This window comes from Leucoraja erinacea, unplaced genomic scaffold (assembly GCF_028641065.1).
Source record: "Leucoraja erinacea ecotype New England unplaced genomic scaffold, Leri_hhj_1 Leri_55S, whole genome shotgun sequence".
NCBI lineage: Eukaryota > Metazoa > Chordata > Chondrichthyes > Rajiformes > Rajidae > Leucoraja > Leucoraja erinaceus.
The window spans coordinates 717,241-789,329 of NW_026576465.1; the positions used below are offsets into that span (position 1 = coordinate 717,241).

Consider the following 72,089-nt stretch of genomic DNA (forward strand, 5'->3'; position numbering starts at 1 on the left):
TTTAGGGGGAAACTTTAACTTTTCTATGTGGGGGAGGGGGGCAGGGTAAGGGGGGAAACCGTTTCCCAGTCTCTTCCTGGCGGGGACGTGACTATTTCTCCGAGTCGCGTCCTCGCCCCCCACCTCGCGGCCTACCAGCTGGATCGGAGCGGCCTTTCCTGCCGGGGACCGGGAACCGGACCAGGGCTGCTACAGCGGCGGCGCAGCCCTGGAGTCACCACGGAGCGGGCGATGCCTACCTGGGTCACCGTTTGGAGCTCCGGAGCGTTGGGCCGTTGCTCTGGTGCGGAAAGCTTCCAACGCGGGCGGCGTTGAACAACATCGTGCAGTCTGGGGCGCCTTGCAGAGGGTCGCCAGCAGCAGTCTCCACCCGGCGCGGCCTACGGACATTGGAAGCCGCCGACTCCGGTAGGAGGGGGCCGACTCTGTGTCCACGCCGCTGAGGACGTCCTGCAGCCCCGACGTCGGACTTGTATCACCCCGGCGAGCGGTCCTGGACATCGGGCCGCCCGTAGCAGCAACTGCGGAGGGCACGGGGAGGCCCTGACCACGGGGAACAGTGGAGGAAGAGACTGACTTTGGTGCCTTCCCACACAGTGGGAAACTTTGATTCTGCTGTGTGGGGATGTTTTGTGTTAAATTCTATAGTGTGTGTTCTTTATAATCCTTTCTGGCTTAATCCCTACCTTCACCACCTCCAGTTGGAATATTTTGAAGGACCCAAGAACCAAGAACCAAGTCCCAAGCGCTCGCCCAGAAGATTGATGCTGGACCTCGTGGTAGCGGACTTTTATAGGTCCTTGAGGGGCCGAACCACATGGATCTGGTCTCTTAACCCCACACATGCCAGACATTTCCCTAACCCAATAATACAGCAGCTAATACATTGTATTCAAACAGGACTTCTCAGGGAAGCAAACATAGCAACAACATACCCTTGGTTTCTTGCAGATAAGGCTTAATACCTCATCCAATCAACTGTAGGCAAAATCGAACTCTGCAACATTATTTACAGTTATTTACAAGGTATATGTCTGGTTTGCAGCCATCCAATCCATTCTATGCATTCTGCACCTAATTGACAGGGTCTGCAGATGTTTCTATTCTTTTCTTGCAAATTGTATCTAGGCTCTAGACACACTGGCACCACCTCGCAGCTTGACCCAGCTCTGCAGAGAGCAATTACAAATTGACCAAATCTCCCAGTAGCCCTGAAGCTTTTACCCCATTTTAAAGTCCCAGCCTCTCCAATTTGTCCAGGATTAACAGCAGGAACGGGTTACTAATTGTGGATGATCAGTCATGATCACATTGAATGGCGGTGCTGGCTCGAAGGGCTGAATGGCCTACTCCCGCACCTATTGTCTATTGTCTAATTTCACACAAAGGGGTTGTGGGTGTATGGAACAAACTGCCAGAGGAGGTACTGACGATGGGACTATCCCAACATTCAATAAATAGAAACATAGAAATTAGATGCAGGAGTAGGCCATTCGGCCCTTCGAGCCTGAACCGCCATTCAATATGATCATGGCTGATCATCCAACTCAGTATCCCGTACCTGCCTTCTCTCCATACCCCCTGATCCCCTTAGCCACAAGGGCCACATCTAACTCACTCTTAAATATAGCCAATGAACTGGCCTCAACTACCCTCTGTGGCAGAGAGTTCCAGAGATTCACCACTCTCTGTGTGAAAAAAGTTCTTCTCATCTCGATTTTCCCCCTTATCCTTAAGCTGTGACCCCTTGTCCTGGACTTCCCCAACATCGGGAACAATCTTTCTGCATCTAGCCTGTCCAACCCCATAAGAATTTTGTAAGTTTCTATAAGATCCCCTCTCATTCTCCTAAATTCTAGAGAGTATAAAACCAAGTCTATCCAGTATTTCTTCATAAGACAGTCCTGACATCCCAGGAATCAGTCTGGTGAACCGTCTCTGCACTCCCTCTATGGCAATAATGTCCTTCCACTGATTTGGAGACCAAAACTATACGCAATACTCCAGGTGTAGTCTCACCAAGACCCTGTAAAACTGCAGTAGAACCTCCCTGCTTCTATACTCAAATCCTTTTGCAATGAAAGCTAACATACCATTCGCTTTCTTTACTGCCTGCTGCACCTGCATGCCTACCTTCAATGACTGGTGTACCATGACACCCAGGTCTTGCTGCACCTCCCCGTTTCCCAATCGGCCACCATTTAGATAATAGTCTCTTTTCCCGTTTTTGCCACCAAAATGGATAACCTCATATTTATCCACATTATACTGCATCTGCCAAACATTTGCCCACTCACCCAGCCTATCCAAGTCACCTTGCAGTCTCCTAGCATCCTCCTCACAGCTAACACTGCCCCCCAGCTTAGTGTCATCCGCAAACTTGGAGATATTGCCTTCAATTCCCTCATCCAGATCATTAATATATATTGTAATAGCTGGGGTCCCAGTACTGAGCCTTGCGGTACCCCACTAGTCACTGCCTGCCATTGTGAAAAGGACCCGTTTACTCCTACTCTTTGCTTCCTGTTTGCCAGCCAGTTCTCTATCCACATCAATACTGAACCCCCAATGCCGTGTACTTTAAGTTTGTATACTAATCTCTTATGTGGGACCTTGTCGAAAGCCTTCTGAAAGTCCAGATACACCACATCCACTGGTTCCCCCCTATCCACGCCACTAGTTACATCCTCGAAAAATTCTGTAAGATTCGTCAGACATGATTTACCTTTCGTAAATCCATGCTGACTTTGTCCAATGATTTCACCACTTTCCAAATGTGAATGCTATCCCATCTTTAATAACTGACTCTAGCAGTTTCCCCACAACCGACGTTAGACTAACTGGTCTGTAATTCCCCATATTCTCTCTCCCTCCCTTCTAAACATGGAAACATAGAAATTAGGTGCAGGAGTAGGCCATTCGGCCCTTTGAGCCTGCACCACCATTCAATATGATCATGGCTGATCATCCAACTCAGGAACCCGTACCTGCCTTCGCTCCATACCCTCTGATCCCCTTAGCCACAAGGGCCACATCTAACTCCCTCTTAAATATAGCCAATGAACTGGCCTCGACTACCCTCTGTGGCAGAGAGTTCCAGAGATTCACCACTCTCTGTGTGAAAAAAGCTCTTCTCATCTCGGTTTTAAAGGATTTCCCCCTTATCCTTAAGCTGTGACCCCTTGTCCTGGACTTCCCCAACATCGGGAGCAATCTTCCTGCATCTAGCCTGTCCAACCCCTTAAGAATTTTGTAAGTTTCTATAAGATCCCCTCTCAGTCTCCTAAATTCTAGAGAGTATAAACCAAGTCTATCCAGTCTTTATTCATAAGACAGTCCTGACATCCCAGGAATCAGTCTGGTGAACCTTCTCTGCACTCCCTCTATGGCAATAATGTCCTTCCTCAGATTTGGAGACCATAACTGTACACAATACTCCAGGTGTGGTCTCACCAAGACCCTGTACAACTGCAGAAGAACCTCCCTGCTTCTATACTCAAATCCTTTGGCTATGAAAGCTAACATACCATTCGCTTTCTTCACTGCCTGCTGCACCTGCATGCCTACTTTCAATGACTGGTGTACCATGACACCCAGGCCTCGCTGCATCTCCCCTTTTCCTAGTTGGCCACCATTTAGATAATAGTCTGCTTTCCTGTTTTTGCCACCAAAATGGATAACCTCACATTTATCCACATAATACTGCATCTGCCAAACATTTGCCCACTCACCCAGCCTATCCAAGTCACCTTGCAGTCTCCTAGCATCCTCCTCACAGCAACACTGCCCCCCAGCTTAGTGTCATCCGCAAACTTGGAGACATTGCCTTCAATTCCCTCATCCAGATCATTAATATATATTGTAAATAGCTGGGGTCCCAGCACTGAGCCTTGCAGTACCCCACTAGTCACTGCCTGCCATTGTAAAAAGGACCCGTTTACTCCCACTCTTTGCTTCCTGTTTGCCATCCAGTTCTCTATCCACATCAATACTGAACCCCCAATGCCGTGTGCTTTAAGTTTGTATACTAATCTCTTATGTACTAGTTACATCCTAGAAAAATTCTATAAGATTCGTCAGACATGTTTTCTTTCTCCCTCCCTTCTTAAAAAGTGGGGTTACGTTTGCTACCCGCCAATCTTCAGGAACTACTCCAGAATCTAAAGAGTTTTGAAAGATTATTACTAATGCATCCACTATTTCTGGAGCTACTTCCTTAAGTACTCTGGGATGCAGCCTATCTGGCCCTGGGGATTTATCTGCCTTTAATCCATTCAATTTACCCAACACCACTTCCCGGCTAACCTGGATTTCACTCAATTCCTCCACCTCCTTTGACCCGCGGGCCCCTGCTATTTCCGGCAGATCATTTATGTCTTCCTTAGTGAAGACGGAACCAAAGTAGTTATTCAATTGGTCCGCCATATCCTTGTTCCCCATGATCAACTCACCTGTTTCTGACTGCAAGGGACCTACATTTGTTTTAACTAATCTCTTTCTTTTCACATATCTATAAAAACTTTTGCAGTCAGTTTTTATGTTCCCTGCCAGTTTTCTTTCATAATCTATTTTCCCTTTCCTAATTAAGCCCTTTGTCCTCCTCTGCTGGTCTCTGAATTTCTCCCTGTCCTCCGGTAGGCTGCTTTTTCTGGTTAATTTGTACGCATCATCCTTCGCTTTGATACTATCCCTGATTTCCCTTGTTATCCACGGATGTACTACCTTCCCTGATTTATTCTTTTGCCAAACTGGGATGAACAATTTTTGTAGTTCATCCATGCAGTCTTTAAATGCCTTCCATTGCATATCCACCGTCAACCCTTTAAGAATTAATTGCCAGTCAATCTTGGCCAATTCACGTCTCATACCCTCAAAGTTACCTTTCTTTACATTCCAAGAAATCCTCTTCCTCAGCACCCCTGCCAATTTGATTCACCCAATCTATATGTAGATTGAAGTCACCCATTAAAACTGTTTTACCTTTGTCGCACGCATTTCTAATTTCCTGTTTGATACCATCCCCAACTCCACTACTACTGTTAGGTGGCCTGTACACAACACCCAACAGCGTTTTCTGCCCCTTAGTGTTTCGCAGCTCTACCCATACCGATTCCACATCCTCCAAACTAATGTCCTTCCTTTCCATTGCGTTAATCTCCTCTCTAATCAGCAACGCTACCCCGCCTCCTTTTCCTTTCTGTCTATCCCTCCTGAATATTGAATATCCCTGGATGTTCAGCTCCCAGCCTTGGTCACCCTGGAGCCATGTCTCCGTGATCCCAACTATATCATAGTCATTAATAGATATCTGCACATTCAACTCATCCACCTTATTACGAATGCTCCATGCATTGAGCCACAAAGCCTTCAGGCTTGTTTTTACAACACTCTTACCCCTTATACAATTATGTTGAAAAGTGGCCCTTTTTGATTTTTGCCCTGGTTTTGTCTGCCTGCCACTTTTACTTTTCACCTTGCTACCTATTGCTTCTACCCTCATTTTACACCCCTCTGTCTCTACGCTCACACATTTAAGAAACCCGTTCCCTTTAACTCCATCCACCACTATCCCATTCGACACCCCACCCCCCTTATTCAGTTTAAAACCACCCGTGTAGCAGTGGCAAACCTGCCTGCCAGAATGCTGGTCCCGCATCTGTTAAGGACTCTATTGAAATTCCTCCTCATCTCCTTTCTAAAGGTACGTCCTTTTATTCTGAGGTTATGACCTCTAGTCCTAGACTCTATAGCTAGTGGAAACATCCTCTCCACATCCATTGTATCCAGGCCTTTCACTATTTGATAAATTTCAATGAAGTCCCCCCTCAGATTACTATTAAATCTTTCATCTACCTGATCTATTCCTCTCATGATTTTATACACCTCTACGAGATCACCCTCATCCTCCTAAACTGCAGGGATTAAAGTCCTAGCCTGCCCAACCTCTCCATGTAGCTCAATTCCTGAACATATTCCACATCATTCCATTCCCCTCCGGTCATAGAAACATAGATAATATGTGCAGGAGTAGGCCATTCGGCCCTTCGAGCCAGCACCGCCATTCAATGTGATCATGGCTGATCATCCCCAATCAGTACCCCGTTCCTGCCTTCTCCCCATATCCCTTGATTCGCTTAGCTCTAAGAACGAATTAAAACTCTGTGCCCGAAACATTGCCTATTTCCTTCGCTCCATAGATTCACCCGCTGAGTTTCTCCAGCATTTCTGTCTCACCTACTCTGGCAATATCCTTGTTAATCTTTGGGTATCGACCCTTCTTTCCAAAACATAGAAACATAGAAAATAGGGTCAGGAGTAGGCCATTTGGCCCTTCGAGCCTGCACCGCCATTCAATATGATCATGGCTGATCATCCAACTCAGTATCCCGTACCTGCCTTCTCTCCATACCCCCTGATCCCTTTAGCCACAAGGGCCACATCTAACTCCCTCTTAAATATAGCCAATGAACTGGCCTCAACTACCCTCTGTGGCAGAGAATTCCACAGATTCACCACTCTCTGTGTAAGTCACCTATTCCATTTATGCCTGACCTGCTGAGTTACTCCAGCACTTTGTGTCTATCTTCAGCACTTATATGCATCTTGGATAAGCATAGAGTAGACACAAGGTGCTGGAGTAACTCAGCAGGTCAGGCAGCATCTAGGGTGCTGATTGTGGATGATCAGCCTTGATGTAGCAATGTTACAAAATTTTGAGATTTAAAAAATCAAGTCTGCATTTTATCCCATAAAGCATAAAAATAAGTTTAATTTGACACCTAATTCACTTTCATATCTCAAGTAATAAAAAAGTTATGGCCATTTTCATACTCGGAAATTAGCATCTTGTTCCCTATTGATTTTCTATGGACATAACAAAAAAGCTGTGATCATGGACAGTCAAAAGCCCATAACCTTCTTAAAAATTAAGAGAACTGAATGAAATTTTCAGTTATCATAGATTGAACCATTCTGAAACAAATATAAAATAATCTTACTTGGATGACCTGAAATTAAAGGATATAATTAGTTAGTTACCCAATTGTAGCTAATTTCAAACTTCAATTACTAGATCTAAACATCTATCCATTTCTTAATAAATGATTAACATTTTTAAATAGCCTAAGTGTCCAAACAATATTCACAAATAATTCACAATAAAACATGATTTTTTAATCTCATTTACATCAATTTATAGGCCAAATGGAAGGAATTTAGTGTTCAATTGCTGTAAATTAAAGTCCATTTTAAATCGGCTTTCTAGTGGGTTCCTGTGAACGCGCTGGTTTAGAACGTTCACATTGCGCTGGATTTGTGCCCTCAAATGCCCAGAAAAACACTGCGGGATATAAAGAGCCCAAAATGAGCTACTCGCTATAGAAAACTTTATATACAGGGTTCTTAAGAAGCCCCATTTAATGTAAAAATAAGGTACATACCTTTAATTGTTTGCTTTATAAAACCCTGGGGCTGCGAGAGGTTGCGGAGTTAGATAGTGATTTTTAAACTACTATAAATATTATACAAGGCCATAAAAACTAATAATACCTTTTGCGATGGGGTCTTTCAGCGATTTTCCGTTAATGATTTACTAGGCTGAATATTTTCGATTGGAACAGCCTAGTAAAAATCGCGTTTTAAACCCGCCCCCTCTAAACAGCGCCAAAATCACACACAAGGGGTGGGGCAGATGCTCAGCCACGATTCAGGTACGTTTTGTAACATACCTACTTGATGATATTGAAGGTTACACAAAAAAGCTGGAGAAACTCAGCGGGTGCAGATTTTCTCCAGCTTTTTTGTGTAACCTTTGATTCTCCAGCATCTGCAGTTCCTTCTTAAATACTGATGATATTGAATGCTGGCGCTTGTTGAAAGGGCCAAATGGCCCACTCATTTTCCTATGTTTTCTATCTGTGGAGAAAGGTAGTGTGTGAGGTTTGGTTTGGCGTGGAGAGCCTTGTTGGGACTGGATGAGGCATGTGCGGTGCAGCTCGGTGCATTGGGAGGCATTGCAGGCTCAGGTGCGCAGGCATGCCGCGGGACCAGGTGCAGGCAGGTGTGTGCCGCGGGCATTGCAGGCAGGTGTGTGCCGCGGGACCAGGTGCGGCTCTGTACGGCCTGGGGGCGCTGAGTGACAGGCGGGCCCGGGAGCGTGTCGCTGGTGGCGGTGACGCGGGTGGGCGGGGCTGCCCTGGGTGCACTTGGTGACGTAATTGGGAGCGACGTAATGAGGCATGGGGCAGGGCTGAGACGTGATGACGTGCTGCGTGATTACATAATGGAGCGGGGCTGAGACATGGTGACGTATAGGGCGGGACTGAAACATGGTGATGTAATAGGGGCGGGGCTGTGAAGTGATGACGTATGTGGGCGGGGTTGTGACGTTATGCCGTAATGCGTGACGTGTGTGGCGCGGCGGGGGCCGGTAGCGGTTGGTGAGGGGGAGGGGCGGGGGCGGGGCTGGATCCGGCACGGACGGTTGGCGTTTGGTGAGGGGTGGGGCGGGGGCGGGGGCTGATACTTGGTGACGTCATGACGTGAGGGGCGGGGCTGGGTCTGGCGGCGGTTGGCGGTTTGGTGAGGGGTGGGGCGGGGCTGAAACGTGGTGACGGCATGACGTGGGGGGCGTGGCGGCGACGGTGAATGAGTGAACAACACGGGGCCGGGGGGGGGGGGGGGGGGGGGGAAGCAGCGTCACCGGATGGTGATGGGGGTGAGGAGTGGGGGGAGCAGGGTGATGGAGCATTGGGGGGGCAGGGTGGGGGGATGGGGGTGGGTGGGTGGGGGGGGGTTTGAGGGGGTGGGGGGGGGGGGGGGGTTTGGAAACCAGGGTGGGGGGAGGGGGGTGAGGGATGGAGGAGGGGGGGGGGGAGGGGGAGGGGGTGGTCTGGGATAGGTGTGTGGGGGTTTAAGGCAGGGTGGGGGTCTTGGGGGCATGGGTGGAGGGGGGGAGGGGTGGTTTAGGAGAGTGAGGGGGCAATGATGGTCGTGGAGGGTGGGGATTGTAAATGTTTTAATTTCTGAATTGGGCTAAATTTCAGAATTCCTTCCAGTATGTGACGTATGGAAGAGATGTTGAGCCCAGTGGTGGAAGCTGCTGAATCTCACCCTCCCCACCCCCGTTACAGGTAACGTTAGCCTATCGTTGACATCACATCTACCCACACTCAGGCCAGCTTCCTTGCTGGTTAACGATTCACAGATAGACAGCCAGCTGCGTGGCTGGGTGGGGAGCTTATCTCAGCAAATAATGGACACGTATTTCATGTCTCAAAACAAGTCCAAGCATGTAAGGAGAGAGTTTATGTGTTTTCCATATAGTATTTTCCAATGTTAGTAGATCAATTCTGTATAAATGCCAGGCGCCATCAATAAGCTGAAGACAGAAGCAAAAAGCTGGCATAAGTCAGCGGTTCAGGTAGCATCACTGGAGAAAATGAATAGGTGACGTTTCGATTGAGACCTTATTCAGACTGCCATCGGTAGCATGCAGCTAGATGTGGGTTTATAACCTCGGAGCCATTAGCGTGCAGAGCTGCTTCTGCCCATATCGATCCTTTTTATAATGTAGACTTCCGCGCTGACCAGCGATCCCTGCACATTAACACCATCCTACACCCACTAGGGTCAATTTTTACATTTACTAAGCCAATTATACTACAAAGCTGTACATCTTTGGAGTGTAGGTGGAAACCAAAGATCTCGGAGAAAACCCACGCAGGTCACGGGGAGAACGTACTCCGGATGGAACCCGGGTCTCCGGCGCTGCATTCGCTGTAAGGCAGCAACTCTACCGCTGCGCCACTGACCACCCACTTACCAATTCCATTGTGAGATTTTCATGGAGAAATGAATGATTGACAATATAGAACAGTGAAGCAAAGGAACAGGCTCTTCGGCCCACAATCTCAACATGATGCATGGACATGACGGGTGTCAGGGGTTATGGGGAGAAGGCAGGAGAATGGGGTTAGGAGGGAGAGATAGATCAGCCATGATTGACTGGTGGAGTAGACTAGATGGGCCGAATGGCCTAATTATGTTCCTGTCACTTATGACAACGTCAAATTATACTAATCTCCTCTGCCGGCGCATAATCCATATCCCTCCATTGTCTGTACATCTCTGTGCTAATCTAAACGCCTCTTAAACGCCACTGTAGTAACTGCCTCCACCACCACCCCCGGCAGCAAGTGCCAAGCAATAGACAATAAGTGCAGGAGGAGGCCATTCGGCCCATCCAGCCAGCACCGCCATTCAATGTGATCATGGCTGATCATCCACAATCAGTACCCCGTTCCTGCCTTCTCCCCATAGCCCCTGACTCCGCTATCTTTAAGAGCCCTATCTAGCTCTCTCAAGAAAGCATCCAGAGAACCGGCCTCCACCGCCCTCTGAGGCAGAGAATTCCACAGACTAACAACTCTGTGTGAAAAAGTGTTTCCTCAATTAAATGCCTTACCATTTATTCTTAAACTGTGGCCCCTGGTTCTGGACTCCCCCAACATTGGGAACATGTTTCCTGCCTCTAGCGTGTCCAAACCCTTAATAATCTTATATGTTTCAATAAGTATCCCTCTCATCCTTCAAAATTCCAGTGTTTCCAAGTCCAGCCGCTCCAATCTATCAGCATATGACAGTCCTGCCATCCCTGAATTAACCCTATGAATCTACGCTGCACTCTCTCAATATCAAGAATGTCCTTCCTCAAGCTTGGAGACCAAAACTGCACACAATACTCCAGGTGTGGTCTCACTAGGGCCCTGTACAACTGCAGAAGGACCTCTTTGCTCCTATACAGGCACCCACCATCCTCTGTGTAAAAGCAAACTTGCCCCGTATGTCTCCTTTAAACTTTCCCCATCTCACCTTACAGCTCTGCCCTCTAGTATTTAATTTTTCCATCCTATTCTTGGTTATCATTCATACTCTAACTATACTCTGATAAAGGAACTGATACTTGTGAAAAAGAGAAGTGTGCTGGTGATGTTTGTGTTCCACTTAAGTTGAGGTTTAAATTCACAGTGCATTTTTACTGTAAATAGAATTAAAGTTCGTCAAAATGCTTCCTCTTTCATGGTTATTTTAAATACTCCATAGCAGAGGGAATAGGAAAGGTGGATTGAAAGTTTAGACATGGAGATGGAGAGAACATGATATTTACTTATGCCATCATCGCTTGTGTTTGGTGTTCCTTGCACGGTTTTGTGTTATTATCACAACTTGATGTCGAGCAGAGGTCCCTGGTAGCTCTGAAGGAGGTTTGGCCTTGGGTTGTAACCAAATCCAGTTCAACTGGAAACAAACAAATTACATTTGTAATCCTCTGGTAAATATCAATGCTGGAACAAGCTGTGGCAGAGTGAGCAGTGAGCCATTTACTGTTGGAAGACAACAGATGCATCTGGTGCACACAGGAGCTGCTCACACTGCCAGTCGCTGGGCCTCAGGCAGACACTGGTGTTATCCAGCCTCACGGCAATGGACCCTTACAGGTACATGCCAGCACACTCAGATGTAGTGTCCAGTTTTAATTATATGTAAGTAAGTAAGTAAGTAAGTAAGTAAATTTTATTTATATAGCACGTTTAAATCAACTCGCGTTGAAACCAAAGTGCTTTACATCGAAGAAATAATTAGGTTTCCGTACATAGAAAAATTAAAAAAAGAAAAATGACACAACACATTATAGAATTCAACATGAACGTCCCCCCACAGCAGAATCAAAATGTTCCACTGTGGGGAAAGGCAACAGAAAGTTCAGTCCTCTGATCACCCGAGGTTGGGGCCTATTGTGGCCTCCGCAGCCAGTCTGATGTTTTCAGGCCCTCTTGCCGGATGATGGAGAAACACTCCTCAGCGGCTTGGAAGATATAGTTGAAAGTATAAAAATGTATAGTCTCAAAGTTTAATGTGGAAAGTCTAAAGGGAGATGAAGAAATGGCAGGCGTGTGTCAAGTCTTTGATTGTGTTGGCTGCTTTCCTGAGGCGGGGTGAAGTGTAGGTGGAGTTGATGCAGTGGGTCAGGTCTGTGGGATGCACTGGGCTACATTAACATTCTCTGCAGTTTCTTGCAGTCTTGGGCAGAGCTGTGATGCATCCCGACAGTATGCTTTCTACAGTACATCTGTAGAACTGTCCAAGAGTCACTGGAGACTCGCTGAATTTCCACAATCTCCTCAGGAAGTAGCGTTATTGCCTTCTTGGCTGTGTAGGATTGTGTATGTGTGAGGATCTCTGGTCGCTGTGGACTCGGTGGGCCAAAGGGCCTGTTTCTGTGCTGCATCTCATGTTGTTTAGTTCATGCTTAGGTTACAGGTACAGCACAGATATTGCTTGGGAAAACTTTCAATAGACAATAGGTGCAGGAGTAGGCCATTCGGCCCTTCGAGCCAGCACCGCCATTCAATGTGATCATGGCTGATCATCCCCTATCAGTACCCCGTTCCTGCCTTCTCCCCATATCCCCTGACTCCACTATCTTTAAGAGCCCTATCTAGCTCTCTCTTGAAAGTATCCAGAGAACCTGCCTCCACCGCCCTCTGAGGCAGAGAATCCTACAGACTCACCACTGTCTGTGAGAAAAAGTGTTTCCTCGTCTCCGTTCTAAATGGCTTACCCCTTATTCTTAAACTGTGGCCCCTGGTTCTGGACTCCCCCAACATCGGGAACATGTTTCCTGCCTCTAGCGTGTCCAAGCCCTTAACAATCTTATATGTTTCAATGAGATATCCTCTCATCCTTCTATACTCCAGAATATATAAGCCCAGCTGCTGCATTCTCTCAGCATATGACATGCCCGCCATCCCGGGAATTAACCTTGTAACCTTTCCTTGACGCGCTTTATAAATTCTGCCCCATCGAAACTCAGCTTTACAACATTTCCAGTTAATATGAGGGACCTTAAAATCACCTACAGCCTGACTGCTCTTCCAGCTGTCTGTCAAAGCCCCACATGTTTGCACAAATTCCCACTGACTATTGTAGGGAAATGATCACCACCTTCTTATCACTCAGTTCCACTCCTAAAGCTTGGGCGTAGAATCCCCAAGGAATGTCCTCCCTCTGTTACATAGAAACATAGAAAATAGGTGCAGGGGGAGGCCATTCGGCCCTTCGAGCCAGCACCGCCATTCAATGTGATCATGGCTGATCATCCACAATCAGTACCCCGTTCCTGCCTTCTCCCCATATCCCCTGACTCCGCTATCTTTAAGAGCCCTATCTAGCTCTCTCTTGAAAGTATGTGATAATCACCCTGTTGTGATGTTCACCCAGTTCGTCCACATACTCCTCCTCTTACCACCGCCTCAATCACACCTGCAGTGTCTTCAGTCAACGCTGTCTCTTTCTAAAGCTCACGGTGACTTCCTTGCACTTACTCTCAGCATATTTGTAAATGCAGACTCCTGAATGAAACCACTTCCTCAATCTGCCCTTCCACTTTCTCCGAATGATCCCTGTTGATGGATCTGCCACTCTCGTTTACAATAGTGCTTTATTTTGTATTGATTTTCCTACCGATCAGATGCTGATAGTTTATGGCACCTTTTGTTTTAGTTTTCCAACATGCGCAGATTTTTGCCTTTCTCAACTCTTGGTTTCTATCTCCTTCCCAGACATTTCCTTCCTTCCCTTTGGTGGTTGTTCATTGACCTGAACCTTTCTCTCGGATTCTCTCTCCACGGTTGCATGTTTGGGAGGTGCTGTTGCAAGGGTCCTGGGTGCAAGAATGTAGTGCGCTGCACTGGTGGTGAAGCATGCCAATGTCCTGGGTGGTGTGGAGCTGCTTGAGTGTTGTTGCGGCTGCACTCATGCAGACAAGGGGAGAATGTTCCATCACCCTCCATAGTTGTTCCTTGGAGATGATGGCAAGGCTTTGGACTGTCAGATGGTGAGATGGTGATTGCTCTTGTGGCCATGGTATATACAATGAGTGGGCAGCAGGCTTCACTGTGTTAATGCAGGACAACTGTGCCACCTTTACTTATAGTCGGGCAAGTACCAACAAAGTACCAAGGGTTGGCACGGTGGCGCAGCGGTAGAGTTGCTGCCTCACAGCGCCAGAGACCCGGGTTCCATCCTGACTACGGGTGCCGTCTGTATGGAGTTTGAACGTTCTCCCTGTGAGCTGTGTGGGTTTTCTCCGAGATCACCTGTTTAGTCCCACACTCCAAAGACGTACAGGTTTGTAGTTTAATTGGCTTGGTATAACTGCAAAGTTGTCCCTAGTGTGTTTAGGATAGTGTTGGTGTGCGGGGATTGCTGGTTGGCGTGGACTGAATGGGCTGAAGGGCCTGTTTCCACACTGTATCTAAACTAAGCTGTGCCAGCTTTATTCTTGGTTTGCTCATAATCAGGCAAGTACCAAGAGTTGTTCCTCATGTCGACTAATATGGTCATGCATGAATCCTGCTCCTACAGTTTGAATCCAGAACTCAACACCAAGGAATTACAATTCCATGATTTTTCTTGATGCAAGTTACAGCAACGTGACAAAACCCCAAGAGAAAACTTTCCCAAGACTTCCCCTATCCACCTGTAGGACTACGTGAGGAATAACGTTATCTCAGTTCAGTTTAGTTTATTGTCACGTGTACCGAGCTACAGTGAAAAGCTTTTGTTGCGTGTTATCCAGTCAGCAGAAAGACAATACAGGTGCACAACCTTTTATCCGAAAGCCTTGGGACCAGACACTTGTCGGATTTCGGACATTTTCGGATTTCCGAATGGAAGATTTTTAGCGTAGATTAGGTAGCGTAGATTAGGCGACTTGAAAAGTCTGGAGCGACTGCCTCCTCCCCGGAGACCGGGGAATCATTGCATAAATGTTAGTCAGTTAGTATGGAGGGATTTTATGTGGTGGTGGTGGTGGGGTGGGTGGGTGAAGGGGGAAACTTTAATTCTTCGTCCCCTATCTGGTCGGCGACTCCCAACATCGCGGAGCTGGGGGCTCCGTCCGGCTGCGGGCGGCGCCGGTTGTAGCTCCGACCCCGGCAACTCTACCCCTGGCTGCGAGGCGCTCCAAGTCCAGCGCGCCGCCCGCGATCGGACGCCCCCCACCCCAGCTCCGCGAATGTTGGGAGAAGGCGGCCTCCGTGCCCTGGAGCTTACCGCACAGCGACCCGGTAAGGCATTGCCCGCTTCCCGCTGGTATCCCAGCGCTGCGACGCCGCCGACTCCCAACATTTGCGGTGCTGGGGTGGGGGGCGTCCGGCCGCGGGTGGCGCTGGATTTGGAGCACCTCGCAGCCAGGGGTAGAGTTGCCGGGGTCGGAGCTACAACCGGCACCGCCCGCAGCCCCACCGGCCACAGCGCTGCAGAGCTTACTGCACGGCGACCCGGTAAGGCGTTGACCGTTCCCTGTCTCTCCGACCAGGTAGGGGACTAAGAATTAAAGTTTACCCCTTCAACCCCCCCTTCACATAAAAGCCCTCCAAACTAACTGACTAACATTTAATCAATGATTTACAGATGTTTAAGTGTCTCCTCGGTCTCCGGGGAGGAGGCAGCCGCTACAGTAGTACAGACCTGGGTTGACCGTGGGTCGTTTCAGGTCAAGTTTGGCGCCAAACGCGAGCTTTGGTGTGCAGACGACATCCTGGAAAAAATGGCCGGTTTTCGGAGTTTTTCGGTTTCCGGAACACCGGATAAAAGGTTGTGCACCTGTACATGATTACAATCGAGCCGATACATGATAAAGGAATAATGTTTACCTGGGCTCATGGAACATGAAATTGCCTGTTGCCTTCATTGCGTTAAACAATCTCAGTAAGGACAGTGAAAGGTTTGGAGCTGAGGGAAGGGAAAAGCTGAAAGGATCCACTTGGATAATGTAAGGTTACAGACACAGGAACTGCAGGTTTAGTTTAGAGGTAGAGCACGGAAACAGACCCTTCAGCCCACCAGGCCCGCGCCGACCAGCGATCCCCGCACATTCACACTATCCTACATCCACTAGGGACACTGTTTACATTTACCAAGACAATTAACCTACAAACCTGCACGTCTTTGGAGTGTGGGGGGAAACCCACGCAGGTCTCGGGGAGAAGGTACAAACTCCGTAGAGACAGCACCGGTAGTTGGGATGCAACCCGGGTCTCTGGCGCTGCATTTTGCTGTAAGGCAGCAACTCTACCGCTGCACCACCATCGAGCAAAACACAAAGTGCTGGAGGAACTTGATGGGTCAGGCAGCATCTATGGACGGGAGACACATTTTGGATCAGGACTCTTCAGGCTGAGGGGCGATAGTGGGTTTCGTAGACCCAAATGTTGTCTGTCCATTCCCTCTGCCGATGCTGCCTGACCTGCTAAGTTCCTCCAGCACTTTGAATTTTGCCTAAGGTAGGGTCAGGTTTGATTTGATGACTACCCATGGCAAGTAATAACTGACAATTCAGATAAGTCCCTTTAAGATAGAAACATAGAAATTAGGTGCAGGAGTAGGCCATTCGGCCCTTCGAGCCCGCACCGCCATTCAATATGATCATGGCTGATCATCCAACTCAGTATCCCGTACCTGCCTTCTCTCCATACCCCCTGATCCCCTTAGCCACAAGGGCCACATCTAAGTCCCTCTTAAATATAGCCAATGAACTGGCCTCAACTACCCTCTGTGGCAGAGAATTCCAGAGAATCACCACTCTCTGTGTGAAAAAAGTTTTTCTCATCTCGGTTTTAAAGGATTTCCCCCTTATCCTAAAGCTGTGACCCCCTTGTCCTGGACTTCCCCAACATCGGGAACAATCTTCCTGCATCTAGCCTGTCCAACCCCTTAAGAATTTTGTAAGTTTCTATAAGATCCCCTCTCATATCAAGGACGCTGTGCGCCCCCCCCCCCCCCCCCCCCCCCCCCCCCCCCCCCCAATTATGAGTATATGCATTATGAGAGGCATAGAGAGGGTAAACAGAACATTATTCCAGAGTAGACAAAAATGCTGGAGAATCTCAGCGGGTGAGGCAGCATCTGTGGAGCAAAGGAAATAGGCGACGTTTCGGGTCGAGACCCTTCGAGGGTGGTGATGTCAAATACTAGAGAGCATCTTTTTAAACTGAGGGGCAAAGTTTAAAAGCTGTGAGAGGCATGTTTTTTTACATGGGGGGTGGTGAGTGGCTGGAACGTGCTTCAGTGGGTGGTGGTTTGTGTGGATGTGATAGTGGTGACCAAGAGGTTTTTGGTTTACCACATAGACATGCAGGGAATGAAGATATGGATCACGTGCAGGCAGAGGAGTTGGTCTTGGCATCTGGTTCAGCAAAGCCATCGCGGGCTGAAGGGCCTGTTCTTGTGTTGTACTGTTCTGTGGTGTGAGATACGTCGGGCAGCAGATGGTCGCTGCTGATAATGAGCAGGGCTGGGACCACAATTCAATTAGGAGAACATTTCAGCTCTAATTTGCGTAACTTCAGCCACTCGAACATACTGCTCCTGATTGTGTTTTTCTTGCGTTTCATTTTGTGTGTGTTTTCCTGCAGGTAGCGTGTAATTGCTGGAGTAGCGATCTTCACGTGATCGCTGGCTGTTCCTGCTGTTTGCAAGTTCTTCACCACGCGACCACAAGTTTAATCGGTTACAGCTCGAGCTTCAACTGGGCACGATGCATTCTGTTGACAGAATGAAACCTCTCCCCAGCGCCGATGTTTCTGAAAGCATTTTTGACATGAACTATTTATCTTGGCAAGTCCGGGGCAAGCTGATAGCTGCCGGCTTCCTGTTCTACTTTGGGGTCTTTATTTTCTCGCACGTGCTAAGCCTCGCTCTGTCACTGACCTACCGCTCACTGGCAGCCAAGGAGAGGGTGTTCTGGAACCTGGCTGTCAGCCGTGGGGCGTTTGGGATCCAGAGCATGGTGGCTGGGCTCTGGGCTCTGCTGAAGGATCCCGTGCTGCAGGCTGACAGGATGTTCGGCCAACAGAGCTGGAGTTGGTTCAACGTCCTCACAGCGTTTGGTTTCTTCACGTTTGAGAACGCAGCTCTTCACGGCTCCAACGTGGTCTTCGGAAGCTTTGACGCCGCCCTGGCAATCCACCACTTCTTTGCCGTGTCTGGGTTTGGCAGTGTCTTGGTGTGGGACACAGTTGGCCACTACCTGCCGATGCTGATACTGCTGCTGGAGATGAGCACCCCTTTCACCTGCGTCTCCTGGATCCTGCTGAAGGTAAGGAGATCAGTGCTCCCCATCCCACACGAGTGACGTGCTCCGTACAAATAGCACCATCAAACTGGGAAGAATTTCTAACTTGGATAGTTGAGTTTAAATAGAGATGTAGCACGGAAACAGGCCCTTCGGCCCTCCCAGTTCGTGCTGACCAGCGACCCCCGTACTCTAACACTATCTTACACACACTCAGGACAATGTACAATTCTACCAAAGCCAATTAACCCACAAACCTGCACGACTTTGGAGTATGGGAGGAGCCTGGAGCCCAGCTGCTCCATTCTCTCAGCAACGTACAAACTGTACAGACAGGACCCGTGGTCAGGATTGAACCTGGGCCTCTGGTGCTGTGAGGCAGCAACTCTACCGTGTCAAAGTTGGTGATTTTTGTGGACAGAAGGAAGTGCAGGGTGATGATTTTCCAAAAGTCACAAAGTGCTGGAGTAACTCAGTAGGTGAGGCAGCATCTATGGAGAACGTGGATAGGCAACGTTTTGGGTCGAGATGCTCCGTCAGATTTTTGGTTTGATTCATTCTTTAGAAGTGGCAGCTGAGTGTGAAGGTGTTGATTTAGTTGCGATCTAATTGCTCTCCATGTGGATCGCTGTCACTCAATGTCTCCTTCATACGCAGCACATGTACAGCTCAACATCTGCACACTTAGCAACTGGCAACATATTAGTTTGTTACTCGTGATTCAAGCAATTTTATGCTTTAAAAAGTAAATTATTAAATTGAATGAGTGATGCAGAGCTGCCAAGTAGTACAGATTATCCGTATTTTGTACGGAAATGTGATCAGAATACGGATGTACGGATTTGCTTTGTCAAATATGTGTTTTTTAAAAATCGACCCAACTTCCTGTTTCATGCTTAAAAAAATGCAAGGTTACAAAAAGTCATACTGTAACTAAAAATGATAGCAGATTAAATCTATTAGTATTTTAAATTTCAAGATCTGGATGATTATTTTTGTAAGCTTTGACCTGCCTGTCCCGCTACAGGTTTAAACAGCGCTGTCAGTTTAGCACGTGGGAATTTAAATAAACAGCGCTATGGGTTCTAATTATAGCGCTACCAGCTGGAATGCTATTGCCTTTACACATAGCGCTATGAGCTTTACACATGGGTCACAGACTGTTCGGGGAGGGAGAAGGAGAAGGAGAGAGGGAGTGATAGGGAGGGAGGGAATAAGAAAGGGAGGGAGAAAAAAGGGAGGGAGAGAGGGAGAGGGAGGGAAAGAGAGGAAGGAGGGAGAGAGAGAGGGCGGCTTCCAAAATGGCTTCTACATCATAATTTGATGCTAAAAGCAGGAACAGCCGTTCAAACAGAAGTATACAAAGAGATGGCAATGAATGCACTGTCAAGTAAGGTGCGTAGAAGACGTCAATTGGTAGCAAAGTTATGCATTCTTGTACTCTTACATGGGTATGACCGCACATAAAAAACACATTTTTTGCAGCAAAATGGGACTGCGTAAAAATACTGATTTCCTCAGCAAAATGCTGATTTTCAGGTACTAGAATACTGATATACTCTGACAAAACTTGGCAGCTATGGTGATGTTCTAAGAATGTATAAAAGTGTATAAAATCATGAGGGGAATAGATAAAGTGAATGCACAGAGTCTTTTCCCCAAAGTAGGGGAATTAAGTACCAGAGGACATATTTTTAAAGTGAGGGACGAAAGATTTAATAGGAACCTGAAGGGCAACTTTTTCATATGGTACAAGCTGCCAGAGGAGCTAGTTGAGGCAGGGACTACCACAACATTGAAAAGACATTTAGACAGGTACATGAATAGGAACGGTTTAGTGGGATATCGGCTAAACGCGGGCAGGTGGGGCTAGTGTAGTTGGGGCATTGTGGTCGGCATGGGGAAGTTGCGCTAAAGCACCTGTTTCCAAGCTGTATGACATTAAGGCTCAAATAAAGTATAACAGAAGTTCTGTCTTATTGTATTAAGGGACATTTTGCAAAGGGGTCAATTCTCCTCTTGATCACTTCTTGATTAGTATGGGTGTCGGAATTAAGGGGAGAGGGCAGGAGAATGGGGTTGAGAAGAAAAGATAAATCAGTCATGATTTAATGGCGGAGTAGACTTGATGGGCCGAATGGTCTAAACCTGTTTATGGATAGGTGACGTTTCAGGTCAAGACCTTTCAGAATGGGATTGAGAGGGAAAGATAGATCAGCCATGATTGAATGGCAGAGTGGACCTGATGGGCCGAATGGCCTAATTCTGCTCCTATCACTTATGAACTTATGAATAATAATAATAATAATATATTTTATTCTCATTGCGCATAGGTGTCATAACTTAAACAACTAATAAAATGTAGATACCCAGAGAAACATGATTTATAAAAAGAACAGTAAAGCAGTCTAAAGTGCAAATGTGTCTGTGCCGGGTCGATGTGCGACGTGACCATCCGAGGGAGACAGTCCATGGGGGTGGATGGGGGGCCGGTTCAGAGCCGCGATAGCTCTGGGGATGAAGCTGTTTCTGAGTCTGGAGGTGCGGGCGTAGAAGGCCTTGTAACATCTGCCGGAGGGAAGTAGTTCGAACAGTCCATTACAGGGGTGTGAGGAGTCTTTATGGATGCTGACGGCCTTCCTGAGGCACCGTGTGTGGTAGATGCCCTCCAAGGCTGGTAGCTGTGCCCCAATGATCCTCTGCACTCTGTGGACGACTCGCTGAAGAGCTCTCCTCTCCGCCTCCGTGCAGCTGAGATACCACACAGAGATGCCATACGTTAATATGCTCTCTGTGGTGCAGCGGTAGAAGGTTGTCAACAGCTGTTGGGGCAGACCAGTCTTTTTTAATGTGCCTTCTTGACCAGCGCAGCGGTGTTGGTGGACCATGTGAGGTCCTCTGAAATGTGAGTGCCCAGAAACTTAAAGCTGGACACTCTCTCCACACTGTCCCTGTAAATGGAGATTGGGGCGTATTCTCCATTATGGGACCTCCTGAAGTTGATAATCAGCTCCTTGGAAGTGTTTAGTGACAAGTTGTTACGTGTGCACCAGTCCGCCAGGTTCTGCACCTCTGCCCTGTATTTAGTTTCATCACCGTTGGTGATCAGCCCAATCACTGTTGTGTCGTCTGCAAACTTGACGATGGTGTTGGTGTCGAATGCAGGAACACAGCCGTGAGTGAAGAGGGAGTAGAGTTTGGGGCTTAGTACACAGCCCTGTGGTGTGCCGGTGCTCAGGGTGATAGTGGAGGACAGGTGCGGGCCCAGTCTCACTGCCTGCGGTCGCTCCGTCAGAAAGTTCAGGATCCAATCGCTTATCGGCGAGCTGAGGCCTAGCTGGTGGAGTTTGGTGGTGAGCTTGGTGGGGATGACCGTGTTGAATGTAGAGCTATAGTCAATGAAGAGCATCCTCACGCAAGTCTAGAATGACCCAGACTTAGTCTGAAAAAGGGTCCTGGCCCGAAACGTCACCTATCCATGTTCTCCACAGATGCTGCCTGACCCGCTGAGTTACTCCAGCACTCTGTGAAATGTCACCTATCCATGTTCTCCACAGATGCTGCCTGACCCGCTGAGTTACTCCAGCACTCTGTGTGTTTTTGTGTAAACCGGCATCTGCTGTTCCGTGTTTCTATATTAACGGTTTCTCTGGACACTGATGCTGCCTGATGGGACTGTGTGACGACCTTTCAGAGAATGTTTGAGTTTCTGGTATGTGCTGTTGGATGGAATAGTTTATTGCCCTGCATTAAAGCAACAATTTCTAGTGCCCAGCATAACATCTACTGAACTAATACTGTGGATGAAAGCTCCTAATTCACAGAAGTCAGGTTTGAGATATGAAACAGTACACTGTTCAGTCGTAGGTAGATAAAAAATGCTGGATAAACTCAGCGGGTGAGGCAGCATCTTTGGAGCGAAGGAAATAGGTAACGTTTCGAGTCGAGACCCTTGAAGGTGAGGCAGCATCTATGGAGCGAAGGAATAGGTGACGTTTCGGGTCGAGACCCAAAGGGTCTCGACCCGAAATGTCACCTATTCCTTCGCTCCATAGATGCTGCCTCACCCGCTGAGTTTCTCCAGCATTTTTGTCCACCTTCGTTTTTTCCAGCATCTGCAGTTCCTTCTTAAACTGTTCAGTCGTCTTCACTCTGCTAACTCTTAGTTCATTGAATGTTTCATAGCTTCGTGTGTATAAAGTGTACTAAGGTCAAGATAAGACTGGATATCTTTAAAAACCTTAAAACTGGAAAGGCACGAGGGTGCTAGAAAGCTGGCAACTCTGTGTACAGCCTCATTGCAATTCTTGCACTACGAGCATTACACTCCTGTACTTGGGTGTGATTATGCTTATGTCGAACAAGATGTTATTGAATTGTTTGCAATACGAAGCATTTCACTGTTTCTTGGTTCATGTGACCATAACGTTCCATTGAATAACCAAGGGATACAAGTGAAAATACGCAACCATGTTTAAGGGCGGCACAATGATGCAGCGGAGTGTTGCTGACTCACAGTTCCAGCAATCCGGCTTCTAATCCTGACCTCGGGTGCTGTCTGTGTGGAGTTTGCACGTTCTCCCTGTGACTGTGTAGGTTTTCTCCAGGTGCTTTGGATTTTCCCCCACATCCCAAAGACGTGTGGGTTAATCGGCCCTCTGTAAATTGCCCCTTGTGTGTAGGGAGTGGATGAGAAAGTGGGATAACATCGATCAGATTAGGAAAAGGGGAGATGCAACGAATCCTGGGTGTCCTGGTACATCAGTCACTGAAAGTAAGCATGCACGTACAGCAGGCAGTGAAGAAAGCGAATGGCATGTTCGCCTTCATAACGATTCGATTTCAGTATAGGAACAAGGGGTCCTACTGCAGTTGTACAGGGACCTGGTGAGACCACACTTGGAGTATTGTGTGCAGGTTAGGTCTCTTAATTTGAGGAAAGACATTCTTGCTATTGAGGGAGTGCAGCGTAGGTTTACAAAGTTAATTCCCGGGATGGCGGGACTATGGTGAGAGGGGATCTTATAGAATTTAGGATGAGAGAGAATCTTATATAATTTAGGATGAGAGGGAATTTTTTCGAAAAATATAAAATAATTTTTAAGGGATTGGACAGGCTAGATGCAGAAACATGTTCCCCATGTTGGGGGAGTCCAGAACCAGGGGTCACAGTTTAAGAATAAGGGGTAGGCCATTTAGAACACATAGACACATAGAAAATAGATGCAGGAGTAGGCCATTCGGTCCTTCGAGCCAGCACCGCCATTCAATATGACCATGGCTGATCATCCAAAATCAGTACCCCGTTCCTGCTTTCTCCCCTTGATTCTGTTAGCCCTGAGCTAGATCTAATTCTGATAGTAGAATGAGGCCATTCAGCCTATCAAGTCTACTCAGCCATTCAATCATGGCTGATCTATCTTTCCCTCATAACCCCATTCTCCTGCCTTCCCCCCACAATCCATGACAGCCGCACTAATCTCTGGCGCTGTTAGGAAGCAACTCTAATGTTGTGCCACAGTGCCGTTCCAAAATTCCCACTGCGTGTGAATTTTAATATCCCAGCTCAGCTTTAAACCTGGGAATGGGAAGGGTAATTTTATATTGAAAATAGAAACTAGAACAATGGAGATTTAGGGGGGGCACAAGTAAACGCAGAATTACGGGGGGCTGCCCATGAGAGAGAGAGAGAGATTTAGTGTGTCCATAAGTGAGTGAGGTTAAATATATAAAATGATGAGAGGGATAGATTCTTGACTCCACTATGGGCAAAAGATTCTGTGCATCTACCCGATCTTTTCCTGAGATGAGGACAATCTTTTTCAGCCAGAGAGTTGTGAATCTGTGGAATTCTCTGCCACAGAAGGCAGCGGAGGCCAATTCACGGGAGAGTTAGATTTAGCACTTAGGCCTAACAGAATCAAGGGATATGGTGAGAAAACAGGAACAGGGTTCTGATTGGGGATGATCAGCCATGATCATATTGAATGGCGGTGCTGGCTGGAAGGGCCGAATGGCCTCCTCCTGCACCTATTGTCCGTTTCTATGAACTAGTGTGAAAGGGTGATGGATGAGTGGGCGTACTCGCTGGGGTAGGGCCTGTTTCCATGTCTTATCTGTGAACCAAAAGTGTTTTATTTGACTGTGTGCATGCACTAGAGTGTGGATGAATATTTCATGCTGTCATTGTGACTTGTGTGGGTGTAGGTGTGACACCATGATGCCAGTGTGTGCTAGCAGGCTCCAACGGGACAGACAGACACATGCTGAAAAAGATTAGTTAAAACAAATGTAGGTCCCTTGCAGTCAGAAACGGGTGAATTGATCATAGGGAACAAGGACATGGCAGACCAATTGAATAACTACTTTGGTTCTGTCTTCACTAAGGAAGACATACAAAATCTGCAGAGGACCGGGGGTCAAATGAGATGGAGGAACTGAGTGAAATCCAGGTTAGTCGGGAAGTGGTGTTAGGTAAATTGAATGGATTAAAGGCCGATAAATCCGCAGTGCCAGATGGGCTGCATCCCAGAGTACTTAAGGAAGTAGCCGTAGAAATAGTGGATGCATTAGTGATAATTTTTCAAAACTCTTTAGATTCTGGAGTAGTTCCTGAGGATTGGAGGGTAGCTAATGTAACCCCACTTTTTTTAAAAGGGAGGGAGAGAGAAAACGGAATTATAGACCAGTTAGTCTAACGTCGGTAGTGGGGAAACTGCTAGAGTCAGTTATTAAAGATGGGATAGCAGCACATTTGGAAAGTGGGGAAATCATTGGACAAAGTCAGCATGGATTTATGAAAGGTAAATCGTGTCTGACGAATCTTATAGAATTTTTCGAGGATGTAACTAGTAGAGTGGATAGGGGAGAACCAGTGGATGTGGTGTATCTGGACTTTCAGAAGGCTTTCGACAAGGTCCCACATAAGAGACTAGTATACAAACTTAAAGCACACGGTATTGGAGGTTCAGTATTGATGTGGATAGAGAACTGGCTGGCAGACAGGAAGCAAAGAGTAGGAGTAAACGGGTCCTTTTCACAATGGCTGGCAGTGACTAGTGGGGTACCGCAAGGCTCAGTTCTGGGACCCCAGCTATTTACGATATATATTAATGATTTGGACGAGGGAATTGAATGCAACATCTCCAAGTTTGCGGATGACACGAAGCTGGGGGGCAGTGTTAGCTGTGAGGAGGATGCTAGGAGGCTGCAAGGTGACTTGGATAGGCTGGGTGAGTGGGCAAATGCATGGCAGATGCAGTGTAATGTGGATAAATGTGAGGTTATCCACTTTGGTGGCAAAAACAGGAAAGTAGATTATTATCTGAATAGTGCCCGATTAGGAAAAGGGGAGATGCAACGAGACCTGGGTGTCATGATACACTAGTCATTAAAAGTAGGCATGCAGGTGCAGCAGGCAGTGAAGAAGACGAATGGTATGTTAACATTCATAGCAAAAGGATTTGAGTATAGGAGCAGGGAGGTTCTACTGCAGTTGTACAGGGTCTTGGTGAGACCACACCTGGAGTATTGCGTACAGTTTTGGTCTCCTAATCTGAGGAAAGACATTCTTGCCATAGAGGGAGTACAGAGAAGGTTCACCAGACTGATTCCTGGGATGTCAGGACTGTCTTATGAAGAAAGACTGGATAGACTCCGTTTGTACTCGCTAGAATTTAGAAGATTGAGGGGGGATCTTATAGAAACTTACAAAATTCTTAAGTGGTTGGACAGGCCTGATGCAGGAAGATTGCTCCCGATGTTGGGGAAGTCCAGAACAAGGGGTCACAGTTTAAGGATAAGGGGGAAATTTATTAGGACCGAGATGAGGAAAACCTTTTTCACACAGAGAGTGGTGAATCTCTGGAATTCTCTGCCGCAGAGGGTAGTTGAGGCTAGTTCATTGGCTATATTTAAGAGGGAGTTAGATGTGGCCCTTGTGGCTAAAGGTCTCAGGGGGTATGGAGAGAAGGCAGAAACGGGATACTGAGTTGGATGATCAGCCATGATCATATTGAATGGCGGTGCAGGCTCGAAGGGCCGAATGGCCTCTAGTCCTGCACCTATTTTCAATGTTTCAATGTTTCTATGTTTCCTCTCTCTCCACCAGGCTGGCTTGTCACACATTCGGCTGTGGAAATTGAACCAGTGGCTGATGATCCACATGTTCCACTGCCGCATGGTCCTCACGTACCACATGTGGTGGGTGTGCTGGCAGCACCTGGACACCATCCAGCGCCACGTCCCCACGCCACAGGCCGCGCTCTTCTTCCCCGGCCTCTTGCTGCTGACGTTCATCATCAACCCGTACTGGACCCGCAAGAAGACCCTGCAGCTCCTGAACCCTGTCGACTGGAACTTTGCCGCCGAGACCAAGGGAGTGGCCAATGGTGGCAGCGATGCAGCTGGCAAGAAAACAACATGAGGTGCAAATGCTGCGGGTTTGGGGATAAATGCGTGAAACATCATCTCTTGCAACTTAACGCTGACGGCAGTCTGGATCACCACTGTGTTCTAGATTTGGCATCTGATCACCCCTCCCCCCTCGCCCTCCTGTGGTGGGTGTGCTGGGAGCATCCGGAAAAAAATAACCTTTGATACACAATTTAAAATGTTCTCTTCCACTAACTGCTTACAGGAGAATTTAGATTAACACGACATGTCCTTGCAAATTGTAATCTGTGTGGATGTGGCCATGAGCCATGTTGCTGTATAATCTGTGTGGGTGTGGCCATGAGATGATGCCAGGAGGTCATGGCATGATGATGGTGCAGTAATGGTTAAACATGGCCGTGGAGGGCCTCGCAGTGAAATCCATTCACTTTAGACTTAACTGCCCGCATGACACGTTTAGAATGGAACTCATTTAACTAACTATTCATTCTTTAAATATTTTGTTACGCCATAGATTTGTCAAAAGTCTTTAATGTTTAAAGTTCATCCTCAGACGTGATACATCAAGGCAACTAAATGATAGCATTAATGTTTGCAGATTTTGAATATTGGGGGTGGCCACTGAAATGTTTACGCAATGTTCACGCCTGTTGTGTTCTCCGCTTCCTGTCATGTCATATGGTCTCATGTCATATGGTCTAAGTGATTGGAGCAGAATTAGGCCATTCAATGTTCATGGCTGATCTATCTGCTGCCGCCATTCTCCTGCCTTCTCCCCACAACCCATGACACAGAGTAGACTTGATGGGCCGAATGACCTAATTCTACTCCTATTCCTTATGACCTTATAACACCGTACTAATCAATCTTCTATCAATCTCCGCCTTAGAAATATCCATTACGGCCTCCACAGCCGTCTGTGGCAATGAATTCCACCCTCTGACTAAAGAAATGCCTCCTCATCTCCTACCTAAAAAATAGAAAAAATAGATGCAGGGGTAGGCCATTTGCCCCTTCGTGCCAGCATCAAAGGAACATCCTTCAATTCTGAGGCTGTGTCCTCTGGTCCTAGACTCTCCCACTAGTGGAAACATCCTCTCCACATCCACTCTATCCAGGCCTTTCACATCAACGCAGTATTTGCAGGAATCACTAACTTGTAAACACCATACGCAACACTCTGGGACAGGTTCTTATTTTGGCCCGAAGGAGTCATGCTAACTTTTTCAATTTAACTTTTATTTATCGCTCTCGATGTAGCTATTAATCGTTGAAGAGTATTTTACATTTTAAATATTTCTGTATTCCTGAAAGCCCAAAATATGTCCTGTTGTGCTTGCAAATCTGTTCAATTTAACCTTAATTACAAGCGATTGGCATGACAGTCAACTGCCTGTATGTTTATCTCTGTGTGTTACTGGGTATGATGATGATGATGATGAGGTAACTGGGGGAAGTCCTTCAAGAATACCCAAACTCTGCAATGGAACTGCAAATCAAACAGATTTTTACTAAACATCTAAGAAAAAGCTGGAGTAACTCAGCGGGACAGGCAGCATCTCTGGTGAGAAGGAATGGGTGATGTTTCGGGTCCAGACCCTTCTTTAGCCTAAAGAAAAAAGTAAACGTCAATTTTATTTGTCACATGCACCCAAAGATGCAGTGAAATGAATTTGCCAGCAGCGATACACTTAAAAAGAACACACAATACACAATAGAATTTAACACAAACATCCACCACAGCATTCTTCACTGTGGTGGAAGGCAACAAAGTTCAGTCAGTCCTCCTCCTTTGTTCACCCGTGGTCGGGACCATAAACCCTCCGTAGTCGCCGCTACAGACGGCCCGATGTACAGGCCCTCTGGTCGGGATGATCAAACCTCCAACGTCGTGACGGTCAAACACACTCCGCGGCTCGGAGGTCCCAAATTGGCACTTTCCTGCTGGAGACCGTGGCTTGACCCGAGTCTGGACCCAAAACATCACTCATTCCTTCTCTCCAGAGATGCTGCCTGTCCCGCTGAGTTACTCCAGCATTTTGTTTCTTAAACCAATATCTGCTTTTCCCACTTTACTAGACAACTCTTTGTCTCCGAGTTTTCCAGTGTTTTGGGGATATTACTTGGATCTGCAAATTGCCACTTGGCTAGTTTGCAAAGTCCTGCCATTGATTGATCCAATCACTGCAGAGTGCCTGATCCAGGCAATGACACAAGGTCTGGTTTGATTTGCAAATGTTCTAGTTCCTGGTACGGGCGATGACTTGTGTTGCTTTAGGAGGAACAAAGCACAATCCTTGCATTTCAATGCTGCCATTCCAGGAATTGTGTGTGTGTGTGTCGGTGAGCTGCTGTCCTATTTTAAGAGTTCAGAACAAGAATTAGAGCTGCTTCTGGAGTTGTTTTAAGAATGAGTTCTCCATGTCAGAAGAATGACAGTATTCATTGGCAAGATCATTTTGTATTTGAAGCACACTGAAGCACACTGATGATCGTTAGTTACCTGGGGCGTGCAGGTGAGTAACCTGGGGAGTGCAGGTGTGTTACCTGGGGCGTGCAGGTGAGTTACCTGGGGCGTGCAGGTGTGTTACCTTGGATGGCAGGTGTGTTACCTGCTTATACATCCTGCTACCTGACAGCGGGACTAGGCCCAGGTTGTGGGCTTGGCCACTAATGTAAGAGTTGCAGCTGCTATGTGTGGCACCTTTTAAATATTGACTTGAGATGAGTTATTTTGAAGGTATTTTTAAGTTTTGACAGACTTTAACTATTTAAGTTATTTAATCATTCTGCATTGGGCGAATGACTTTGACAAACAATTACCGGGACTCTCCAAGCCCAGCAAAGAGGTTTTTAAGCACAGCCATGTCACAGTTACTGAGAGGTGAGAGAAATAGTGTACGGGTTAGTTAATATAAGAAAGAGACTGCCAGAATCAAGTCCGGCTAGGCTTTGAAATTCAGTTACACAGCAAAGCACAGAGTGCTGGAGGAACTCAGCGGGTGGGTGGGTCAGTCAGGCAGCATCTGTGGATGGGCCGGACAGGCGACATTCTCGCTCGGGACCCTCCTCCAGACTGGACAAATTCTGTTTTCCAGCAAAATAGTTTGATAATGCGGTTTGTTTTGTTTGCAAAATGCAAAGTGCTTTTATTATTTTGTGTGACTGAAATGAACGTGTTTCACAACACGTACGGTGATAAATGCTACTGTGCAATACTCCAATAAACATCTTTAACCATAAGTAGCTTTCCCATGCCTTTATTCATTTGCTGCTGGATGTTTGGAGGAGCGGGGATGAAGATAAGATTTCTGGTCTACATTTTCTTATTATCTCCTGGTCAATATGAACAAACTCTTAAACACACAAAACATTCCATTCATCTTACAGGAATGACCTGCTGGGCAAACGTAACGTGGACAGGAACACTGGAGAAAAATGTAGAACAACTCAGAAGGCCAAGTACGGTATCAAAGGAATAGACAATAGGTGCAGGCGTTCAATCAAACAATTGAACCAAATGTTGTTTCTTTACAATCAAACAAGGAGGAAATAAAGGGGAGGTTGCTGTGTAGTGGCGCCCAAAGATTATAGAGCAGAGCAATATAGACCACTCCTCCGAAATCCAATGGACTGACGTGTAGTACATAACGGAACGTCACGGCCGCCATTTGTTGATGCCAAACGCAACATCTTTGGTAGCGGGGACGGACTCCACAGTTATACAATCTGCTCTTATATCAGGTCGCAGGGAAAAGCAAAGATAGTAGAGGCTCCTCTAGTATCTTTGGGAGAAGAGGACGTTTCCTCCGCTCCTGAGTTGATCCAGGACTGATTCACGGTTCCCCCGATAGCAGATGAAGGCGACCGGCGCACCCGAGGCAGCGGGCGGGCAATGCTCCTCTGGTATCTTTGGTGTAATCCATTCCAAAGATTGATCCACTCTATCATCTTCGTTGTAATACTATTACTATTGTATTGTATTATATGTTGACTGCTGCAATTTCGTTCAGATTTCTGAATGATAATAAAAGGCTATCTATCTAATCAGTGTTGTAAGGAACAGTGTTTTATATAGCATCGATCACTTCACATATTTAGTTAATATTATTGTAAATTTTATTAATATATTGTAAATTGCAGCTCAATAAAATGGCGTCATGTCATACCCATGTCATACTACGCTTTCTTCGCAGAGTGGCGCATCTTGCTCTGCTCTATAATCTTTGGTGGCGCCAGTCACCCCTGCATTCCCTCTATCCACCCCAACCCTAGCCGTACTCCTTCCACTGTCCACATCCTTCTTTCCCTCTCGTTAGCACATCTTTACCAGCCAACAATGGCAAAGCGAGAAATTCATTGTCCTATCTGGGACACATGACAATAAACTCTCTTTAATCTTGAATCATTATGGACTCCACCAGATCTTCGCAATAAGATCTTTGGTCCTGATTTGTTCTTGCTCAACACCAAACGCCACAGCTGGGCCTCAGCTCTTGTCTTTTCTCGCCCACCGCCTCTCTCATTCCGAAGAAGAGTTCTGACCCGGAATGTCACCTTTTCTCCAGAGATGTTGCCTGGCCCACTGAGTTACTGGAGAACATGGATAGGTGACGTTTCACAGAGTGCTGGAGTAACTCAGCGGGTCAGGCAGCATCTGTGGAGAACATGGATAGGTGGAGAGGATGTTTCCACTAGTGGGAGAGTCTAGGACCTGAGAGTACAACCTCAGCATAAAAGGATGTGCCTTTTGAAAGGATATAAGGAATTTCTTCAGTCAGAGAGTGGTGAATCTGTGGAATTCATTACTATAGACTACCTAATTCATTGGGTATTTTTAAAGTGGAGTTTGACAGGTTCTTGCTTAGAAACATAGAAAATAGGTGCAGGAGTAGGCCATTCGGCCCTTCGAGCCTGCACCGCCATTCAATATGACCATGGCTGATCATCCAACTCCGTATCCTGTACCTGACTTCTCTCCATACCCCCTGATCCCTTTAGCCACAAGGGCCACATCTAATTCCCTCTTAAATATAGCCAATACAATACAATACGGTTTATTTGTCACATTGCACATAAAGTGCAAGTGAAATGAATATGTCAGCAGCGGTACAATGATAAAGAGCACACACTAAAACACAATAAAAATGTAACACAAGCATCCACCACAGCATTCATCACTGTGGTGGAAGGCACACAATTTGGATAGCCCTCCTCCATTTTTCCCCGTGGTCGGGATCTCAACCCACCGCAGCCGTTGCTGCGGGCGTCTAGATGGTAAAAGGACAAGGTACAAGTCCAGGTAAGTCCAGAGTCGGCTATTCACCACCGGAGACCGCGGCTTCAGGCTGGTGTAGGCCGCAGTCTGGCGGTCGAAGATTTAAAGTTCCCGCCGCGCCGCAGCCAGAAACAACGCAGACCGCAGGGCCGGTGGTCGAAGCTCCCCTCCAGGGGTGATGGTAAGTCCATGCCAGCCCCGCGGTAGAAGTTGGCCGCGGGCCGACAGTGATGGCTTCTTCTTCCCCCGGGTCCCCCACGAGGGATCCCGGGCTGTAGACGCCGCACCAGCTGGAACTCTGCAGACCGCGGCTTCAGGCTGCCGTCTGCCACGGGCCAGCGAAACAGAGCGCTCCCCTCCAGCGAGCCCCAGCGACGGCTCGCCCACTACACGCCGAGAGTCCACGCTGAGCCCACTGCTGAAGCCCCGGGCGCGTCTCCGGGAAAGGCCGCGCCGATACTTGCTGTTAGGCCACGGGGAGGCGACATGGAAAGAGTCGCCTCTCTATGGAGGAGGTGGCCGATACGGTTTCCCCCTCACCCCCACACCACCCCCCACACAAAAAAAAAATTAAAAACATACTTTGAAACATACTAAAAAAATTAAAAAGTTGAAAAAACGAACGCGCTGCTGACAGGGCTGCCGCCATTGCAGCGCCCCCACCGACCACCTGAACTGGCCTCAACTACCTTCTGTGGCAGAGAATTCCACAGATTCACCACTCTCTGTGTGAAAAAGGTTTTTCTCATCTCGGTCCTAAAAGATTTCCCCCTTGTTCTGGACTTCCCCAACAATCTTGCTGCATCTAGCCTGTCCAACCCCTTAAGAATTTTGTAAGTTTCTATAAGATCCCCCCTCAATCTTCTAAATTCTAGCGTGTACAAGCCGAGTCTATCCAGTCTTTCTTCATATGAAAGTCCTGACATCCCAGGAATCAGTCTGGGTGAACCTTCTCTGTACTCCCTCTATGGCAAGAATGTCTTTCCTCAGATTAGGAGACCAAAACTGTACGCAATACTCCAGGAGTGGTCTTACCAAGACCCTGTACTGCAGTAGAACCTCCCTGCTCCTATACTCAAATCCTTTTGCTATGAATGCTAACATACCATTCGCTTTCTTCACTGCCTGCTGCATCTGCATGCCTACTTTCAATGACTGGTGTACCATGACACCCAGGTCTCGTTGCATCTCCCCTTTTCCCAATCGGCCACCATTCAGATAGTCTACTTTCCTGTTTTTGCCACCAAAGTGGATAACCTCACATTTATCCACATTATACTGCATCTGCCATGCATTTGCCCACTCACCCAGCCTATCCAAGTCACCTTTCAGCCTCCTAGCATCCTCTTCACAGCTAACACTGCCCCCCAGCTTCGTGTCATCCGCAAACTTGGAGATGTTGCATTCAATTCCCTCGTCCAAACTTAAAAAAATCTCTTCCCTGCACGGGAAACCCGACCTTTTTCCTGTCGGGTCTCCGTTGTCGTTGGGGCCTAGTACCGTGGAGCGGCCTCCAGCTGGAACGACCTGGGGGCTCCAGTCCCGGAGCCTGCGGAGCTGTGGACTTACCATCGTGGGGCTGGCCGGCCTCGGAGCGTGGGGAGCGGTGGTGGCTCGCTGCTGCGGCTCGACCCCGGAGTTCGGTAGCTCCAGCTGCAGCCGCAGGTCCGGTGGACTGTGATATCGGGAGCTCGCGGGTCCGGGTGAGAGACCGCTTTCCGGAGCTCCCGCAACGCGACTTCTCCAGCCCGTGTCGCGGGGTTGGAACAACCTGGAGCGGGGCCGTACATCGCCCGGCGCGGCTTCAATGGCCGCAGGACATTCCAGCGCCCGCCGGGGGCTTCAACATCGGGAGAAAAATGGTGCAGGGGAGAGAAAGACTTTGCCTTCCATCACAGTAAGGAGGAGATTCACTGTGATGGATGTTTGTGTGAATTGAATTGTGTGTGTGTCTTGTAGGAATTGTCTCTGTCTGTATGGCTGTGGAAACTAAGTTTCGTTTGAGCCTCACTGAGGTTCAAATGACATGTAATAAATATTCTATTCTATTCTAAATACCTGGGGTCCCAGAACTGAGCCTTGCGGTATCCCACTAGTCACTGCCTGCCATTGTGAAAAGGACCCGTTTACTCCTACTCTTTGCTTCCTGTCTGCCAGCCAGTTCTCTATCCACATCAATACTGAACCCCCAATACCGTGTGCTTTAGGTTTGTATACTAATCTCTTATGTGGGACCTTGTCGAAAGCCTTCTGAAAGACCAGATATAACACATCCACTGGTTCTCCCTTATCCACTCTACTAGTTACATCCTCGAAAAATTCTATAAGATTCGTCAGACATGATTTACCTTTCATAAATCCATGCTGACTTTGTCCAATGATTTCACCACTTTCCAAATGTGCTGCTATCCCATCTTTAATAACAGATTCTAGCAGTTTCCCCACTACCGATGTTAGACTGACTGGTCTGTAATTCCCCGTTTTCTCTCTCCCTCCCTTTTTAAAAAGTGGGGTTACATTAGCTACCCTCCAATCCTCAGGAACTACTCCAGAATCTAAAGAGTTTTGAAAAATGATCACTAATGCATCCACTATTTCTGCGGCTACTTCTTAAGTACTCTGGGATGCAGCCTATCTGGCCCTGGGGATTTATCGGCCTTTAATCCATTCAATTTACCTAACACCACTTCCCGGCTAACCTGGATTTCACTCAGTTCCTCCATCTCATTTGACCCCCGGTCCCCTGCTATTTCCGGCAGATTATTTATGTCTTCCTTAGTGAAGACAGAACCAAAGTAGTTATTCAATTGGTCTGCCGTGTCCTTGTTTCCCATGATCAATTCACCTGTTTCTGACTGCAAGGGACCTACATTTGTTTTAACTAATCTTTTTCTCTTCACATATCTATAAAAACGTTTGCAGTCAGTTTTTATGTTCCCTGCCAGTTTTCTTTCATAATCTATTTTCCCTTTCCTAATTAAGCCCTTTGTCCTCCTCTGCTGAATTTCTCCCAGTCCTCTGGGAGGCTACTTTTTCTGGCTAATGTGTATGCTTCATCTTTTGTTTTGATACTATCCCTGATTTCCCTGAGTTATCCATGGATGCACTCCCTTCCCTGATTTATTCTTTTGCCAAACTGGGATGAACAATTGTTGTAGTTCATCCATGCATCCACTACTACTGTTAGGTGGCCTGTACACAACTCCCACTAGCGTTTTCTGCCCCTTAGTGTTTCGCAGCTCTACCCATATCGATTCCACATCCTCCAAGCTAATGTCCTTCCTTTCCATTGCGTTAATCTCCTCTCTAACCAGCAACGCTACCCCACCTCCTTTTCCTTTCTCTCTATCCCTCCTGAATATTGAATATCCCTGGATGTTCAGTTCCCAGCCTTGGTCACCCTGGAGCCATGTCCCCGTGATCCCAACTATATCATAGTCATTAATAGCTATCTGCCCATTCAACTCATCCACCTTATTACGAATACTCCTTGCATTGAGACACAAAGCCTTCAGGCTTGTTTTTACAACACTCTTACCCCTTATACAATGATGTTGAAAAGTGGCCCTTATTGATTTTTGCCCTGGATTTGTCTGCCTGCCACTTCTACTTTTCACCTTGCTACCTATTGCTTCTACCCTCATTTTACACCCCTCTGTCTCTACGCTCACACATTTAAGAAACCCTTTCCCTTTAACTCCATCCTCAACTATCCCATTCGACACCCCACCCCCCTTATTCAGTTTAAAACCACCCGTGTAGCAGTGGCAAACCTGCCTGCCAGAATGCTGGTCCCACACCTGTTAAGATGCAATCCGTCCCTTTTGTACAGTTCCCCCTTACCCCAAAACAGATCCCAGTGATCTAAGAATCTAAATCCCTGCCCCGTGCACCAGTTCCTCAGCCACACGTTCAGGTCCCGTATCTCCCTGTTCCTGCTCTCGCCAGCACGGGGAACTGGAAGCAAACCGGAGATAACAACCCTGGAGGTCCTGCTTTTCAGCATTTTTCCGAGCTCTCTAAAGTCACGCTGCAGAATATTCATCCCCTTCTTTCCGACATCGTTTGTGCCGACATGCACTACCACTTCCGGCTGTTCACCTTTGCCCTGTAGTAAAGATGTCAAGGGTTATGGGGAGGACAGAAGAATGGAAGTCAGATCAGCTTTGAAAGATAGATCAGCCATGATTGAATGGCGAGGTAGGCCCGATGGGCCTAAATTTGGCCTAACTCTGCTCGTAAAACAAGAACCTGTGGACAGACAGTCCATCCTGGCTTCTCTTGTAATCTTTGCCACATGGTTCCAGAGAAATCTAGATCTGTACCATTGGTATTCTGAGTCTTGAGTTAATGTTATGTCATAAGAAAAAGGAGTAGAATTAGGCCATTCGGCCCATCAAGTCTACTCTGCCATTCAATCATGGCTGATCTATATCTCCCTCCTAACCCCATTCTCCTGCCTTCTCCCCATAAACTCCGACACCAGTACTGATCAAAAATCTATCAATCCCTACCTTAAAAATATCCACCGACTTGGCCTCTGCAGCCATCTGTGGGAAAGACTTCCACAGATTCACCACCCTCTGACTAAAGAAATTTCTCCTCATCTCCTTCCTAAAAGAATAAGGAGTAAGCCATTTAGAACGGAGATGAGGAAACACTTTTTCTCACAGAGAGTGGTGAGTCTGGGGAATTCTCTACCTCAGAGGGCGGTGGAGGCAGGTTCCCTGGATGCTCTCAAGAGAGAGCTAGATTGGGCTCTTAAAAATAGCGGAGTCAGGGGATATGGGGAGAAGGCAGGAACGGGGTACTGATTGGGGATGATCAGCCATGATCACATTGAATGGTGGTGCTGGCTCGAAGGGCCAAATGGCCTACTGCAGCTATTGTCTATTATCTAAAAGAATGTCCTTTAATGCTGAGGCTGTGGCCTCTAATCCTAGTTTCTCCCACTAATGGAAGCATCCTCACAACATCCACTCTATCCAAGCCTTTCATTATTCTGTATGTTTCAATGAGGTCCCCCCCTGAATGTTGTGGAATTAGACAAAGCCTCCACATTAAACATGACATTCAGATTCAGATTCAGATTCAGATTATTTAATGACCACACAGTCAAGCTGGTGGAATTCAGGTTCAGTACAGGATGTTACACAATAGGCTGATTCCCGTCAAACATAACATAAAACACAACAACATACAGTATACAGTACATGCACGAGGTGGCTATGTGATGTTGTCATAGAGTGTTCAGAGTTCGAATTGCATGTGGATAGAAACTGTTTTTGAATGGTGATGTTTTGGCGGGCAGTGAGTTGTAGCGCCTCCCTGAGGGCAGCAGGTGGAGGATGTGGTGAGCTGGGTGGGAGGGATCAGAAATGATTTTCTTCACCATTGACACGGACCGTTTGAGCTTAAGTGATTCTATTGATGGGAGGGGAGTGCTGGTGATTTTGGATGCATTGTTAACAATGCGCTGTAGTTTATTACGGGAGTGAGTGTCTAAACTGCTGTACCAGACTGTTATTGATGAAGTGAGCATGCTTTGGATGATGGCTGTGTAAAATCGGATTAGGAGATGTTTCCTCACTCTGAACTTCTTGAGCTGGCGGAGAAAGCAAAGTCTTTGGTTGGCTTTTTTATAAATGTGATCTGAATTGATTTTCCATTTGAGGTTATTGCTTATATGAGTGCCAAGAAATTTGAATGAGTCAGCGGTGGATATGGGTTCGCCTGAGATGAGTAGGGGGGTCTTGCGTTGTGCCTTACGTCTGAGATCAATGATAAGTTTGTGTGTTTTTGATGTGTTGAGTAGGAGGTTATTATCTGTGCACCAAGTGACTGCTTTGTGTGTTTGAGTGCGGTATTCTGATTCATTATTGTTCGAGATGAGACCTATGATGGTTGTGTCATCTGCGTATTTATATATATTTAACTGAACTATACTGGGCAGTGAAGAAAGCGAATGGTGTGTTAGCTTTCATTGCAAAAGGATTTGAGTATAGGAGCAGGGAGGTTCTACTGCAGTTGTACAAGGTCTTGGTGAGACCACACCTGGAGTATTGCGTACAGTTTTGGTCTCCAAATCTGAGGAAGGACATTATTGCCATAGAGGGAGTGCAGAGACGGTTCACCAGACTGATTCCTGGGATGTCAGGACTGTCTTATGAAGAAAGACTGGATAGACTTGGTTTATACTCTCTAGAATTTAGGAGATTGAGAGGGGATCTTATAGAAACTTACAAAATTCTTAAGGGGTTGGACAGGCTAGATGCAGGTAGATAGCTCCCGATGTTGGGGAAGTCCAGGACAAGGGGTCACAGCTTAAGGATAAGGGGGAAATCCTTTAAAACCAAGATGAGAAGAACTTTTTTCACACAGAGAGTGGTGAATCTCTGAAACTCTCTGCCACAGAGGGTAGTTGAGGCCAGTTCATTGGCTATATTTAAGAGGGAGTTAGATGTGGCCCTTGTGGATAAGGGGATCAGAGGGTATGGAGAGAATGCAGGTACGGGATACTGAGTTGGATGATCAGCCATGATCATATTGAATGGCGGTACAGGCTCGAAGGGCCGAATGGCCTACTCCTGCACCTAATTTCTATGTTTCTATGTGAGTTGATTTGTGTAGAGTGAGAATAACCAGGGTGACAAGACGCAGCCCTGAGGAGCTCCTGTACTGAGATGCAGAGGGTGAGATGTGGTGTTGTGTATCTTCACCCTCTGTTGTCTGTTCCAAAGGAAGTTATAGATCCAGTGACAGATGCAGGGGTCGATGTTCATGTCCGTTAATGTATGGAAGAGTTTGACCGGGTTGATGGAGTTGAATGCAGAACTGAAGTCCATGAACAAGATGCGGGCATACATGTTGGCGGTTTCCAGGTGTTGCAGGGTGTGATGGATGGCCAGGTTGATTGTGTCTTCTACTGACCTGTTGGCTCTATATGCAAATTGATGTGGGTCCATGTTGGTGGAAGTGCTGATTTTGAGGTGGGCGAGAATAATGCGCTCAAATGACTTCATGGCCACAGATGTAAGGGCAATAGTCATTGAGGCAGGATGATGTGTTAGACTTGGGCACAGGAATGATGGTGGATTGTTTGAAGCACTGGGCCACTGAACATTGGCAGAGGGAGGAATTGAAGATGTTGGTGAACACAGGGGCCAGTTCTGCTGCACAATGATGGAGCACTGCTGGGCTGATGTTGTCTCAATTGATTTCCCCACACACAGGCTGGTGGTTGTATGGACAAGCTGCTACAGTAGGCAATGGCGGCAGGCACTTGAACTAGAGAGATGAGTACAGAAAAGACACAGGTGGCAGTTAAACCCAAAAACCCTTTGACTAGAATCCTGAACAACAAGAGTAAAAGGCTCAGCATGGGGAATAATCCAAGCCTGAACAAAGACAGTCAAATATCAGCACTTAAATATGGAACTCAATAGGTAACACAAAAGATAATGACACACAGGTGAAAATAGTTAACATAACAGTGCACACAGTCTATGCAGCAATCAGTGGCCAACAGGCATCGTAACAGGACCCACTATAAGAACAGCACCCCACATTACATCCTGTTGCGCTTTAGTTTATTGTCACGTGTACCGAGGTACAGCGAAAAGCTTTTGTTGCGTGCTATCCAGTCAGTGGAAAGACAATACATGATTACAATCGAGCCACTCACAGTGAACAGATACATGACAAGGGAATAACGTTTAGTGCTGGATAAAGCCAGCAAAGTCCGATCAAGGATAGTCCGAGGGTCACCAGTGAGGTAGATAGTAGATCAGCACTGCTCTCTGGTTGTGATGGGATGGTTCAGTTGCCTGATAACAGCTGGGAAGAAACTGTCCCTGAATGTGGAGGTGTGCGTTTTCACACTTCTGTACCTTTTGCCTGATGGAGTGGCCAGGGGTGTGACTGGTCCTTGATGATGCTGCTGGCCTTGCCGAGGCAGCGTGAGGTGTAGATGGAGTCAATGGAAGGGAGGTTGGTTTGTGTGTGTCTTCTCTGTGCTTGGGTCATCTTGACTCTAGTTATTGTTACAGCAAGACTGAGTAAAACATGGGCCCTGCGGAGATTTTCCACCTATTTTCGGTATGGTTCAAGTGAAGAATGATCGATTCTACATTCTGATTGATCCTCATCCCTTGATGTCTGGTTCTCACACCTTGCCCTTCCTTATCTCTATGTCTCCCTCTCCCCTGACTCTCACTCAAGAAGGGTCTCGACCTGAAATTACACCCATTCCTTCTCTCCAGATTTGCTACCTGTCCCGCTGAGTTAGACAATAGACAATAGATGCAGGAGTAGGCCATTCGGCCCTTCGAGCCAGCACCGCCATTCAATGTGATCATGGCTGATCATCCCCAATCAGTACCCTGTTCCTGCCTTCTCCCCATATCCCCTGACTCCACTATCTTTAAGAGCCCTATCTAGCTCTTTCTTGAAAGCATCCAGAGAACCGGCCTCCACCGCCCTCTGAGGCAGAGAATTCCACAGACTCACCACTCTCTGTGAGAAAAAGTGTTTCCTCGTCTCCGTTCTAAATGGCTTACTCCTTATTCTTAAACTGGGTGTGACCGCTGGTTCTGGACTCCCCCAACATCGGGAACATGTTTCCTGCTTCTAGCGTGTCCAAACCACTTAATAATCTTATATGTTTCAATAAGATATCCTCTCATCCTTCTAAATTCCAGAGTGTACAAGCCCAGCCGCTCCATTCACTCAGCATTCCTCCAGCATCTTGTGTTCAGGGCAGGTAATATGCTGGCAGAGGTGAGGAGGGGGGTTTGATAGGTAGATGTTTGGACCATGGCCGGAGATGAAAAGCCACAAGGTGTAAGAGAAAAGGTTTAAAGAGTTGTGAATAATCCTGCAAGTCAAATATTATCCACAAGGTAGACATAAAAAAATCTGGAGTAGCTCAGCGGGACAGGCAGCATCTCTGGAGAGAAGGAATGGATGACGTTTTGGGTCAAGATCCTTGTCTGAAGAAGGGTGTCCACCCGAAATGTCACCCATTCCTTCTCTCCAGAGATGCTGCCTGTCCCACTGAGTTACTCCAGCATTTTGTGTCTACGGTTTAAACCAGCATCTGCAGATACTTCGTATCCACAAGGTGGCGTATTAAGGACATCTGATCTTGCTCTGGATTGCAGCATCTGTAACATGTGGTGTCCCCGCTGTAGGTTAACCAGACTAGTGAACAACTGGAAGTTTGATCAGACTTTGATTCGGAGGCAGAAGTTTGCCACAAAGAATGCTTTGTCACTCAACGCCCTACCATCATTTTGATAAAGTCTTCTTCAACTCCTCATTTAGTTTGTGCATTGAATCTGTGGAATTCTCTGCCACAGAAGGCAGTGGAGGCCAATTCACTGGATGTTTTCAAGAGAGATGTTACATTTAGCTCTTGGTGCTAACAAAATCAAGGGATGTGAGGAAAAACAGGAAAGAGATATTGATTTTTGATAGACAGCCATAATCATATTGAATGGCAGTGCTGGCTCGAAGGGGCGAATGGCCTATTCCTGCACCTATTTTCTATGCTTGAGTATATGGCAATAAAACTCGACCACTTGATTTTGAAGCATTCATGCATGGTGGAGGTATAATGTAGTCATAGAGTGATACAGTGTGAAAACAGGCCCTTCGGCCCACTTGCCCACACCCACCAACATGTCCCAGCTACACTGCCTGCTATTGGTCCATACCTCCAAACCTGTCCTATCCATGTATCAGTCTAACTGTTTCTTAAATGTTGGGATAGTCCCTGCTTCAACCACCTCTTCTGGCAGCTTGTTACATACACCCACCACCCTTTGTGTGGATAAAGTTACCCCTTAAAAAGTTACCCAGAAAGTTACCTAACAAGAAACTAAAGCCAAACGTTATTGTTGAGGGATGATCGAACAATTAAGTCAAGAACAGTTAGTAAGCGGCAGGTCTTGTCTTACGGACTTGATCGAGTGTTTTGAGGATGTAACGAGGATGATTGATGAGGGTTGGGTGGTTTATGTTGTCTACATGGAATTTAGTAAGGCATTTGCTGAAGTCCACCATGGTGGGCTGATCCATGAGCTTAAGATGCATGGAATTAACAGACGTGGTCATTTGGATTTAGAACTGGCTTACTGATCGAAGACAGAGGCTTGTGGTGGATGGACAATCTTCAGGCCGGAGGGCTGTGACCAGTGAAGTTGTGCAGTGACCGGTGCTGGGGCCTCTGCTGTTTCTCGCCCCATGTGGAGGATTTGGAGAGTCCAGAACGCTCCAATGGTGAGATGTGGACATTTAAAGAAGATTTACGTTGCATTGGTGAAGTTTAGCAGATGCCTTGAATGTACCGCTAGGGGAGGTGATGGCGGCAAGTGGCATAGCAATGGTTATCAGGCAGATAGACGCATGAATAAGCAGTGTAGTGGCACATTGTTCTATCGTTCATTGAATTGATTCCTCTAGCCACTATGATTGAAGACAGAGGTAAGGAGGTAGCTTTGTTACGCATGCGAGCTCTCCACGATACATTCAATGCCGTCCGAAGATAAATCTGCAAAACAGTCTCTTAATTAATAGTCTCTTTACTGTCCTAGTAAAAACAGTAAGATATTCATCCAAACCTCTTCTTGTTTAAGTACATTTTGAATACATCAGGTGAGAATGAAATGCTCGGAGAAGGAGAAAGAGGTGCAGCGCATGTACAGGCCTTGAACCTGGTGAGATGCAGGAGGAGCCCGGCCAGGGCTCACCCCACAGAGCCCAGTCCCTCCACACACTAGAGTCTCCCAACCCCTGCAGAGTGGTTACTAAGATGGCTGATCTGTGGGCGGTTGCTGCTGGGACGCAAGTCGGGGCCTGATCAACCCCGGCTGGGTCGCCTGGGCGAAGGTGTCTGATGTTGTGAGACCCGAAACACCCGATGCCCCCAGGTGACATCACTGAGGATGTGTCCCAGCTCATCTAGAAGATGTATCTTTTTCACACTGATGCTACTCGTAGTCAAATTCAATGGATGGTCAAACTGGTGCATGGTCAAACTGGTGCATGGTCAAACTGGTGCATGGTCAAACTGGTGCATGGTCACGTGCATGGTCAAACTGGTGCATGGTCAAACTGGTGCATGGTCACGTGCATGGTCAAACTGGTGCATGGTCAAACTGGTGCATGGTCAAACTGGTGCATGGTCACGTGCATGGTCAAACTAGTGCACTGGTGCACGGTCACGTGCATGGTCAAACTGGTGCATGGTCAAACTGGTGCATGGTCAAACTGGTGCATGGTCAAACTGGTGCATGGTCACGTGTATGGTCAAACTGGTGAATGGTCGAACTCGTGCAATGTCACGTGCATGGTCAAACTAGTGCATGGTCAAACTGGTGCATGGTCACGTGCATGGTCACGTGCATGGTCATACTGGTGCATGGTCATACTGGTGCATGGTCAAACTGGTGCATGGTCATACTGGTGCATGGTCAAACTGGTGCATGGTCATACTGGTGCATGGTCAAACTGGTGCATGGTCATACTGGTGCATGGTCAAACTGGTGCATGGTCATACTGGTGCATGGTCAAACTGGTGCATGGTCAAACTGGTGCATTGTCAAACTGGTGCATGGTCAAACTGGTGCATGGTCAAACTGGTGCATGGTCAAACTGGTGCATGGTCAAACTGGTGCATGGTCAAACTGGTGCATGGTCAAACTGGTGCATGGTCAAACTGGTGCATGGTCAAACTGGTGCATGGTCAAACTGGTGCATGGTCAAACTGGTGCATGGTCAAACTGGTGCATGGTCAAACTGGTGCATGGTCAAACTGGTGCATGGTCAAACTGGTGCATGGTCAAACTGGTGCATGGTCAAACTGGTGCATGGTCAAACTGGTGCATGGTCATACTGGTGCATGGTCATACTGGTGCATGGTCAAATGGTGCATGGTCAAACTGGTGCATGGTCAAACTGGTGCATGGTCGAACTGGTGCATGGCCAAACTGGTGCATGGTCAAACTGGTGCATGGTGAAAATGGTGCATGGTCAAACTGGTGCATGGTCAAACTGGTGCATGGTCAAACTGGTGCATGGTCAAACTGGTGCATGGTCAAAATGGTGCATGGTCAAACCGGTGCATGGTCAAACTGGTGCATGGTCAAACTGGTGCATGGTCAAACTGGTGCATGGTCAAACTGGTGCATGGTCAAACTGGTGCAATGGGCACACTGGTGCACGGTCAAACTGGTGCATGGTCAAACTGGTGCATGGTCAAGTGCGTGCTCGAATTGGTGCATGGTCAAACTGGTTCATGGACAAACTGGTGCATGGTCATACTGGTGCATGGTCAAACTCGTCCATGGTCAAACTGGTGCATGGTCAAACTGGTGCATGGTCGAACTGGTGCATGGCCAAACTGGTGCATTGTCAAACTGGTGCATGGTCAAACTCGTGCATGGTCAAACTGGTGCATGGTCAAACTGGTGCATGGTCAAACTGGTGCATGGTCAAACACGTGCATGGTCAAACTGGTGCATGGTCAAACTGGTGCATGGTCAAACTGGTGCATGGTCACGTGCATGGTCATACTGGTGCATGGTCAAACTGGTGCATGGTCAAACTGGTGCATGGTGAAAATGGTGCATGGTCAAACCGGTGCATGGTCAAACTGGTGCATGGTCAAACTGGTGCATGGTCAAACTGGTGCATGGTCAAACTGGTGCATGGTCAAACTGGTGCATGGTCAAAAGCTGTGCCTTCCCCCCCATGCTTCCTCCAATACTAAAACTAAAAGATATTGTGTCTGCATGAGAGTCCCAGCCACAAAGGCCTCTGACTATGTAATAAATCCCACCCATATACTTACAGGCAGGTAAAATGTAAAGGTAACTGCTTACAGTTCTAACAGACTGAGTTGAGCTAAATGGCTGCTACAGGCAGGACATTCAGTGTCAATCAACTAGGCAGAGAAATGGCCGATGGACTCTGATCCTCACATGGGAGATGTGGCACTTAGTGAGGTTACAGAGTATTCAGTATACAGCAGCATCTTTAGAACCATTGACCAGAGGGCACGGCTTTCAGGTGAGGGGGGCAATGGAGCTGTGCGGGGGCAAGTGCTTCACACAGAGGGTGGTGGGTGCCTGGAACGCACTGCCGGGGATGGTGGCTGAAGCAGCTACATTCGTGGCTTTTAGACGACACATGGATATGGAGGAATAGACAATAGGTGCAGGAGTAGGCCATTTGGTGACGTTTCGGGTCGAGACCCTTCTTCAGACTGATGTGGGGTGGGGTGGGGGGGGCTTCCCCACATCAGTCTTAAGAAGGGTCTTGACCCGAAACGTCACCCATTCCTTCGCTCCATAGATGCTGCCTCACCCGCTGAGTTTCTCCAGCATTTTGGTCTACCTTTGATTTTTCCAGCATCTGCAGTTCGTTCTTAAACAAGTGGTAGAGTGGGTACAATTACAATAGTTAAACAGATACTTCAACATGATGGGAAGGTTTAGAGGGATATGGGCCAAATGCAGGCAAATGGGACTGGCTCTGATAGCATTGGCGTGTTGAGCTGAAGGGCCTGTTTCCATGCTGTATGACTATACCAGTGGAGTTTGTGGAACCAGTGGAACTCAGCAGCCACGTGTGGAGGGAATGTACAGACAGACCAGGCTGGTGAACACAGACGCTCCCAATCAGTACAGCACCCCTCCCCAACACATTCACTGTCATCTGCAGCCAATCTCACAAGCTCCTGCTGTACACACGATCCTTCATGTGGCACTTCAATGCGTCAGCAAAAATAGCACCAGAAACTGTGGCAAAGTTGATGTGGCTAAGTGTTCAGCTAATGTGTATTTGAAGCGTATTTTTTGGGCTGTGGAGATGGCTTAGATTGTCAGATTCCATTTGATGGTTTAATTCTGAAGCCTCTCAACTCCAGGGTCTCAGCCCTTTAATTTTCTCTGCGGTTACACGATGCAACTGACAGAGCTGACTTTACTGAAGAAGCCAGTGGTGAAATGGCCAGCAGCATGCTGATGTTGACCAGGCATTGCAGCTGCAGCTCCTGCCTTTCCTCTGGGCTTGGTGTTGTGGGCTAACTCTCTGCAGCACTGAAAGCAACCCTGTGTTACCCTGTTTCATCTTCTTAGCACAGAGGAGGATACTCGGCCCATCACGTCCATGCTAGCTCACATTAGAATCCATTACTCACATTATTTCCCTGTGACCAGTCTGTGGAACTGATGCGCTACAACGCTGAGAACTATATCTTCCCCTTTGCTGTACATGTACTTGAGTTTGACTTGAATGTATTTATGTATAGTACTGTCTGATCTGTTTGGATAGCGTGTAAAACAAAGCTTTTCACTGTAGCTCGGTACTCGTGACAATAAGTCAATGTTAATTCCCGGGATGGCGGGACTGTCATATGCTGAGAGAATGGAGCAGCTGGGCTTGTACACTCTGGAGTTTAGAAGGATGAGAGGATATCTTATTGAAACATATAAGATTGTTTCTGCAGTTCTACAGGGCCCTAGTGAGACCACACCTGGAGTATTGTGTGCAGTTTTGGTCCCCTAACTTGAGGAAGGACATTCTTGCTATTGAGGGAGTGCAGCGTAGGTTTACAAGATTAATTCCCGGGATGGCGGGACTGTCATATGCTGAGAGAATGGAGCGGCTGGGCTTGTACACTCTGGAGTTTAGAAGGATGAGAGGATATCTTATTGAAACATATAAGATTATTGAGGTTTGGACACGCTAGAGGCAGGAAACATGTTCCTGATGTTGGGGGAGTCCAGAACCAGGGGCCACAGTTTAAGAATAAGGGGTAAGCCATTTAGAACGGAGACAAGGAAACACTTTTTCTCACAGAGAGTGGCGAGTGTGGAATTCTCTGCCTCAGAGGGCGGTGGAGGCCAGTTCTCTGGATACTTTCAAGAGAGAGCAAGATAGGGCTCTTAAAGATTGCGCAGTCAGGGGATATGGGGAGAAGGCAGGAACGGGGTACTGATTGGGGATGATCAGCCATGATCACATTGAATGGAGGTGCTGGCTCGAAGGGCCGAATGGCCTACTCCTGCACCTATTGTGTATAACCTGAGGTTTCTCAGAAGCCTAACAGCCCATCCTCCGATGCCCCCTCCCGACCCCACACTATCTTCCTACCTCCTCTCCAGGGGTAATGTACACGGTGGCGCAGCAGTAGAGCTGCTGCCTCACAGCGCCAGAGACCCGGGTTCCATCCTGACTACGGGTGCTGTCTGTATGGAGATTGTACCTTCTCCCCGTGACCTGCGTGGGTTTTCTCCAGATGCTCAAGTTCCCACCCGCACACCAATGATGTATAGATTGTATCAATGTTACATAATTTTGAGATTTAAAAAATCAAGTCTGCAATTTATCCCATCAGATAAAGCATAAAAATAAGTTTAATTTGACACCTAATTCACTCTCATATCTCAAGTATTTCAAAAGTTATGGCCATTTTCATACTCGGAAATTAGCATCTTGTTCCCTATTGATTTTCTATGGACATAACAAAAAAGCTGTGATCATGGACAGTCAAAAGCCCATAACCTTCTTAAAAATTAAGAGAACTGAATGAAATTTTCAGTTATCATAGATTGAACCATTCTGAAACAAATATAAAATAATCTAACTTGGATGACCTGAAATTAAAGCATATAATTAGTTAGTTACCCAAGTGTAGCAAATTTCAAACTTCAATTACTAGATCTAAACATCTATCCATTTCTTAATAAATGATTAACGTTTTTAAATAGCCTAAGTGTCCAAATAATATTCATAAATAATTCACAATAAAACATGATTTTAAAATCTCATTTACATTAATTTATAGGCCAAATGGAAGGAATTTAGTGTTCAATTGCTGTAAATTAAAGTCCATTTTAAATCAGCTTTCTAGTGGGTTCCTGTGAACGCGCTGGTTTAGAACGTTCACATTGCGCTGGATTTGTGCCCTCAAATGCCCAGAAAAATACTGCGGGATATAAAGAGCCCAAAATGAGCTACTCGCTATAGAAAACTTTATATACAGGGTTCTTAAGAAGCCCCTTTTAATGTAAAAATAAGGTACACAGACTCAGTGGGCTGAAGGGCCTGTCTACGCGCTGTATCTCTAAACTAATCTAAAACAGTTTCATATACCGGCATGCCTATCTTTGAGACGTGGGGAGAAAGCAACCCAGGAAAACGTACCCCACTCTCGAGTAGAGCAAGCAAACTCCTGGCAGACTGCAGCACATGGCGTGATTAAACCCGGGACCTTGTGGCTGAGCTACAGGTCACCGGGCCTTACGTGAGGAAATAAGGAACCGCACATCTCCTTGGGACAGGGTGGGACTTTTCAGAGAGTTGGATGTTGTAAGATGGCAGTGGAACGTGGAGGCGACTCTCTGCGTGCTATTCCTGATGAGGATCTATTACACTCCTGTACAGTTTAGGTGGTCATCTGCTGCCTCACAGCGCCAGATACCCAGGTTCGATCCTGACCTCGGGTGCTGACTGTGTGGAGTTTGCACGTTCTCCCTGTGACCACGTGGGGCTCAGGTTTCCTCCCACTCTCCAAAGACGTGCAGGTTTGTGGTGTGAACTGGTGGACTGATGTGATTACAATCGAGCCGTCCACAGTGTACAGATACTGGATAAAGGCAATAACACTTAGTACAAGATCAAGCCCAGTAAAGTCTGATTAAAGATAGTGTGAGGGGCTTCAGTGAGGTAGATGAAGAGGTTAATTGGTGACAGGGTGATTCAGTTTAGTTTAGAGATACAGCGTGGAAACAGGCCCTTCGGCCCACCGAGTCCGCACCTACCAGCGATCCCTGTATGCCAGCAATTTTTACTGAAGCCTAGCAACCTGCACGTCTTTAGAGAAAACCAGAGCACCCGGAGAAAACCCACACAGGTCACGGGGGGATCGTGCAAACTCCGTACAGACAGCACCCGTAGTCAGGATGGAACCCGGGTCTCTGGCGCTGTGAGGCAGCAACTCTACCCGTTGCACCACTGTGATGCCTGAAAACAGCTGTCAAACTGGTCTTGAATCTGGAGAGAGCAGAATGGTGGAAACATAGAAACATAGAAATTAGGTGCAGGAGTAGGCCATTCGGCCCTTCGAGCCTGCACCCCCATTCAATATGATCATGGCTGATCATCTAACTCAGTATCCTGTACCTGGCCTTCTCTCCAAGGCAGGTACCTCTGAGTTGGATGATCAGCCCATATTGAAGCGGTGCAGGCTCAAGGGCCAAATGGCCACCTGCACCTAATTTCTATGTTTCTCCTGTACCTCTTCCAAATATAGCCACAACGGCCACATCTAACTCCCTCTTAAATATAGCCAATGAACTGGCCTCAACTACCCTCTGTGGTAGAGAATTCCAGAGATTCACCACTCTCTGTGTGAAAAAAGTTCTTCTCAACTCGGTTTTAAAGGATTTCCCCCTTATCCTTAAGCTGTGACCCCTTGTCCTGGACTTCCCCAACATCGGGAACAATCTTCCTGCATCTAGCCTGTCCAACCCCTTAAGGAAGTACTGGGCTGAGAGCCTGCACGGAGCCTGGGGAAGATGGCGGGTGGAGATAGCTGAGATAAAGCTGGTTCAGCCAGGAGCAACCTTTCCCCAACCCAGTGTGTTAGAATGTAGAGCGTAGACCAGTACAGCAGGGAGTTGGCCCTTCCTGACGCGCATACATTTACATTGCTTTGCATGTCCCAGCTGAAGTGTCACAGGGGAAGGTGCAGAGCTGCAATGCTCACGAGATGGAAGGCTCCCAGATAAACAGGTACTGTAAACAGAGTCAGAGTCACACAGCACGGAAACAGGCCCTTCAGCCCAACCAGCCCTTGCTGGCCAAGAGGGCTCATTTGGCCCATGTCCCTCTTAACCCTTTCCTATCCATGTACCAATCGAGTTACAAGCAGGGGCTGGGCACTTTTAGTTTAGTTTATTGTCACGTGTACCGAGGTACAGTGAAAAGCTTCTGTTGCGTGCTAACCAGTCAGCAGAAAGACAATACGCGATTACAATCGAGCCGTCCACAGTGTACAGATGCAGGATAAGGGAATAACGTTTAGTGCAAGGTAAAGCCAGCAAAGCCCGATCAAAGATAGTCCGAGGGTCACTAATGAGGTAGATAGTAGTTCAGTACCGCTCTCTGGTTCTGGTAGGATGGTTCAGTTGCCTGATAACAGCCGGGAAGAAACTGTCCCTGAATCTGGAGGTGTGGGAATTTCCCTGGAGTACAGGAGGTTGAGGGGTGGGCTGACAGCTCACTGCCCTGGGGTGAGAGCGTGGGCCAGCACTGATGCACAGGCTGACTGGCCCCCTGCCTGCTGTGTGAGTGTGCAGAGCTGAGCGCTGGAGTGTGTCTGGGCCCCCTGCCTGCTGTGTGAGTGTGCAGAGCTGAGCGCTGGAGTGTGTCTGGGCCCCCTGCCTGCTGTGTGAGTGTGCAGAGCTGAGCGCTGGAGTGTGTCTGGGCCCCCTGCCTGCTGTGTGAGTGTGCGGAGCTGAGCGTTGGAGTGTGTCTGGGCCCCACTGCTGTGTGAGTGTGCGGAGCTGAGCGCCGGAGTGTGTCTGGGCCCCACTGCTGTGTGAGTGTGCGGAGCTGAGCGCTGGAGTGTGTCTGGGCCCCCTGCCTGCTGTGTGAGTGTGCAGAGCTGAGCGCTGGAGTGTGTCTGGGCCCCACTGCTGTGTGAGTGTGCAGAGCTGAGCGCTGGAGTGTGTCTGGGCCCCACTGCCTGCTGTGTGAGTGTGCAGAGCTGAGCGCTGGAGTGTGTCTGGGCCCCACTGCTGTGACCGCTCGGTACTGATGGGCCCTCTGCCCACTGTCCTGGACTAGTGTTAGTCCACCTCTGCACCCGCTGTGTGCTCACACTGTGCATGGCTGCTGATGCTCGCACAGGAGAGCCCATGCTGGCGGCTCACCCTATGGGAGACCCCCGGCTCACCCAACGGGAGACCCCACTCTGCTCGGCAGCCACGCAGCCCCGTCCATAAAGCACACAGCGGTGACAGCAGTAATAATACGGCGTACTTATGTACACGTACATACATGCGTACGCACACACACGCACACGAAATGCACAGCATACACACATGTACACACTCGCACACATGCAAATGCACAGTACACACAAGTACACACACACATGTACACACGTACACACACAAGTACACACATGTACACACGTACACACACAAGTACACATGCGTACACACACATACACACACGTACACACACGTACATATACGTACACACACACACGTACACATACATACACACACACACTGCCTGTTTTCCAGCTTTTAGAATCAGAACGTTATTTTTGTCCAGTGTTGGGCCGAGAATAATCTAATAATCTGGCAAATTCCTGACTTCAGTTGTGGGCAGCAACAGCAGGAGGTTGCTTTGGGAATGGAATCATGTCCACAATCACTGAGTGGAGCAGTTTCAAACATTCTTGCTTCGACACGAATCGTCAGGTACAATTAATAACACATCACGTCAATAACTTTACAGGGGTGCCATTGAGAGCATTCTTACCAGCAGTCTCTCAGTCTGGTATGGCAGTTGCTCTGCTGCTGACCAGAAGGCCCTACAGAGAGTGGTGAGGACAGCGGAGAAGATCACCAGATCACCCCAACCAGCAATCCAGGACCTAGACCCATCTCGCTGTCGCAAGAGAGCAAGCAATATTATCAAAGACACCACTCACCCAGCACACAAACTGTTCACCCTACTACCTTCCGGTAAACGCTACCGCAGCATGCGGAGCAAAACCACCAGATTCAAAAACAGCTTTTTCCCTCAGGCCATCAGACCACTCAACACACTTAAGAAAATTCCATGAACAGTACCCAAACAAAGACAACAAACTGTGAAAATAACTTTGGCTCAATGTCTCCAGTACGAAATTTGCACTTTTTCTATATTGCACCTTTCATTGTTGCACCCTGTTTAAAATACCTCAGAGTTTTTGCTACATTTTGGCACACTGTGAATATTTTAATATTTTAAATAATGTAATGTCTATTGTCTATTTTTATTGGTATGTTGTCTGTCTGTGTTTTTAATATTACTGCACATTTGGAGTATGGGGAAACGTAATTTCAATCCTATGTGTAACTACTGTTGCATAATTGAATTGACAATAAAGTTACTTTGAACTTTGAACTTTGAACTAGCTTCATTCTGAAGCTTCACGAAGGAGACGGACTCAGTGCAAGACAGCACGCGGACACATTTAGAAACAGGATTTCCCTGCAGCGTTAGTTACAGCTCTCGCCTCGGCCCAACAATACATCATGCTCATTACTTCGAAGGTAGACACAAAATGCAGGAGCAACGCAGCGGGACAGGCAGCATCTCTGGAGAGAAGGAATGGGTGACGTTTCGTGTCGAGACCCTTCTTCAGTCCGAGAGAAAGGTCTTGACCTGAAACGTCACCCATTGCTTCTCTCCAGAGATGCTGCCGGTCCCGCTGAGTTACTCCAGCACTCTGTGCCTGTGCAGAAAATGTCGACTATTTCCACAGCAACAACTCTGTTCAACTCTCTGCTGCGATCACAGAATGCTTTGCCCTTCCTGCTATTTTGAAAAACTATTTTCATATTGGATCACTCTTGGCATCAGGTCATCCTTCACTTTGCTTCTAGATTATAATGTCAAGGGTTTTTTTGCATTTATGAAGTCATAGAATCACACCGCACGGAAACAGCCCAACTTGCCCACAGCAACCAACATGTCCCATCTACACTACACTGCCTGCATTTGGCCCATATCCCTCTAAATCTGTCCTATCCATGTACCTGTCTAAATGTTTCTGAAGCATTATGATAGTACCTGCCTCAACTACCTCCTCCGGCAGCTCATTCCACACACCCACCACCCTTTGTTTATAAATGTTGTCCCTCAGCTCCCTATTAAATCCTTTCCCTTATCACCTCAATGCCCTACACCAATGTGTGAGGTAGAGTCTCCCACAGATGGGATGGGAGCTAGATAGATGGGTGGGTCACCGATGGATGCTGAGGTAACGAGCTTCCCTCAGCTAACAATAGACAGCAGGTGCAGGAGTAGGCCATTCGGCCCTTCAATCCAGTACCGCCATTCAACGTGATCATGGCTGATCATCCCCAATCATTACCCCGTTCCTGCCTTCTCCCATATCCCCAGACTCCGCTATCTTTAAGAGCTCTGTCTAGCTCTCTCTTGAAAGCATCCAGAGAACCGGCCTCCACCGCCCTCCGAGGGCTGAAGAAGGGTTTCGTCCCGAAACGTTGCCTATTTCCTTCGCTCCATAGATGCTGTTGCACCCGCTGAGTTTCTCCAGCTTTTTTGTGTACCTCTTAATAATCTTATATGTTTCAATAAGATCGCCTCTCATCCTTCTAGACTCCAGAGTGTACAAGCCCAGCCGCTCCATTCTCTCAGCATATGACAGTCCCGCCATCACGGGAATTAACCTTGTAAACCTACGCTGCACTCCCTCAATAGCAAGAATGTACTTCCTCAAATTAGGGGACCAAAACTGCACACAATACTCCAGGTGTGGTGCTGGCCTCATGCGCTCCTGACACATGACCTCATGTTCCAGTTCAGGGTTATTATCGTCACATGTGCCGAGGTTCAATGGAAAAACTTATCCATGGTATTGTCTGATCTGTTTTCTAGAGTCAAGAGTGTTTTATTGTCATATGTCCCAGATACAATAATTAATTTGTCACTTGCTGCAGCACGGCACAATCTGTAAACATCGTGCACTGTAAAGGATATCATAGCCGAGAGAGAGGTTAACAACTATATTTGATGATTTTCTGCAGTGCTGCTGGCAGGCGCAGAGTTTTGCATGCTATCCTAACAGTGTTTTGCATGCTATCCAAACAGATCAAATAATACCATAGATACTGCTGCACAATCAAGTCAAACTCCAGTCCAACAGGTAGAGCAAAGGGGAAGATACAGAGTGCAGAATATAGTTCTCAGCATTGTAGAGCATCAGTTCCACAGACAAAGTCCAATGTCCACAATGGGGTAGAGGTGAATCGGACAGTACCCTAGCTTATGGAAGGGCCGTTCAGAAGCCTGATAACAGAGGGGAAGAAGCTGTTCCTGAGTCTGGTGGTGCGCGCTTTCAAGCTTCTGTACCTTCTGCCGGACAGGAGCGGGGAGAAGAAGGAATGACCGGGGTGTGACAGGGACAAGTCTTTAACGATGCCATCTTATTTTGAGCTGCCACGGACCATAGTTTCCCAGAAAACGCTCATGATGCTGTACATCTTCTTTGAGAAAACGTTGAGGGCATCCTTGAATCCTTGACTTCATCCTTGAATAATCTTCATCTGGGACAGTTCAGTTGAGTTTATTGTCACGTGTACCGAGGTACAGTGAAAAGCTTTTGTTGCGTGCTAACCAGTCAGCGGAAAGACAAAACAATCGTACATTTACAGTGTATAGACAGATACATGATAGGGGAATAATGTTTAGTGCAAGGTAAAGCCAGTAAAGTCTGATCAAGGATAGTCCGAGCGTCACCAATGAGGTAGATAGTAGTTCAGCACTGCTCTCTGATGAGAGGTGCCTTTCAGAGTGCAGGATAGTTTTGTCATCTAGGAAATGATGGTGAGACTGACAGCAGCCAATTCTCACAGCAAGACGACTCAAACTGCACGTTACAACGATCTGATTATCTGCCGTTCGGAGCAGTAAATGTAGATTGAGATAACAGATAACCCTCCTGTTCAATGTAGTTCTACAAGATCTTTTATACCCACCCAGGGAGAACTGGTAGCGTCAGGAATGAACGCTGTTAAGGTCTGCTCTCTGGTTGTAGGATGGTCGAGTGGCCTGACCGAGTTAAGAGTTCAATGCAGAGGGTTTCAGCGCCTGATGTTGGGCGTGTGAATGATGGCACTCGCCGGGTGTGTGGTTGCAGTCTCGGGTGGTCAGCCTGTTGGCCTGGGACAGTGACTGGCATTTAAGAATAAGGAGTAAGCCATTTAGAACGGAGACGAGGAAACACTTTTTCTCACAGAGAGTTGTGAGTCTGTGGAATTCTCTGCCTCAGAGGGCGGTGGAGGCCGGTTCTCTGGATACTTTCAAGAGAGAGCTGGATAGGGCTCTTAAAGATAGCGGAGTCAGGGGATGTGGGGAGAAGGCAGGAACGGGGTACTGATTGGGTATGATCAGCCATGATCACATTGAATGGCGGTGCTGGCTCGAAGGGCCGAATGGCCTACTCCTGCACCTAATTTCTATGTTTCTATGGACGGTGTCTGTGGTTGCACGACCAACTTCAGTTTGGAACTGTTGTCATTATCTCCTATTACGGATTATGTGTATTTATCTAATTATCTTTCTGTGTGTAATTGCGTCAGTGAGAGTGTACAGCACGAGCAAAGAACAATTTCATTACTCCAGCGCTGGTAATCACATCTATGTAATCCTCTTGACCCTTGACCCATCTGACCCTTGACCCATCTGACCCGTGATCCATCTGACCCTTGGCCCATCTGACCCTTGATCCATTTGACCCTTGACCTATCTGACCCTTGATCCCAAAGATCTTATAGCGGAGCAAGATAGGCTACTCCTGCTAAATACAATGGGCTGACGTGTAGTACGCTACGGAGGGGATGCTGGGCATTTTTCCCCGCCCATTTTAGTAACCGGAGCCTACCTGACCCGACCCGACCCGACCCGACTCGCAGTGTAATCAGTGAACAGTTTGTGTGTGTGCTATAGGGTTAGATTCATAATTCTGTCAGTTCATACTTCTTGTCAAGAATAAAATTTGACTCTGGTAATTATTTTTTTTAATATATTTTAAATCATTTCTTTTTAAATGGCTCACAAGCAGTGTTTGAGTTGATTTTGTAGTAACCAGAACCGACCCGACCCGACCCGACCCGACTCGCAGGGTGATTGACATTGAGGGGGAACAGTTTTTGTGTGTGATATAGGGTTAGATTCATCATTATGTTAGTTCATAATTCTGTTAATTCTTGTTAAAGAATAAAATGTTTATAAACACACATACATGAATGTGATATAAATGTATAGAATCATATAACACACACAATTATATTTCTTCTGATCTAATATTGAACAATTTCAGACTAGACAAGGGACATTAAATAAGAAACATTGTAAACCTCCCCGCAACTTCACACACACTAGGCCTTATCCTCTCCCCGCACTCCCTTGCCTGCCCCCACCCACACCCCCTCTCCCCGGGCCCCACACACACTCCCTCTCCCCGGGCCCCACACTCCCTCTCCACGGGCCCCCACCCCCCCTCCCCCCGGCCCCACACCCCCTCTCCCCGGGGCCCCACACACTCCCTCTCCCTCTCCCCGCTGCGGAAACAAAGATCCGATCTTTGGCCGGAAGCAAGATGGCGGAACAAGATGGCGGGGCCAGATCGCTAAAATGAGTCCTATTATCACCCATGAATCCGCCTGTTTGCATGAGAGTAACCCATCTTGCTCTGCTATAAGATCTTTGCTTGATCCATCTGACCCTAGACCCATTTTACCCATGACCCATCTGACCCTTGAGCCATTTGACCCTTGACCCATCTGATCCATTTGACCATTGATCCTGAACCATCAGGCCAATCGGTGCCACTCACTGAAGCAGGAGTTGGCTTCCTCCTTGAGGTGAGTCCTGAGTCGTGGGAGCACGTCACGGTGTCAGCGTCCAACCAGGAACCATTCTCGTCCGAGTGCAGAGTTTGTAGTGGAGGCCGGTTCTCTGGATACTTTCAAGAGAGAGCTAGATAGGGCTCTTAAAGATAGCGGAGTCAGGGGATATGGGGAGAAGGCAGGAATGGGGTACTGATTGGGGATAATCAGCCATGATCACATTGAATGGTGGTGCAGGCTCGATGGGCCAAATGGCCTCCTCCTGCACCTATTGTCTATTGGGAGGGGAAGGAAGGAGAAAGCAAGGACTATGTGAAGTTGCTAGATGACTGAATGGTGCTCTGATGAACTAGTGTGTACCTGCCTTTTGTGGAAGCTGGACTTTTTCCATTTTTCCAAGGACATTCTTGCTATTGAGGGAGTGCAGCGTAGGTTTACAAGGTTAATTCCCGTGATGGCGGGACTGTCATATGCTGAGAGAATGGAGCAGCTGGGCCTGTACACTCTGGAGTTTAGAGGGATGAGAGGGAATCTTATAGAAACATATCAAATTATTAAGGGATTGGTCAAGATAGATGCAGGAAACATGTTCCCGATGTTGGGGGAATCCAGAACCAGGGGCCACAGTTTAAGAATAAGGGGTAAGCCATTCAGAACTGAGATGAGGAAAAACATTTTCACACAGAGAGTTTTGAATTTGTGGAATTGTCTGCCTCAGAAGGCGGTGGAGGCCGATTCACTGAATGCTTTCAAAAGAGAGTTAGATAGAGCTCTTAGGGCTAACAGAATCAAGGGGTATTGGGAGAAGGCAGGAATGGGATACTTATTGTGGATGATCAGCCATGATCACATTGAATGGCGGTGCGGTGCTGGCTCACAGGGCCGAATGGCCTCCTCCTGCACCTATCGTCTATGTATCTATGTTCCACTAATGACGGGATCCCACCACTAATAACATTTTCCCATCTCCACCCCTTTCCGGCTTCTGCAGAGACAGTTCCCTCCGCAACTCCCTGGTCAACTCATCCCTTCCCACCCAAACCACCCCCTCCCCAGGTACCTTCCCCTGCAACATCACAAGATGCAACACCTGTCCCTATTCCTCCTCCCTCGACTCTGTCCTGGGACCCCGACAGTCCTTTCAGGTTAGGCAGAGGTTCCCTTGCACCTCCTCCAACCTCATCTACTGTATCCGTTGCTCAAGATGTGGACATCGGTGGGTGAGACCAAACCCAGACTGGGCGATCGTTTCGCTGAACACCTTCGCTCAGCCCACCTGAACCAACCTGATCTCCCGGTTGCTGGACGATTTAATTCTCCTTCCCATTCCCACAGTGACCTCTCTGTCCTCGGTCTCGTCCATTGTCAGAGTGAGGCTGAACGCAAATTGGAGGAACAGCATCTCATATTTCACTTGGGCAGCTTACAGCCCAGTGGTATGAATATTGATTTATCTAACTTCGGGTAGCCCCGGCATTCCCCTCTCTCTCTCTCTATCCCTCCCCCCCACCCAAGTTGCACCAGCTTCTAACTTTCACCCAACAAACAGCGAACAATGACCTCTTTCCATTATCATCGTTACTTTGTTTGCAAATCTTTCATTCATAGTTCTTTATCTCTCTGTATCATCATCATCTAAATCCCTTGTTTCCCTAAACACCTAACCAGTCTGAAGAAGGGTCACGTCCCGAAACATCACCTATTCCTTCTCTCCAGAGATGCTGCCTGTCCCGCTGAGTTACTGCAGCTTTTTTGTGTCTTTGACTCCATCCACACTTCACATTGGGAAAGCATGGACCTTTCCCAGCCCGGACATTCCCTCCTCTCCCCTCTCCTGTGGGGCTGAAGATGCAGATGCTACAAAACATACTCCACACCACTCAGGGACAGTTTGTTCCCCTCTGTTATCAGACAGCTGAATGTTTCAGAAGGAATCGCAGAAGCTGGAAAAATCAAAGGTAGATATAAATGCTGGAGAAACTCAACGGGTGAGGCAGCATCTATGGAGCGAAGGAATAGGCGACGTTTTGGGTTGAGATCTTTCTTCAGACATGACGTGGGGGTGGGGGGCGGGAAGAAGAAAGGAAGAGGCAGAGACAGTGGGCTGTGGGAGAGCTGGGAAGGGGATATACGATTGTTAAGGGCTTGGACATGCTAGAGGCAGGAAACATGTTCCCGATGGTGGGGGGAGTCCAGAACCAGAGGCCACAGTTTAAGAATAAGGAGTAAGCCATTTAGAACGGAGACGAGGAAACACTTTTTCACACAGAGAGTGGTGAGTCTGTGGAATTCTCTGCCTCAGAGGGCAGTGGAGGCCGGTTCTCTGGATACTTTCAAGAGAGAACTAGATAGGGCTCTTAAAGATAGCGGAGTCAGGGGATATGGGGAGAAGGCAGGAACGGGGTACTGATTGGTGATGATCAGCCATGATCACATTGAATGGCGGTGCTGGCTCGAAGGGCCGAATGGCCTATTCCTGCACCTATTGTCTATTGGGAGGGGAAGGAAGGAGAAAGCAAGGACTATGTGTTAAAATTGTAGATGACTGAATGGTGCTCTGATGAACTAGTGTGTACCTACCTTTTGTGGAAGCTGGACTTGTTCCAATACCAATAGCAACGATTTGGGCTGCTGAGCCGCAAAGTCCAACGTAAGTGCTTACAGATGGGAGTCACCCCCTGAGAGTTGGTAATGAGCCTGTTACATGTGGGTATCAGATCATTAGTTATGTTGAAAACATGCAGAGACATTTTTGTGGCGAAGAATGCTGGTAAAATGCGCTTATTAGAGGCTGCAAGACCAGTAAGGAATGTATCCCACGCAAGGAAAATCAGTGTGGATTTGTCTCTTAAAATATCATGTCATGAAAATATATGTCATTATTTTCAGTTAACAGCTTTAGTGTAGAGATTTCGTTTTTTTTTAAATATTAACGTGAACGCAGACTCTCCTTAATCGGACTTTACTGGACTTAACCTTGCACTAAACGTTAATCCCTTTATCATGTATCTGTACACTGTGGATATACAATAGGTGCAGGAGTAGGCCATTCGGCCCTTCGAGCCAGCACCGCCATTCAATGTGATCATGGCTGATCATCCCCAATCAGTACCCCGTTCCTGCCTTCTCCCCATATCCCCTGACTCCGCTATCTTTAAGAGCCCTATCTAGCTCTCTCTTGAAAGTTTCCAGAGAACCGGCCTCCACCGCCCTCTGAGGCAGAGAATTCCACAGACTCACCATTCTCTGTGAGAAAAAGTGTTTCCTCGTCTCCGTTCTAAATGGCTTACCCCTTATTCTTAAACTGTGGCCCCTGGTTCTGGACTCCCCCAACATCGGGAACATGTTTCCTGCCTCTAGCGTGTCCAAACCCTTAACAATCTTATATGTTTCACTATGGATCCGTCTCATCCTTCTAAACTCCAGAGTGTACAAGCTCAGCTGCTCCATTCTCTCAGCATATGACAGTCCCGCCATCCCGGGAATTAACCTTGTAAACCTACGCTGCACTCCCTCAATAGCAAGAATGTCCTTCCTCAAATTGGGGAACCAAAACTGCACACAATACTCCAGGTGTGGTCTCACTAGGGCCCTGTACAACTGCAGAAGGACTAGTCCACAGAAGATCACAGTTGCTGAGGTCAGTGTTGTGCAGTGTTCAAGAGCCTGATGGTTGCTGGGAAGAAGCTGTTCTTGAACCTGGAGGTCACGGTTTTCAGGCTCCTGTACCTTCTTCCCGATGGTAGCAGCGAGATGAGAGCGTGGCCAGGGTGGTGTGGGTCTCTGATGATGCTGGCTGCCTTTTTGAGGCAGCGCCTCCTGTAGATCCCATTTTTTTTTAAAATTTGTATCCAAAAATTATTTAATCAATTCAGATCTTATAGAAACATATAAAATTATAAAACGACTGGACAAGCTAGATGCAAGAAAAATGTTCCCAATGTTGGGCGAGTCCAGAACCAGGGGCCACAGTCTTAGAAGAAAGGGGAGGCCATTTAAGACTGAGGTGAGAAAAAACTTTTTCACCCAGAGAGTTGTGAATTTATGGAATTCCCTGCCACAGAGGGCAGTGGAGGCCAAATCACTGGATGGATTTAAGAGAGATAGAGCTCTAGGGGCTAGTGGAGTCAAGGGATATGGGGAGAGGCAGGCACGGGTTATTGATTGGGAATGATCTGCCATGATAATGTGGATAGAATAATGTGGATAAATGTGAGGTTATCCACTTTGGTGGCAAAAACTGGAAAGTAGATTATTATCTGAATGGTGGCCGATTAGCAAAGGGGGAGATGCAACGAGACCTGGGTGTCATGGTACACCAGTCATTAAAAGTAGGCATGCAGGTGCAGCAGGCAGTGAAGAAAGCGAATGGTATGTTAGCTTTCATAGCAAAAGTATTTGAGTATAGGAGCAGGGAGGTTCTACTGCAGTTGTACAGGGTCTTGGTGAGACCACACCTGGAGTATTGCGTACAGTTTTGGTCTCCTAATCTGAGGAAAGACATTCTTGCCATAGAGGGAGTACAGAGAAGGTTCACCAGACTGATTCCTGGGATGTCAGGACTTTCATATGAAGAAAGATTGGATAGACTCGACTTGTATTCGTTAGAATTTAGAAGATTGAGGGGGGATCTTATAGAAACTTACAAAATTCTTAAGGGGTTGGACAGGCTTGATGCAGGAAGACTGTTCCCGATGTTGGGGAAGTCCAGAACAAGGGGTCACAGTTTAAGGATAAGGGGGAAATCTTTTAGGACCGAGATGAGGAAAACATTTTTCACACAGAGTGGTGAATCGCTGGAATTCTGTGCCGCAGAAGGTAGTTGAGGCCAGTTCATTGGCTATATTTAAGAGGGAGTTAGATGTGGCCCTTGTGGCTAAGGAGATCAGGGGGTATGGAGAGAAGGCAGGTACGGGATACTGAGTTGGATGATCAGCCATGATCATATTGAATGGCGGTGCAGGCTCGAAGGGCCGAATGGCCTACTCCTGCACCTAATTTCTATGTTTCTATGTTTCTATTAAATAAAATACCAGATCAAAAGGAGGCTACAGATTTTTGGCTGTTGAGTAGAGCTACTACTCGTGGATAAAAACTGTTCTGGCTGTGGCAGCTTTGACAGTCCGGAGTCGCCTTCCAGAGGGAAGTGATTCAAAGTTTGTGGCCAGGGTGAGAGGGGTCAGAGATGATTTTGCCCGCTCGCTTCCTGGCCCTTGCAGTGTACAGTTCATCAATGGAGGGAAGGTTGCAGCCATGCAGTCAGTAACTGTGATGGACTGGGCAGTATCCACTACTCTCTGTAGATCCCGTCAATGGTGGGGAGGTCAGTGTCCATGATGGACTGAACAGTTGACCACCAAACCTCCTTCGTTCCTGGGTGTTCGAGTTACTGAACTCGTTATAGACAGCTGTAGAAGTTCCTTCGAGTATTCCTCAACATACTGAATATCCTCAATGCCTAATTTGAGGAAGGACATTCTCTGCCTCAAAGGGCGGTGGAGGCCGGTTCTCTGGATACTTTCAAGAGAGAGCTAGATAGGGCTCTTAAAGATAGCAAAGTCAGGGGATATGGGGAGGAGGCAGCAACGGGGTACTGATTGGAGATGATCAGCCATGATCACATTGAATGGCGGTGCTGGGTCGAAGGGCCGAATAGCCTCCTCCTGCACCTATTGTCTATTGTCTTAAAACCGAGATGAGAAGAACTTTTTTCACACAGAGAGTGGTGAATCTCTGGAACTCTCTGCCACAGAGGGTAGTTGAGGCCAGTTCATTGGCTATATTTAAGAGGGAGTTAGATGTGGCCCTTGTGGCTAAAGGGGATCAGAGGGTATGGAGAGAAGGCAGCTACAGGATACTGAGTTGGATGATCAGCCATGATCATATTGAATGGTGGTGCAGGCTCGAAGGGCCAAATGGCCTACTCCTGCACCTAATTTCTATGTTTCTATGTTTCTATGTCTATTCTAAGGAAGTAGAGGAATTGATGGTCTTGCTTTGTCATGGCACCAATCCGATGAACATGTCAGATATCTTTTCATTGTCAGCGGCCACTCGAAACGAGTATGACTGTCCTGTCCTCTCCATAGGGTTGTCTACTTGTGGGACATCAGATGTCTGTGGAGGCCGATCCACTATCCACACACCTTGGTGCAACGTGGGCAGTGGAGACTGGTGTTGGTTGGTAGTTGTCAAGCCCCCTTCTCTCTCTAACTTCCTCAATAGTATTAGTTGCCAACCAGCAACACAGGGTGATGATGTGGTGATGTTCAACAGGAAACTACAGGCATGTGCAGTAACAGTGTGATTGTAACCACTGATTACAAATGGAGATATATAAATATTTGACAGGTCCAAAAATCAAGGGTTATGGGAACCTGCCACAGAAAAGGTGACTAGTCAATAAGCTTTCTACCGTCCACCCGTGGAAGTTGAATGAATTAATTAATAAGTTCATGCATAAGCTTATTGGCCAAGTATTCACATACAAGGAATTTGCCTTGGTGCTCCGCACACAAGTGACAACATGACATACAGTGACAGTTTGGAAAGACACATAAAACATTAAACATTACTAATAAAACATTATCGATTAAACATGTGAATGAAATAAAATACCAGAGCAAAAGGAGGCCACAGGTTTTTGGTTATAGAGTAGAGCAACTACTCGTGGAAGTTCCAGAGAGTATTCGATCTTCTTCTTGCGTTTGATGTGCACAGCCTAAAGTTCAAGATTCAAGTGAGTTTATTGTCATGTGTCCCTGATAGGACAATGAAAATCTTGCTTTGCTTCAGCACAACAGAACATAGTAGGCATTTACTGCAGAACAGATCAGTGTGTCCATATACCGTTGTATGAATATATACACACACATGAATAAATAAACTGATAAAGTGCAAATAACAGATAATGGGTTATTAATGTTCAGAGTTTTGTCCGAGCCAGGTTTAATAACCTGATGGCTGTGGGGAAGTAGCTATTCCTGAACCTGGACGTTACAGTCTTCAGGCTCCTGTACCTTCTACCTGAAGGTAGCAGGGAGATGAGTGTGTGACCAGGATGGTGTGGGTCTTTGATGATACTGCCAGCCTTTTTGAGGCAGCGACTGCGATAAATCCCCTCGATGGAAGGAAGGTCAGAGCCGATGATGGACTGGGCAGTGTTTACTACTTTTTGTAGTCTCTTCCTCTCCAGGGCACTCAAATTGCCGAACCAAGCCACGATGCAACTGGTCAGCATGCTCTCTACTGTGCACCTGTAGAAGTTAGAGAGAGAGAGAGAGAGAGAGTATAAGTCTAAGATGGCGTCTGCCAGCAGCCACTTTTTGCTAACAGCCAAACAGTTGTAGGACAACTTGTTCTATTTGATCTTAGTTGATTGTGCACGCTGGGTTGATTGCATTTGGTGAAACATGGCGGACCACGTGAAGGTTGCAATCTCCCACCCCAATGACATACCAGGTCTCCACAACCTTCCAAGGAAGCGGAGGTGTGATGAGCTATCTCTACGATAGCATTCGGACACATTTGCCGGCCACTCACCAATTCACAGATACATCGCGGCCCCATCACCAATGAACCGCGTTCCCACCATCCATCCCTGTCGGGGTAAACAGGGGTGAAAGTTGGGGTGTGGCTGATTTGTGGAGCCAGTAGGTGTGGTGCCGTCAGCTCTCTGTGGTCTGTGGGGAGGTGCTGAGCTTCCCTCAGATGAAACGTATCACTGTGTCAGTTAGGCTTCAAAGGCAACTGGGGGCTACTCTAGAAATTAGAGATACAGCGTGGAAACAGGCACTTTGGCCCACCGAGTCCACACCGACCAGCGATCCCCGCACGCTAACACAATCCTACACACACTAGGGATAATATACAAGTTACAGAAGCCAATTAACCTACAAACCTGCACGTCTTTGGAGTGTGGGAGGAAACCGGAGCACCCGGAGAAAACCCACGCAGGTCACGGGGAGAACGTGCAAACTCCGTACAGACAGCACCCGCAGTCAGGATGGAACCCGGGTCTCTGGCGCTGGATAGCAGCAACCACCGTGCCACCCTAGTTATTCACTCTCATTGTGATGAGGTATGTCCAGTGTTGACACCACCACATTGTATGAATTTTCCAGGATTCCCAGAGAATCTGGGAATTTGGAATCTGTTCCCTTCGAGGTGCTGGCTCGACGGGCCGAATGGCCTACTCCTGCACCTATTGGCTATTGTCTATTATCTATCGAGGTGTCCATCCCTGTCGGTGATTCCATTGATCCCAGCTTCCCTTACATCGGTCCAAAGCAGCATAACATGTAGAACATAGAACAGTACAGCAACTGTGGATAAGGGGGAAATCCTTTATAACATTGATGAGAAGAACTTTTTTCACACAGAGAGTGGTGAATCTCTGGAACTCTCTGCCACAGAGGGTAGTTCAGGCCAGTTCATTGGCTATATTTAAGAGGGAGTTAGATGTGGCCCTTGTGGCTAAAGGGAGCAGAGGGTATGGAGAGAAGGCAGGTACGGGATACGGAGTTGGATGATCAGCCATGATCATATTGAATGGCGGTGCAGGCTCGAAGGGCCGAATGGCCTACTCCTGCACCTAATTTCTATGTTTCTATGTTTCTATGTAACAGGCCGGTGAGCCTAACATCTGTAGTTGGTAAATTACTGGAGAGTATTCTGAGGGATAGGATATACAGGCATTTGGATATACAAGGGCTGATTAGGGATAGTCAGCATGGTTTTGTACGTGGGAGGTCGTGTCCAAACCCTTAATAATCTTATGTTTCAATCAGATGCCCTCTCATCCTTCTAAACTTCAGAGTGTACAAACCCAGCCGCTCCATTCTCTCAGCATATGACAGATCCACCATCCCGGGAATTAACCTGGTGACAATGACAACCCCTTCTTCCTTCCCAAGCAGTACATGGTCATGAGTGTTTGGAACACCAGCCCAGGTTGTCCGTCGAGGTGCAGCCACTCATGAGATCAGGAGCTTGGTGGTTACTGGGGGAATCACAATTGATGGCACGGTGGTGCAGCGGGTAGAGCTGCTGCCTCACAGCGCCAGGGACCCGGGTTCCATCCCGACTGTGTGTGCGGAGTTTGCACGTTCTCCCCGTGACCTGCGTGGGTTTCCTCCGGGTGCTCCGGTTTCATCCCACACTCCAAAGACGTGCAGGTATGTAAAAGAAATATATATAATAAATACTTTATTGAATTTATGAATTAATGAAAATATGAATTTTAGGGTAAATTCAGATGTCTTTGCAGCACACTAATACTAATAAACATACAACATAACATAAAGAAGAAATATAACATTAAAACATAAAAACATCCCCCCACAATGGTTGCCACTGTGAGGGAAGGCACAGTGTCCAGTCCCCATCCCATGTCCACCCATAGTCGGGCCTATTGAGGCCTCCACAGTCACGGACCGCTACGGGGCCCGATATTCCAGGCCGTTCTCGCTGGGTGATGGTGCTCCGGCGTCGGGAGAATCCTCTCAGCGGCCTGGGACACCTGGAACGGCCGCTTCCCTCACCGGAGTCCGCGGCTTCCGAAGCCAACAAGGCCGCGCTGGACGGAGCTCCACCACTGGTGATCTCGGCGAGAGATCCCAGGCTCCCGATGTTAAAGTCAGCGCCGCTGCCCGCAGTTGGCCGCTCCACAGACCCGCAGATCCGCGATGTTCCATCGGCAGATCCCAGCATTCCCGAGCTCCAGGACGGTGACATGGGTTTGTTTGTAGGTTAATTGGCTTGGTGTAAATGTCAAATTGTCCCCAGTGTGCGGGGATCGCTGGTTGGCGCCGACTGGGCCGAAGGGCCTGTTTCCGCGCTGTATCTCTAAACTAAACTAAACAAAATGAAAACGACCACCCTACGGGCCACGGAGGGAAGGTGTCGGAACAAAGAGAGGACAGAATTCCACCCTGTCCACTGGGAATGATTTGGAGTTACGTTGAGGTGAAGGAGAGGCAGAATAACAGCTTGTGGTTTTACTGGAGGCCCAGTAATGGCCGTGTTGAGGTGTGGGATCAGTAGAGGCCCAGCACAAACCACGCACTACACAGATCAGTCAATGAGCAGCACAGCTGGACACAGGCAACACCCATTCACGTAAACCAATGTCAGCCACATTGCCCCGTACAAGACAGGAAGGCCACAGCTTCAATCCATTGTCAGAGTGTCATAGAGCTGAAACAAACCATTCGGCCCATCGTGGCCCATGCTGTCCAAGTTACCATAGTCCCATTTGCCTGCATTTGGCCCATAACATTGTGAGGCCCATCTCTCCCCACACCCCTCACCTCAACCCAAGTCAATGGATATTTCTAAGGTAAAGAAAGACAGATTCTTGATCAGTGCAGATCTTAGGGCTTATGGGGAGAGGGCAGGAGAATGGGGTTAGGAGGGAGAGATAGATCAGGCATGATTGAATGGTGGAGTAGACTTGATGGGCCGAATGGCCGATGTCTACTACTATCGCTTATGACCCCCCCAGTTACTCTGCTCCTTTCCCCTTCTCTCTTCACTTATCTCCCATCCCCTAGTCTCCGATATCCCGTTAATCTCCCCCCCCCCCCCCCCCCCCCCACCCCATACATGAGTCAGGGGTTATGGGAAGAAGGCAGGAGAATGGGGCTCGGAGAGAGAGAGATAGATCAGCCATGATTGAATGACAGAGTAGACTCGATGGGCCGAATGTCCAAATTCTACTCCTAACACTTATGACCTTATGACCCCTTCCACCCACATCCCTCCCTACAGCTTTACATTCCACTCCTCCCCTTCTCTCCGTATCTGACTCCATTTTGTCTCCATTTCACGTCCAGCCTTTGTCACTTACTCCACCCATCTGTCACTCACCCCCCCCCCCCCCCCCCTCACCTGTATCCACCCATCACTATCCATGTCCTCAACAGATGCTGCCTGACCCGCTGAGTTACTCCAGCACTCTGTGAAACGTCACCTATCCATGTTCTCCACAGATGCTGCCTGACCCGCTGAGTTACTCCAGCACTCTGTGAAACGTCCCCTATCCATGTTCTCCACAGATGCTGCCTGACCCACTGAGTTACTCCAGCACTCTGTGAAACGTCATCTATCCATGTTCTCCACAGATGCTGCCTGACCCGCTGAGTTACTCCAGCACTCTGTGAAACGTCCCCTATCCATGTTCTCCACAGATGCTGCCTGACCCGCTGAGTTACTCCAGCACTGTGTGTTTTACTGATATATCTACAGCACTTGTTCCAGATGGGTTTCCAGTGAAATTTACACTGTACCTCGGTACACGTGACAATAAACTAAACTACACTAAAGTAAATGATTGCTTGACAGAGAACATTGAACAGTACAGCACAGGAACAGGCCCTTTGGCCCACAATGTCTGTGCCCGACATGATGCCAAGGCCATCTCTCATCTGCCTGCACGTGATGCATATTTCATATTTCCCTGCATATCCATGTGCCTATCCAAAAGATAGACTGGTGACATTGTCAGACAGTGTTTAGTATTAGTTTAGGTTAGACATATAGCACGGAAACATGTCCTTCAGCCCACTGAGTCCGCACCGACCAGTGGACATTTACACCAAGCCCATTAACCTACAGACCTGCACGTCTTTGGAGTGTGGGAGGAAACCGAAGTTCTCGGGGAAAACCCACGCAGGTCACGATCAGAAGGTACAAACTCGGTACAGACAGCGCCCGTAGTCAGGATTGAACCTGCCGCTTTAAGCGCTGTAAGGCAGCAACTCTACCGCTGCGCCACCGTGCCACCCTTGATGGTTCCACTGCTAGTGATGGTGAAGACTGTGGATTTGTGCCTCGTTCCATCAACATGACCATGTAATCTGGCCTGCCCGTCTAGAGCAAGATGGCCTCAGGTGCTCGAGGCAACATGGCATCCTCCAGCTGTGGCACTTCAGCAAGATGCCTGCGTGTTGTACCTTGCCTGTACCGTGCTTGGTTTTACCTTCACCAATATTCCTGCTCTACCTATCGTTTCACCTATGAGAATGCAGGGTGACTTGGACACGTTGGGGGAGTGGGCAGATGCATGGCAGATGAAGTTTAATGCGGATAAATGTGAGGTTGTCCACTTTGGCATCTAAATGCCGTCACGTTGGGAAAAAGGTTAGTACAACGGGATCTGGGGGTCCTTGTTCATCAGTCGATGAAAGTAAGCATGCAAGTACAGCAGGCAGTGAAGAAAGCTAATGGCATGTTGGACTTTATAACAAGAGGAATCGAATAAAGGAGCAAAGAGGTCCTTCTGCAGTTGTACAGAGCCCTAGTGAGACCACACCTGGAGTATTGTGTGCAGTTTTGGTCCCCTAATTTGAGGAAGGACATTCTTGCTATTGAGGGAGTGCAGCGTAGGTTTACAAGGTTAATTCCCGGGAAGGCGGGACTGTCATATGCTGAGAGAATGGAGCAGCTGGGCTTGTACACTCTGGAGTTTAGAAGGATAAGAGGGGATCTCATTGAAACATATAAGATTGTTAAGGGTTTGGACACACTAGAGGCAGGAAACATGTTCCCGATGTTGGGGGAGTCCAGAACCAGGGGCCACAGTTTAAGAATAAGGGGTAAGCCATTTAGAATGGAGACGAGGAAACACTTTTGCTCACAGAGAGTTGTGAGTTTGTGGAATTTTCTGCCTCAGATGGCGGTGGAGGCCGGTTCTCTGGATGCTTTCAAGAGAGAGCTAGATAGGGCTCTTTAAGATAGCGGAGTCAGGGGATATGGGGAGAAGGCAGGAACGGGGTACTGATTGGGAATGATCAGCCATGATCATATTGAGTGGTGAATCTCTGGAACTCTCTGCCACAGAGGGTAGTTGAGGCCAGTTCATTGGCTATATTTAAGAGGGAGTTAGATGTGGCCCTTGTGGCTAAAGGGATCAGGGGGTATGGAGAGAAGGCAGGTACAGGATACTAAGTTGGATGATCAGCCATGATCATATTGAATGGCGGTGCAGGCTCGAAGTGCCGAATGGCCTCCTCCTGCACCTATTGTCTATTGTCTATTGTCTATTTCCATTTAACATTCATTTGCTTGTGTTCCTGAGGTCTTGAAACCAAGCGGGAACTTGGTGAACTGATGAGAGGGGCAAAGTGTAAAGGGGATGTGCAGGGGCAGGATTATACACAGAGGGACCAACTAGTATCAGACCTGTTACTTACAGAGACCTTGAGGTTTGGTGAGTCTACACTCTCTACTCTGAGGGTGAAGGAGGAAGTGTCAGAAGGCTGTACGGTTTCACTTTTACTGTTGAGTTTTCCATTGTTGAGAACTTACAGTGCCAACTCAAACTTTCCCTGACATCAGTGTTGAAGCACCAATCAGTATCCAGCATCCTACACATGTTGACCACACCAAATGTGCTTTCCTTCTGATACGCTCTAAGAACAGAATTAGGCCATTCGGCCCATCAAGTCTATTCTGCCATTCGATCATGGTTGATCGAGCCTTTGACCTGTCTCACCCCGCTCTCTCCACCCCCAACCCCCCCCCCCCCCCCTCCCCACCACCATTGGCTCCATCTACACTTCACGCTGCCTCGGGAAAAGCAGCCGACACCATCAAAGACTTGTCCCTGTCCCACCCCGGTCATTCCTTCTTCTCCCCGCTCCCGTCCGGCAGAAGGTACAGAAGCTTGAAAGCGTGCACCACCAGACTCAGGAACAGCTTCTTCCCCTCTGTTATCAGGCTTCTGAACGGTCAAAATATCATACGTTCATAAGTTCTTGGAGCAGAATTAGGCCATTCGGCCCACCTAGTCTGCTGCGCCATTCAATCATCGCTGATCTACCTCTCCCTCCGAATCCCATTCTCCTGCCCTCTCCCCATAGCCTCTGACACCCGTACTGATCAATCTAGTCAATCTCTGCCTTAGAAATACCCTGTGGGCCGAGGAGGGAAGGTGTCGGAACAAAGAGAGGACAGAATTCCACCCTGTCCACTGGGAATGGTTTGGAGTTATGTTGAGGTGAAGGAGAGGCAGAATAACAGCTTGTGGTTTTACTCGAGTCCCAGTAACGGCCGTGTTGAGGTGTGGGATCAGTAGCGGCCCAGCACAAACCACGCACTACACAGATCAGTCAATGTGCAGCACAGCTGGACACAGGCAACACCCATTCACAAAACCAATGTCAGCCACACCCGTACATCAGTCATTGCCCTGTACAGAACTGGAAGCCCACAGCACAGCCGTCTGTGGCAACGAATTCCACAGATTCACCACTCTCTGAATAAAGAAATTCCTCCTCATCTCCTTCCTAAGGGAATGTCCTTTAATTCTGAGGCTGTGACCTCTGGTCCTAGACTCTCCCACTAGTGGAAACAATAGACAATAGGTGCAGGAGGAGGCCATTTGGCCCTTCGAGCTAGCACCGCCATTCAATGTGATCATGGCTGATCATCCCCAATCAGTACCCCCTTCCTGACTTCACCCCATATCCCCTGACTCCGCTATCTTTAAGAGCCCTATCAAGCTCTCTCTTGAAAATATCCAGAGAACCGGCCTCCACCGCCCTCTGAGGCAGAGAATTCCACAGACTCACAACTCTCTGTGTGAAAAAGTGTTTCCTCATCTCCGTTCTAAATGGCTTACCCCTTATTCTTAAACTGTGGCCCCTGGTTCTGGACTCCCCCAACATTGGGAACATGTTTCCTGATATATATAGAAGATCAAAACTGCACACAATACTCCAGCTGTTGTCTCACTAGGGCCCTGTACAACTGCAGAAGGACCTCTTTGCTCTTATATTCGATTCCTCGTGTTATAAAGGCCAACATGCCATTCACTTTCTTCACTGCCTGCTGTACCTGCATGCTTACTTTCATAGGCTGATGTACAAGGACCCCCAGATCCCGTTGTACTTCCCCTTTTCCCAACGACACCATTTAGATAGTAATCTGCCTTCCTGTTTTTGCTACCAAAGTGGATAACCTCACATTTATCCACATTAAACTGCATCTGCCATGCATCTCCCCACTCCCTCAACCTGTCCAAGTCACCCTGCATTCTCATAGCATCCTCCTCACAGTTCACACTGCCACCCAGCTTTGTGTCATCTGCAAATTTGCTAATGTTACTTTGAATCCCTTCATCCAAATCATTGATGTATATTGTAAATAGCTGCGGTCCCAGCATCGAGCCTTGCGGTACCCCACTAGTCACTGCCTGCCATTCTGAAAGGGACCCGTTAATCCCTACTCCTTGTTTCCTGTCTGCCAACCACTTCTCTATCCATGTCAGCACTTTACCCCCAATACCATGTTCTCTCATTTTGCCCACTAATCTCCTATGTAGAACCTTATCAAATGCCTCTCCACATCCACTCTGTAAACATCCTCTCCACATCCACTCTATCCAGGCCTTTCATCTTTCATTTGAATTAGATCCCCACTCATTCTCAACCACTACCTGACAACCTTGTGTGTAATAGGTCTCTCTGCATTTGTTATCATCTTGTATTTTACACACTTTGGGCTTTTATGATCAGATAAAAAGTTATTTTCTTGTCAGCAGACTGACACTGATATAGAATAGAATAGAATAGTTTCTTTATTGTCATTGTAACATGGGCCATGTACAACG

General features: G+C 47.5%; 1 protein-coding gene across 2 annotated transcripts; it reads left to right on the forward strand.

The window, feature by feature from the left end:
* The first annotated feature begins 9,039 nt into the window (after positions 1-9,039).
* On the forward strand, positions 9,040-30,424 carry cln8 (CLN8 transmembrane ER and ERGIC protein). 2 transcript variants are annotated; one of them, XR_008722970.1, is made up of 4 exons: positions 9,040-9,131; positions 17,481-18,163; positions 26,250-28,068; positions 28,560-29,011. XR_008722970.1 is itself a non-coding variant. In XM_055630872.1 (4 exons), exons 2-3 carry the CDS (start codon positions 17,603-17,605, stop codon positions 26,562-26,564), a joined length of 876 nt encoding a protein of 291 aa, XP_055486847.1. In that variant the 5' UTR covers positions 9,040-9,131; positions 17,481-17,602; the 3' UTR covers position 26,565; positions 29,924-30,424. The 2 variants fall into 2 exon arrangements, 1 of the variants encoding a protein (XP_055486847.1); XM_055630872.1 differs by lacking the exon at positions 28,560-29,011 and adding an exon at positions 29,924-30,424 and having other exon boundaries at positions 26,250-26,565.
* The last annotated feature ends 41,665 nt before the right edge of the window (positions 30,425-72,089 follow it).

Bases quoted from the DNA above. Each gene is read 5' to 3' on its own strand.
- cln8 (XM_055630872.1), top strand. From the start codon at position 17,603: ATGCATTCTGTTGACAGAATGAAACCTCTCCCCAGCGCCGATGTTTCT. The intron at 18,164-26,249 runs GTAAGGAGATCA...TCTCTCCACCAG, and splicing joins TCTCCTGGATCCTGCTGAAG to GCTGGCTTGTCACACATTCG.